The sequence below is a fragment of the Leptosomus discolor genome, chromosome 1, assembly GCF_034619465.1.
Source record: "Leptosomus discolor isolate bLepDis1 chromosome 1, bLepDis1.hap2, whole genome shotgun sequence".
NCBI classification, from domain to species: domain Eukaryota; kingdom Metazoa; phylum Chordata; class Aves; order Leptosomiformes; family Leptosomidae; genus Leptosomus; species Leptosomus discolor.
Genome location: NC_141391.1, coordinates 168063205 through 168134705, shown reverse-complemented (window position 1 = coordinate 168134705; position 71501 = coordinate 168063205). Strand labels below are relative to the sequence as shown.

The 71501-nt window shown below is 48.4% G+C and overlaps 1 protein-coding gene across 1 annotated transcript; it reads right to left on the bottom strand.

Moving 5' to 3' along the window:
- Nucleotides 1-15330: 15330 nt before the first annotated feature.
- NTN4 (netrin 4) lies at nt 15331-62733 on the bottom strand. Its single transcript, XM_086470891.1, has 10 exons — nt 62664-62733; nt 58521-59050; nt 42093-42380; nt 31435-31561; nt 29933-30121; nt 23494-23710; nt 22692-22804; nt 21441-21509; nt 19492-19662; nt 15331-15467 (listed from the first exon to the last, which is right to left on the bottom strand). The coding sequence occupies exons 1-10, from the start codon at nt 62731-62733 to the stop codon at nt 15331-15333; spliced, it is 1911 nt and encodes a 636-aa protein (XP_086327017.1).
- Nucleotides 62734-71501: the final 8768 nt, after the last annotated feature.

Below are 71501 nucleotides of genomic sequence, written 5' to 3'. Positions count from 1 at the left end.
GAAGGACATGGGAGGTCTCTGGGAAATGGAGGGTGCAAGAGTGCCGTGCCCCAGTTGGGAAGCACTGGTGGCTGTGGACAAGACTGGGATGATACTCTGAGGGGAATGGAGGCGCATGTGAGGGACTGGGGGCTTTGGGGCAAGAAGGGTGCAGGATTCAGAAGGAATAAGGTGATTTTGGGGAGGAGTAATCTTTCCTCTCCCTCTCCTCTCTTTTCTTTCAAAAAAACACAGCAGCCCTCACCTGGATGGATGGATGGATGGATGGATAATTGGCGAGGGGTGACTGGTTCGTTGTCTTCCAGGATCACCCCCCAAACAATTATATCCCAACCAACCATTTTCAAACCAGATAGGCTTCCAAGTGTTTTCCTGTGAAAATCTGCCACAGATTCTCTCTCCCTTTTAACAACATCTCAGCAACTGTAAAACCTGGATAAAGCAGTCTCTGTCTATTTATACAAATGAGGGGGCTGCAGTACATCAGCTGTGAGACTTTGGTCTTCGTATCTGGCAAAGACCCCACCGCTGTCAGTACATAACCGGGTCCCCAGCTTTAACACTCTCCCAGAATAGTGTTCTCCCACCAGGTTATAGAGCCTAAGCCAAGGGATTTAAGGAGCAGCAAGTGATAGGGGACAAGTGTGAAGTCTTAGTTTACTTGGTTTAGCACAGACCTTTAATTTTAGCCACTGCAAATATAATAAGGCCTTTTCTTTATGTATCTATGCAGCTGTGGGGCAGAAAGGGCAGAGGAGCTTAAAAGACTTATTCATGCAAGCAAGGCTGCTGTGCTAAGTCCACTATTTACACACCGCAAATGTATTTCATTCACATTAATGCAATGTGGAGGAAAATGAATGCAAATCATGTGTCTCCATCTCCACAGCAGTACAGAGGCTGAAAGTGCAGCCAGAGGCTGACAATCTTTGTATTTTCCCTTCTGCAAAATGGGAAGTTCACCTATGCAAAAAGGCTGAAGGGGTTTTCTAAGCCACCCCAAAACAGAACAAAATTTGCTTCTGTCCTGTGGCTCAGGGACCGCTAAAAAATTCTTTATCATCTCTCTGTCTGTTCTATTTCAAGCAGAATCATTTCCCAGCTAAGGGAAAAATAATTCAAGTTTGAGATATTATTAGCATTTTTCATGAATTCACGCTTCCGATTTCTTGCTTGTGCCAGGCAAATTGGTTTTGCTGAACTTTGGCACAGTTTATGCAGAATATTTCAAGGAGTTACAGGCACATCTTTGGGCTGTAGGTTGGTGAAACCTTGGTAGAAACAAGAAAAAAAGTAAAAATGTAAGTCACCTTTGCAAGTGGTACCCCCGAAGTGGTTTAATTATACCCATGCACCTCATTGATACCTGTAAGTCAGAAACAAACTGGGATTTTAAGATAAGTAGGGTTGAAAAGTCAAGGCCAAAATAGCTGGTTTGCTTCCAGAAGCCTGTGGCAGGGCTGGGGGAGGAGAGGAGTTCTACGTGACAGGATGCCACCTATTCTCAGGGGGGCTCCAGCAGCTGGAAGAGACATGGGGACCCTGCCCGCAGGTCATGCCTGGCTGCCACCAGTCCTCCCCAGCACCTGGGGACACTCAGGAAATGCTGCTGGATCTGTGACAGCCATTCAGCTGCTCTTTCAGGTGCATTTGGTACTCCACACAGCCAGTGCCCGTTCATGTGGAAGTCCAGAGCAAGGCGGTGCTGGGGACACTTAAGCCACAACTCTGCACAGCATGTCCAATGTCATCGTGGGAGGACAAAGCAGCAAAGGACCATCACCTTTCCTGCTCCTGCACCCTGTCCAACACGAGCACCCCTTTCCCTCCAGCTCTGTCACAGCTAAAAATACGCTATTAACAGCCTGACAGTCCTACTGGATGAGGATTCCTGAAATAACATCTTTTCCCACCCCTCCCTGCCCAGAGCAGGGATATTTGCCAGCTCTACTCAACACAAGGACTAACCTGTACCATGGGAACACCTATTTAAAGAGATACTTTTTAAGCTACTCCTTTTCATAACTGAAGAACCTGGAAAGAGGCCAAGAATGATTCTCAGGCATCTCTGAACCGCTGGGTAATCTGGCTGTAGCAGAAGCACTGGGGTGTGGGGGTCAGGGTGGCAGATGATTGGTTTTACCTGGCTCACAGATTTAAAGTCACTCTTTCCAGGATTTTGTTCAGAACTACCGTGTTCAAAAGGTGCATTTCTTTACTTGGCCATCTCTGTTTTCCAACTGATTTTCTGATTTCTGTCCTGGCTTGAACACTTCAAAAAAGGATGTATGCTGGGAAGTCACTGCTGGAAACTTGCAGCTTTCCTTCTTGTCTCTTACAGATTATCACGGCTGCCGAGACAGAACACATGTTTTTTCCTACTGTGTTAAACATTTTGAATGTATGTTAAAAATGTTAAGACCTTATTGAAGGGACTGGAATTTTTCCTCCAGTTGTGATGCCTTTAGGCCATTTGTGCTTCACACACGATTGCAAGTAAGGGCTTGTTACACTGGCAGAAACATGCACTTAATGAAATGTTATTCTCTGTCTTCTTATAGTCAATAAGAGAGCTCAGCAGTCACTCAGCTTTAATGCATCATACTTTTTCCTCAAAAGCTTTGCCCTAAAGTCAGAGCTGCAGCAAGGCTGGGGCAAGAGGGACATCAGTCCTCTGAGGAAGGCCCTACATGGGTGCAAACATGCCAGGACTCCACTGGCCACTGTGGGCACCTGGGAAAGCAGCCAGGAGATGTGCAACGAGCAGGAGGTGACAGCAGCAACAGGAAGGAGCCCAAGAAGGAGGAGGAGAGGGCACTGAAGAACGCCAGGAATAAAACCTCTGGAAATAGAAAGGGACAGTGGGGGCAAGGTGCCAGATTTCACCCTCTCTCTGGCGACGTACCAGCGTGATTTTGCTGATGGCCTGGTCATCACTAAAGCTGGGCAGACACCATGCCACAGTCCAAAGCAGCAAGGAGGCTTCCCGGGAAGTCAGAGATGTCCCTGGGTGAAGCCCAGCAGCAGAACATGCACAGGAAGGCAGACAGCCTGTGGGTGCCAGGCGTGGCACCTCTCGCCCAGTGCTCTGGCACCTCGGCAGTGAGCCATACCTCACAGACACAGCCCTGGGGGGATCCAGTCAGTCGCTGTGGCCCAGTGCAGTTGTGGGCCTGCTTCACATCAGGAAAAGTTAGTGGTAGAAGAAGCCTCTTACTCCCCTCTGCAGAAGCTGGCTGCTCTGCTCTGCTCAGGTAACACCGTGGTGGGGTGTACATCTCAGGGATTCCAGGGCCCTTTTGGAGACTTTGGCTTTCCTTTCTGGCTAGCTTTATTGTCAGTTGTGGTGCAGCTATTTAATTCTCACTTCATATTATTGGTTAAAATAGTCCCATACTGGCTCATCTTTATCTTAAAGCCTTAGAAAGCCAGAAGGCTGAGTTCTCCTTAAGGTATTGATCAGTACCCATGGCTAAGAGCTGAAATTGTGCAGTGTAACTTGAACCAGCACATTCATTTGGGGTCCTCAATTTAGATTTAACTTTAGGCAATTTGAAGACATTAAGGTAGCAAAAGGTACATTCCCAGCTAGCTGCACTCAACACGTAGGCACAGGCTTTCTTGCTGGGTGTTGTCAGGGTCTTATTGCCTATCCACAGACAGTGTCTTGGGGAAATGATTGTGTTCAGGCCGTCAGAGCTGATGAAAAAAATTCCACATGCAAGGCGAAGGATCCATATAGCTTTGCAGAAGGTGAGGATTTTGGGGAGGATCACCAGGTTGAGCTGACTGTTCCTGAACCATGCTTGGTACTACAGACCTCATTGACTTGGCTGGGAGGTGAGTGTTCTCCCCTCCCACCGCTGTCCTCACTACCTTGCAGGACCATGCCCGTATTTTGACTCCTGAACGCATGGCCTCAGTGTGGCCGGGCACTGGTCCCAGCCTCTCCAGCAAGCAGAGCATGTTCCGCCTGTCTGCTCGCAGCTTTCGCCTTTCTTCTGTCCTCCTGCTATTCTATCGCTACCATAAAATGCAGTTCTGACCTTTTTGTCCTCAGCAAGCTATTCATTTAAAATACAAATGCTGTCCTCAAACAGCAGTCATTAATATGAGGCAGCAAATTCTTTTCTTTGTTCTTTATTGTTGATTTCCCCCCATTGGGAAACTGGGTGGCAGGAGAACTGCATAGCTGCAGGAACAGCTTGCTAATTGCATACTTTCAAATACTAATTTGTATGGGTTTGTTTGGTTATAAAGGGAAAAAGAAACAAGCCAGGGGGTGATAAAAAAATGTCAAGGTTATAAACCCCACAGAAGCTCTCTGGCCTGGAATTTTTATTAATTATTTAAATGTAAATTGCAGGCGCACGGCTGCACATCTGTGCCTCCCGCTGAGCGCCAGGTAGCACGGTGCAATTCACCCTGCAGACCTTCGGCGCGGCACTCAACCCGAGGAGCTGAGCTCTGCCCTCGGCTGCCCGGGAGCGAGGCCGGCGAGATGCCAGCCAGGCCACTGTTCCCATGGCGGGCATTGCTCCCAGATGGCGCCTGGCTGGCTGCAGGCAGGAGCCGGCCCCTGACCCAAGTGGGGTCAAATTGTGGTGGGGGCATAACCGTTTCTGCCTTTGGGGAGCTGTAGTTTGGAGTGCTGTCATGTCACTGGTGTGTCTGTGATGGTCTAGGGGAAGAGATGAAAGAAGGTACACAGCAAGGAGTGACACTTTTTACTAAACCAAGAGAGATAGCTGAAAAAAGACAAGTCTTTGGGCATCTGTGCTGAGACTACTGCTCAGAGTTTCCTCTACGCATGTACATCTCAGGCCTGTCAAGGGAAGTGCTTACTAAACATAAACTGCAAGTTTTCTCCATTTTGTAACATGACTTATGGATATTCAGATCTTTTAAGTGTTCAAGCCCTTGGGTACCAGCTCCTGCTAAGTTGTTAGAGGTGTTTCTTTGCCCGCTTCCAGGCTTTTTGCCATACTTGGTGTCTTCCTGTAGTTTCTTCCTTGCCACCAACCAATGTCTGTTACTTTTCTTCTCTTTTTAAAAGGATATTTTTAGATACTGTCTTCTGAGAAGCTCACAATGCCCATGCAGACCACTCATGCATAGCAGGAGCATTTCTGCCTTCAGCAATCAGGTCTGTCCCATTTGGACATTATTATCACTTCATCTCCTTCCTTGCCTCTGCTTCTTGCTGTCACAGGTTTGAAGAAGTGCCTCAGCACCCTGACATCCAGCAAAAGCAGAGCATCCCATGCTCACTCTCAGCACCAGCACTGCCTTTGCACCCGAGGACATTGCCTGCCAGCAGCCCCTACTGTCTGCAGGGGTGTCACCCAGCAGGGATGCTGCCCGTGTGAGGGTGCCTTGAAACATGTGCTGAGCTGCTGCGAATGTGGCAGATAGCTGGCTCTAAGGACCCACTGTGGTGCTCCCGCATGAAGGATGTGACCGTGGCCAGTGCTAGGAGGGACCTTCCCAGGGCAGTGAGCATTGAAGGGATGAGCATGGCACAGGGACCTGCAATTCACCATTGTCTCAGTCAGAGCTGCCACTGTATCAGCAGCTAAAGATACTGGAGGGTTCCAAGGCTGTGAATGTGAGGGAGGCAAAGTCGAGGAAAAATATTATTATCTGGGTTATTTTGTGTCTGTTTGCACAGGAAGGGTAGCTATCTCTGTTTGTTCACTCTCTTGCTGCCCCGTAACGTGATATAAACTCAAAATGGATTTTATTGTGTACCACTTGCATTAAAAACCAATTCTTTCCCAGTATCCAGGTACAACAAGCCACTGTTGTTATTTCCCCATCTGCTTAATAAAGTAATCATGGTTGCAGGAGTGCATCAAGGGAAAAAAAAGCATGCAGAGGCACCAGCTCTCTCAAAAATAACTTGTATTGTGTTTCACTGATGAGAAAAGGTCAGAGTCATTGGCCAAGTCACACAGTTCGAGTGGGTTTACTATGGAAAGCACCATAACCATAGGACTGTGCAGCGACAAAACCAGTATCTAATTATGGCACATACAAACGTTGTGTTGGCTGGTAACTGGTAACTGAAGGTTGGTTCTCAGTTTATAATGGGCAGCACAGTGGATCCCTTGACAAGCATCTTTGGTTTTTTGAGTTATGCGATGCTTAAGATAATTGGCCAATTAATTTCCTTAACTGGAAGAGAAAGGGTAAGTCAGTAACATTTATGACTCATTGTTATTAAAATAGTGTTTATTCAAGGAGTGGCAAGGAGAGAATTGGAGTGGAGGTCAGCGGTCAGCAGCTTGTGTGTCATTAGCATAAACCCACTCAGCCGAGCGAATAAGACCCATAGCACCTCTGGTTTGCAACAGGCGATCGTGACTGACTCTCAAACCTCTGCTCTCTCCGTGAGGGATCCCCAAGCCTACAAGAAGCAGGCTGTGGTGGACTCCAAATCCACACTTCATGTTTTGTCAGAGCTTTCATGCACTCTGGAAAACAGAAGGGGGGTGGATTTATCATAGAGTTCAAAGTGCCTTACTACCATGTAGTACTGGTTCTTAGCAGGCTTCTTTGACAGCAGCTACACTGTTGCCAGCAGGCTGGGTGCTAGCACATGTGTTCCCTGGGACCTGGGTTCCTGCAGCCACACAGTGCCTCTGCCCCTGTGGCATCTGCTGCTTGATGGTGGCCTGCTGGTGGAGGGCCGTTTGACCTTCTGCAAACTCTGGGTCGGGACTGCGGCAAGTGGGAGTTGTGGTGATCTCACCATGACAGCACTGCTGGTAATCAAAGCCCAGCCCTGCTCCATTTGTGGGTAATGCCCGGGAAGGAAAACAAAATCCTTCAAGCAAGACAAAGGGGACAATGCTTCTCCCTGAAGCCCTGGGATTGTTTAGTCCGGAGAAGCGGAGGCTGAGGGGAGACCTTGTGGCTCTCTACAACTACCTGAGAGGAGGTTGCAGCGAGGTGGATGTTGGTCTTTTCACCCAAGTAACTAATGATAGGACAAGAGGAAACGGCCTCAAGTTGTGCCAGGGGAGGTTTAGACTGGACATTAGGAAAAATTTCTTCACCGAAAGCGTTGTCAAACATCGGAACAGGCTGCCCAGGGAAGTGGTGGAGTCACCATCCCGTAGGCGTTCAAAAACCGTGTTGATGTAGCACTTCAGGACATGGTTTAGTGGACATGGTGGTTTTAGGTTGATGGTTGGACTTGATGATCTTAGAGGTCTATTCCAGCCTAATGATTCTATTCTATTCTATGATGTCCCTGGAGCCTCAGACCCTGCAGTCTTCGGGGGAAAACCTCTTTGTGCAGCACCTAGTATAAACCTGCACCAGCCTCCACTGACAAGCTGGATGCAATTGCTGCACCGACTGGGGAGGGGGAACTGGGAATACTATAGACCTGTTGCTCCCCAGCCTTTTTCCATGGATGTGTCTCCACAGACTATAGATAATCACAATGAAAATATTTCTTCAGTATAATGATAACACTTCAATATAACGATAACATGATAACACTCATCAGCAAAGCAACAGGTTCTCTTCATTGCAATTCACTCAGAAAAAAACGTCCTTAACATAACATGAAAGTAAAGTCCTTGCTTTCCCAGGGGAGGGAAGTTTGGGGATTAGCCACGTAGGTTTATTTTTCACGGTGCCTTCAGATACGCTGTCCCACAGAATATGCTATGCTGCTAACTCACGCTACAGGAAAAATAACAGTGCAGAAATTGTAGCATGAAGCAAGAAGTTATCTCAGTTGTGGATTCGAGTTTGAAGCTGGCATCCAGCTGGCAGAGACTGGATGGCTATTAAATATGTCAACAGCCCCAGCTAAATGCCAGGATAGCCTTGTGAACAGGAACTCCTGATAGTACTTTCTCTTGTGCTGTTGCTATTTTAGTTCTGTTTGTTTTCTCTCTATTTTGGATATTATATATTAAAAAAAAATTCTGCACAGCTAGAGAAAAACGAAATCCTGGAAGGAGAAGAATGAGGGTGCCAGTTGGTCACTCCTACTTTGCTCCTGGCTAATATAACTGCTGTGTGTTTGATTTTTTTCCAAATCACAGAGGGTTTAAATGACAGGTATGGTATGACCTTGGTGTATGTCATCATCTGCCAGGTATTCAAGGATTTCTAAGGATTTAAGCTTGCTTGCTGTTTGAATACAGGATGAGCAGTCATCCCTGTTCTCTGGCATGTGTAGGGCTTCCCTGAGGGTGGAAAGGGAGACTGGAATTTAAAGTGATTCTCATTTATTTAGTAATAAAATAAATGTACAAAAGCCAGGAGTTTTCCAAAGCTGACTGGAGTGCAGTCACTTGTGGAGAACAACCCATGGCTGCTACCTGGGTTATGTCGGCATGTAACAATACCTGCCTGCCACATGAATCTCAGACAAAGCTGTCATAAATCTTGAAGCCCAGCAGTAAAATTAATGGGAATTACAGAGAGCAGGACCCTGTCAGCTTCATAATAGGTCTGTGAGTGGAAAAAAAATTCTCATGCCTTCCTTCAGGCTTTAGGCAAACCAGCTACTGATGCTCAGTGGCCATTATCCAATTATAAGTGCTTTTTTTGCTCAGAAGAATTTGTTTGTAATCGCTTTTAATGTGTCAGAGTTAAATACGCACCAGCACGGAGCGTGGGCGAGGGAGCAGACCCTGCTGCAGTCTGCAGCAGAAGTCCCCAGGGCCATCTCCTCCTCTTGCCCTTCGGTCTTGAAGCTCTTTCCAATATTGCTTCTATTTTGTCATTTGCAGTATTGCTTTGTCATTTCAGAGGTGACCGGGGCGCAGTGGGGGCCCGGCCTCTTTCCTTTTCTGCCCTGTCCTGCTGATCGGTATCAGCCCGAGGTGGGGCGTCCTGTTTACCTCCCCGAGCAGGACTGGGAGTGCTGGCCCATCCCACCGGCACCTCCACCATCCCCGGTCCCTGGCCCGCTGCTGCGGGGCGTTGGGCTCCTTGGAGCGCCGAGGCCAGGCTGTTCGTCTGTGCTGCATTGCGTTGTATTTACAGCGTCTCTGGGGGTTTCTGCCGGTCACCCGCTGCGACCAGGGAAATATTTTTTTCCCCCGCTTTGCTGCATAACTTGGCTTCTGTTTTCTTGTTGTTGTTTTTTTCCTCCTGCCTTTGTAGCTGTTGGCTGCGGCCGGGGCCAAGTCACGGGGCAGGATGTGCTGCTTCTCCGGAGGTACGGACATGCGAATAAATTACATAGTTTTCAGGAACTTTTCCAGGCACTGGAAAGTGATCATCTGTACTGCCAAGCTGTGAGCACAGCTCCTGGCACAGCTCTGGCCTGCTCCACTTCGTCCTCTCCCGACCCCCTGGCCTGGGGCTGCTGAGGGGCAGCGTCCCACCTGAAATGCTTGTTTCGATACAGGTGGGGGTGGTTTGCACTGCGGAGCAGCTCTGGGCACGTTTAGCTTGTGCACACTGCTCCCTCTGAGCATTTTCAAACTCCTTAGGTGGCTGCCGGCTGCATGCATTGCAGCGACCAGTCTCGGGCTCCCTCGAATCAGCCTCCCTGTTCCAGTCACCCCAGCGGCTCTGGGGGCCTTTTCGAGGACCCGCTTTGAGCATCAAGAAACAACCCCCTGGCTGCAGGTCTCTGGGGGAAGGGGCTGATCAGGTCTGGGCACCCAAGCCAAGCATGGGGCAATGGCAGCGATGGCTGTGGCTTTGTTGTCTCCCACCACTGCAGTCCCTTGTCTCTGCATTTGCCTATAGCTGCAGAGGTGGCGGCGTCCCTGCTTGGGCCTCTGCTCTGTTTAACTTCCCTGCCCTTATAGAGGGTGGATTTAAACCCCTGCCTTTCTGCCAAGAGCATCTTGGTGACGCTCTTTGAGCTGCGAAATTACCTGTGCATCTTCCCGCACCCTGACATGCCCCTGCGGGGCAGTTGGGCAGCTGTAATGGCCCCCTCAGGGTGCTCCTAGGCCTCTTCTGCAACCCCAGGGGGATCAGGTGATCCTTGAACGACTGCCACCTGCCATCAACACCTCACGTTAGGTGGGGCATATCTCCAGTCCTTGTTTGTGTACCTGAAATAATGTTTCCTTATCTCCTACAGGTGTTATTCAGGTAAAGCCCATGCAGAGATTATGCAGCAGATTTGACCAGACAGAGGCTGAACAAATGCTCGAGGTCCAGACACAAGTTGCACCTGATGCAAACAAAGGTGAGCTCCAACGAAGCGCAGAGACAGAGAGCAACCACGTTTTTCACAGGTATATATTTTAAGGTTATAGTGTTAGAAATATCTCCTACTGAACCAGGCAGGTATGACGTGTGTGAATGAAGCATGGGAAATACAGTGAGGAATGTTGTTTAGTCCAGGTTAACACCAGCCTAGTGGACAGTTGCCTGGTTTGGTCTGTTTTTCTGTACCTTGGTGTGTCTCCTGAGCCTGTAGCTGGACTGTGTTTTGCACCTGCTGAAAGAGATGCATAGCCACATCCACAGCAAGTCAGTTCAGGGAAACTAATATTCTGTTTAGGAAGCAATTTTATTCTTCTTAGCAATTTTCATACAGATCTGAGGGCCTTTTGCAAGCCCTGATTTCCAGATGGCTTAAAATCCATGTTCTGTGCTCAGTAAGTGTATATAACTTCTATATATAAGACTGAGAGAAGAGGCCAAAGAAAGAAAAGCTGACAGTGCGAGCAACCTGACTGGTCAGGGGGCGCTCAGAAATGTGAGCAGAGGAAACACCGTCTGAGAAATGAAGCAGCAAGAAGTCCCATGGGGACACACATGCACCCACACATACACTCTGCTCTAGACCTCTCAGCAGCCTGATAAACTTCTTTTATGCATCTTCTACTGAGAAAGTGTCCAGGTAGAGCCTGGAGATTCCTTGAACTGCAGGTTGCATTGCAGAGAACAAGGCTTGGGCATGACAAAATTTTCCCTGGGCTACATGCATCATCTGGGCTTAAGTATATCCATGAGTGCATCACACCCATGCGCACATCACATCTGCAAGCAACCCAGCATTATCTTTGCTCCAAAGGACCCACTGGAGTGATGGGGAAGTGAGGAGATGGGCACAGCCTGGAGCAGGTCTGGGCACCGAGAATGGCTCTCCTGATGCTTGCCATGGCACGTTGGTCTCTTGACCACGCTAACATTTTCAATATGCCAAGTTTTCCATATATAGTATATTTCCAGCCTTGCTGAGGCCTCATTGCCTTCCCTTGAAGCAATAAAAGGCATTCGTGATGTTTCTGTGCTCAACTGTGGGAAAAGTGCGGCGAGAAGCTGTGACCTTTGGGCAAGGGCATGCTTTGGAAACACCGTCATCAAAAAATCAACACATCAGCCCAGAAGGCCCACAGGCAGCTGATCTCCTCCTGCCTTACTGGAGAGAGGGCTTCTCTGGATGCTGGGGCAGCAGCCACTGGACATTTTTGAGATGTTTATTCTATCCAGTGTTGATACTGAAGTCAATATGATAACTAAAAATAAAGATTAAAAAAAAAATGCACTGAAGCTATTTGTTCTCAAGTTGTTATGTTTACCCATACCAGCCCGGCTTTCCATTTAGCCAAGCCAGTAGTACCAGATGTTCAGTCATTTTCAGCAACATATCCCAGAAGATTTAGCCCGTTGGAGCAACTATATTAAACATGCCTGTAATTTTCCACTGTGACTGGAAGATCACATTCCTCTGAGTCAAGCAATGGCTGGCTGGACGGGTCCCATGCACGTGCAGCCAGCCCCAAGCCCTCTCCTGGCTTTCACCGTGGCAAGAGGAGACACTGCTTCTGCAGGCCAACAGGGCTTAGTCCAGGAGGTGTCAGGGATGAAGGAGGCCCCCACCAGTAGCACCTCCTGGGAGGCAGGCGACATGCTGCTGGGGTCCATGGGCTGCCCAGTCACCCTACAGCCAGCTCCTGCTGCAGAGGATGCGGCTGGGGCTGCAGGTGGCTTCTCCCCCATCCCTCCTTGCACTCATAGCCTGTAGGCACGGTTGATGTCTGTTGAGGTAGTCCAAAGAGAAAAATGCTCTTTAACAGAATAAAAGCAGATGTTGCACCTAAACACATCTGTCCGGTCACCTCCTGCTTCCTGATGAACGGGCTGGGCAGAGGTACCCATCCTACAGGCCCTGCAGAGCCAGGGAGCGCTCACCCCGTTTGCAGATGTTTACTAGCAAGCAGTTGGGCGTGTAAGGTGACCTCTTTGAGGGAGGATGTGGGACAACTCAGAGTACAGCCTCCTCCAAGCACCTGGCTTCAGGTTAGTGAAAACAAATGGGCAGATCTGGGTGGACCATCCTGCTTTCTTCCACAAGTAGCAGTGGTGGCAGAGGACAGCTGTGAGCTTTGCCTGCATCAGCAACTCATGTCCGTAAGGCCAGAGGGGTATTTCTGGAAGAAAAGACCCTTTTGTGGATGCTGCTGACAACTCTGATTATGGCTGGGTTGGTTTTCCTGCCACTGATTTTTGTTACACAGCAGGATTGGTGAAGGCATTGCTACTCCTGGAGTCATCAAGCAATAAATCTACTCTTCAGGTGGGCAGGGACAGACAACCTGTTCTCATACATGTAACAGATGGGATTAAACAGACAAACCAGCAGGCTGCTCCCACGAACTCACTCAGTTGCAAAGATTACTGTACAAACAAACTTTTCTCACTGAGAAGGGCTTGGTTGGCCATCTTGTCCCTGTGAGGTGATCTTGTACGGTTGGAGGGATATCCAGCTTGCGCTCTTGGTAAACGGACATTTCTCCTTCCAGCCAAAATCCCCTCGCAGGAATCTCTCATGGGTAGATTTGCTTCACAAAAGCTAATTCCTTTCATTCATAAAACCATCAGTGTCCAGACCTAAGACTAGGACAGGGGTCAGACAAGGTGCCATAAGCAGTGTCTGCTGCTGGAGCCATCCTGGTAACCTGCTGGCTGGGCCTGTGGGCCTCTCTGCTCACACCCTCTAGCTTTCACAATGCCACATTAATCAACTAGCCATTGCAAATGGAGTTTTAAAGGCATTAAAATAAAATTAAGCGAAAAATATGTCAAGCAGGTGAAACTGCAAAGTTTTAAATCAACACAGAGATATTGGACACTCTTAGTCTCCAAGTGTTTCCATAGGAGGAGTCTTTTCCTGCCCTCTCCGCTGGGGAGGTTGGTGCTGCTGCAGCATGGTGCCCTGGCAGTCATTGATTAACTGCCCACCTGGGGAGCTGCTGCTCATGCTACAGGTTACGCCGTAGCCCCCTGGCCACTCATTTCTGATGCTTGACTTCACTCTGCAGTGTTTTTATAGACCTTTTGCCACAATGCTTATTTCCCACCGCCTTTTTTTTTTCCCTTTACAGTTTCAAATGTTTCAAATGCAGGGAGTGAGCCTGATTTCGGCCATCCCTGGCTTGCTTTTTATGGATAACTGCTCTGCAGCTCAGCCACTAGGCCTGTGTGGATGCAAGGATCTGGCCAACTTTGAAAATATTCAGGTACAATTCCCCTTGTTATGAGAAGAGCTTATAAGCCTCCCAAAACAGAGGTGAAATGGGATTTCTGTGAGCTATCCATGCTACTTGGCTTTTTATCACATGGTGAATATTCCCACCGCAGAGAAGGATATATCTCTCATGCCAGCTTCTCCTCACCCAGCACCATCTTCACTGTGCTCTTTAGCACAGGAATGAAGACTGCATTCCAGTGGCGTAAGCAGTAACAGGAGATGAAGATGTTGAAATCATATTGTATTTATTACATACATGAGATATAAAAACAAATTACCAAAATAGTATCATTTTTTTTGTGAGTCCACAGGACCTTGAAAGAAAAATACATACTTAAAGTGGATTGGTAGACTTGCGACTTTTCTGGTGTTGTATGTCTTCCTTTTCTTTCCTCTCACACTCATGAACAAAATACACCCTATGCAATGTGGTTTAAAGATGCTTTACAGATCTTTAAAGAAAAGATATATTTTAGTGCTGAAAACTGCAGTAAACCGTGCTATATTCCATACTAGTGTTAATAAGGAAGTATAATGGCTGTATATATTGCAAACAATAACACAGAAGAAAACAAATAAAATGTTCAGTTTTAAATACTAACATAAAAATAAAATAAACTCCAGGCCCACCATGAATTGCTGGGTTGTGATAGGCGAATGCGAGCCCTTTCCGTTCTCCGCATCCACTCCTTTTCCTGCAGGCAGAGTTTTTCTCCTCTGGCAATTGCATTTTTTGTCTCAAAGTCTCTTCTTCTACTCACACTGTTTGTGAAGTCTCGCTGGAGTCCGGCCCACGGGGTCCAAGCACTGGTCTGAAGCTCGGACTTCAGTGCAAATACTTTATCTTTCAGATTGCATCCTCAGATACTCTGAGTGGCCAGTGCCAGGCTGGCCGTTCCCTTTATACCGTTAATGCCGTCCAACTGGGGGTACTTCAGGAGTGCTTCTGTTTCAGGGAGTTTTTTTTCACGTGCCATCTTCAACCTCTTCTTTCCCCAACATTATTAGACTTCCTGCACTGTGAAGTGGCAGGTAGTAAAGTGCTTTACGTAATGAAATATTTACAATAGGGCTAGGTTCATTTTTTAACACTTCAAGGAGAAAAGCTCAGACATGCTGCACCCTCCGGACATAGCTCTTCTCTGTGGCCGTGTGGTGGGTGGAGAACTGGCCTCTGTTCTGCGTCATGCTTGTGCCAAGGCAGAGGGATTTGATTCATTCTGGCAGCTCCAGCCGGAGCTGGTCCTCACCAGCACCAGCAGAGAATCTAGCCCCTGAAACCTTCAGCGGTTAAAAGCAAGTGGCGCCCAATTCTCTTTGATGGGTGCCATGTCCTAACCTGAAGGGGTGTTTCTAAAGAGCAGTCATCACTGCCACGCTGCTGCCAGCGCCTGCCCACCGCTGCGGCCATCGCCATCCCCACAGTATCCTCCGGGAGCCCCTGGAAGTCACTCAGGATCCGCACTGGTGGCACTGACAGTGGTGTTTTGCTTCTCAGCTGTAGCTCACGGGCACGCTTTCCCTCTCTAGGGTGGCAATTTAGTCTGGGGCGATCAGTGGCTTCATAGGAGGTGCTCCAACATCACACTGGAGTGAGACAAGTGTCCACCCTTCCTTTTGTTTCCCTCAACGTAACGATGAGCTGGGCTCAGGCGAGCCCCCGGCAAGGAAGCTACAGGCGAGTGAATGCACATTGGCCAGGAAGGGTTAAATTAGACAGCGCCTACAACTCTGAATGCCTTGCTACACGTTTTGGCACTATTTTCTTACATTCCAGTTTTCATCCTAGAAGTCTTCTCTCTGTGAAGGCTGTTGCATTTTGTGCATAAAGAAAGGCCCTAGGCAGTCGCACACCTCTAGTTGCAGTCTCTTTTCAAAATCTCCAGGACTTTCCTTCCGAGAGCTGACTTCCACTGATGGACAAAACTCTTCATGTTGACAATGAGTCTGCCCGTTCGGATGTCCTCATGTCCTGCCACGAGATACTCCAAGCCTGCAAACCAGCAAAGTGGTCAGAGACTGCACAGTACTATGCTTAAGAGGCCTATTCATGCTGCAAATTCAACCTGGGTATCTAGTCCCATGTAAAAAAACACTTATACAAATAAATCTTTACACATATTCTTTCGTACATCTGTATATCAATACCTCTATCTAGATCTATGGATCTGTGGCACATCTGCTGGTGAGATGCAGTATACAAACTTTGACTTTGTTAGCATCTAAACATAAATGGAAGCTGAACTCTGGGGGCTGCACTACAAGTTTTTATACCTTGTCTGCAAACTGCTATTACCTTCATTTGGCAGCCACCTGCCTCACCCCTCCCTGAACACACCTGAGTCTGGAAATCAGTCAGTTCAGCACGTACTAGTAATGACAGTGCAGGATGGCCCAGTGCTGGTGTCTTCCTCAAAATGGCCAGTGCTCCCTTGTACGCAAAGGCACACTGGACCCTGACGAGAGGCAATACTAGATTTGGAGGCATGAGCACCCCAGAAGAGCCTGAGGGGGTGGCAGTCACACTGAATAGAGCTGCCTTAATTTCTGCCTCCACCAGATGCTTTAGAGACATGACAGCAGCGTCTGGTGAAGCCTCGCCCAGTGTCCAGAAGCTGCCAGGAAGGGCTGGAGCGCAGCTGTGAAGTGCCCTGCCGCAGGGCTCGCCCCAGGCATCCAAGTCTGCGCTTGGCTTTCAGGGCACAAGTCAAAGAGCTCTTGGAGCTAGGCAATAACTGCTAAGCCAGGGGATGGAGCGAAGCCTTTGGCTTGAATTAGCCTAAAGAAACACTGCCACAGATCCCAACAGCCTAAATCATAGAATCATAGAACGGTTTGGGTTGGAAGGGACCTTTAAAGGTCATCTAGTCCAATGCCCTGCAGCAAGCAGGGACACCTTCAACTAGATCAGGTTGCTCAGAGCCCCATCCAACCGGACCTTGAAAGTTTCCAGGGACGGGCCTTCTACCACGTCTCTGGGCAACCTGTTCCAGTGTTTCACTATCCTCATTGTAAAAAATTTCTTCCGTACATCTAGTCTAAATCTGTCCTCTTTTACTTTAAAACCATTGCTCCTTGCTCTATCACAGCAGGCCCTGCTACAAAGATTGCTCCCACCTTTCTTATAAGCCCCCTTTAAGTATTGAAAGGCCGCAATAAGGTCTCCCCGGAGCCTTCTCTTCTCCAGGCTGAACAAACCCAACTCTCTCAGTCTGTCCTCATAGCAGAAGTGCTCCAGACCCCTGATCATCTTTGGGGCCCTCCTCTGGACTTCCTCCAACAGGTCCATGTCTTTCTTGTGCTGAGAAATGGGCCACAAATTCACCGTAAATGGGGATAACAAGGAGGATAATCCCTCCCATGGCAGAACGAGCTCCTAACCAGGGCCAGCATCCCACTGCAGCACGTGTGGGGTACAGCAAACATGAGACCCCCCTGTACCCCCTTCTCCTTGCACCGGTCTGAGGAGCACCATGTGGCTGTACAAACTAGCCTGGGGGAGATGGGTCTCCCCCAGTGCTCTCGGTCATCCTGCTCCACCCTGGCCTCAGCGGGAAGTCTGCTTGTGTTTTCTTGGGTTTTTGTTTTGTGGTTCAGAATAAAGGGAGAGTGGCCCCTAGTTAAAGGTCAAGCATGTTTTTCTTTAATTCAATACAATTTGTTATCTACTTAATCTGATTTTTTGGGCACACACATTCTCTCTTCTGCCAAGTCAACACAGGATATGTGTATGGCAGTATCAGCCTTTGCAAGACATTCATTTTGGCCGTGTCAATAATGCTGTTACAAACGTCAGTTTTCAAGGGCTCCTAAATCTGTCTGCCCTGAGAGAGAAAGGTGGCACGGCACCCTCAGAGAGCAAGCAAATATTGCTGCAGTTGGCGATTCAGCAAGGCTTTCTAGATTTTCAATCTGACGTTACAGAAGTGTAAAATTAAAATGAATCAAAGGACTGAGATGCCACAAGCCAAGACTTGAGGCTGTGCATTTTGCCCCACATCGCTGTCAGGCAGCTCTGTGCTTATTTGTGTCTGTACTTGGCAGAGCTGAGGAGGGGAAGGGGCTCCTGTTCCCTTGCAAACAGCTGAGACCTTTAAACCTTTCAGCACATTGCTCCCCAAGAAGTCCAACCTGCCTCTGTGGCTGTGTGTGCAGGGGAACATGTGCAAGGGTAGCGCATATCCCCTGGTAGGAAGTTAAGCACATTTATCAGCTGAGAACAGCTCATGGAGATTTGATAAATGCTTGGAGTTTTTATTTCATGCTAGAGCCTTTAAAAGCCTACCCTCCTTTTGGTATCCCTTTAGCCCTGTGAAACAGAATAAAAATATGTTTTTCTTTCTTTTATTTTTATCTTTGATCTCTATGTTTTTTGGGAGATGTGATTTCCATTAGAGCTATACGTCAGGAAATTGTTTCATGTCAGCTTGGCTTTTTATCTGGCTGTTGTTGATTTATTCATCCAGAGGTCAGCTCTTACTCTGAGAGAGAGTTAAATCTGCTAATACAGTATTGCTAACCATTCAGAAATGAACGTGGAAGATAAAGAAAATAATGAGGTTTTAAAAAATATCTGGGATCCTTTTTTTTTCCCTTTTGAAATGACTGAATCTTAAAGATGCATTCAGTTGATGTTTTCAAGCTTCCCATTGAGATCAAACTTCACAACTTCTTTCTAACATGAAAGCCGAGAGTAATTTATACTCATGGGACTCCAGTAGCTGCATATCAAGACAATACCAAGCTTTGCAAGGGAGTAACACTGTCAGACACCTGGATTGTCCCTAAAGACACTTGCACCTCCATCCTTCTGCTGGCGTCCAAGCAATCTTCACTGATTTTGTGGTTACTGCTGTCTTTTCCTCTGCTGGGAAAAATCAGTGAAGCTCCTCTGAAGCTAGTGGGTGTCGGGTGTGGGCCTGCATGCTTGGTGTCTAACAGCTTCCACAGCATTCCTCCACGTTCATATTAAGGCAGGCACATCTGGGTTTTCTTGCTTGCATTTGCTTGTATATGGAAGAAGAAAACATCTGTATCTATTTATTTGTAGATTTATGGTGTTTTACCAATATCCAAAGTCTTACTGCACTTAAACAGCAAAGTCCTGCCTAACGCTGCTGATTCATCCGACCCTTGCACCTGACAAGACTTCCCGACTACAGCTGTGCGATCACAGCAGCTTGCCTTCAAAGCCAAAGACAGTCGCTCCGGTGCAGATGAAAGAAGACTGCAAACACCTCATCAATGAATAACCTTTCTGCATGATCCAGCCTCACAGACAGCCCTTTCGGCCCAAAGGAAGTTCCTAATGCTGCACACATAAGGGACATCTCAACACTGAAGTCGATGTTTCGATCAGTGATTTCCAAGAGATGTGTGCGCCTTACAAAAAGAAAACCCTTTATCTGAATTAGTTGGTAACTGTTGGTTTATTGTGGAGTTGTAAAGAAAGGTGTGTCAGCCAGAGCTTAGTTTTGCTCTATTGAAGAAAACCCTGCTCGTACCTCGTCTGTACCATGGGTTATACTCCATTTCAGTGAAAAGATGAAAGAAAAGTTCCAAATCTTGTAGATGCAAACTAGTGTTACTTTCAAAAAGACCTCTTGAGTTTAGATTAGAACTTGTAGAACAGTACAGTATCATGACTCAAATTGGATTTAAAGGTGTTTTTATGGGTTCAAATCAGCATTAGTTTTGAAAAGCTGTGTTGTGTAGTCATGATGTGGTGTGCACCTCCCTCCCTTTGGGAACAGACCAAGACTAGTAAAGCTATAAGACTGTTATTATGCTTCATAAAGAGAATCCTATGTTTGAAAGTCTACAGATTGAACCAAGTTTTTCTCTACAAAATTCAAATTTGATGGAGATTCCTGCTGGAATCCAAACGATGTAACAGCCAATAATTCTTAATCAACAGTGGGTGACAATCTCAGCTCATTGGCATGAAATGATGGAGGAGTGGGAATGAAATCTGTGTAAATGTGGTGGGGATGTACTGCTCAAGGAGTCAAACCTACCAGGATTGAGGATGGGACAAGTGCAGCCTCTGTTAGTCCAGGATTCAGGGTAGAGGGTCCTCTTGCCACGGAGGATCTTCAGCTTTGTAGATTTCAAGACTTTCTTGATCTTCACATTAACTTCTGCATGGGAGCCTTTGTCATGAGCTGACAAGATCTTCGTCTTGATCACTGGGAAGACATGAATTCACAACCAGGAATATATTAACTATTTACAGTGCTCTCTTTTTTTGGTCTAAGGCAGGTGTCTGTGTGAAGCAGTGAGGACAATTACTTAGTTACAGTGGACTTAGCCTGGCATCAGTGCAGCTGCTAGGGGAGTGCGTATGTCCCCACACCCATGGGCAGGAATGCTGCCGGTTGGTTTGGCCGTGGCCCCTGGACCTGCCACATGGGCAGCGGGAGAGATCAAACGACCTGATTTTCTAAACTTGTGAGGGTGCCGTTTTCCTCCAGGGCTCAGCAAAGACTTCGGGTTCCTTAGCGCTTTTGGAAATCAAGTGGAAAGCCTTGGTTTTAGGGATGGACCTGGACACTTTGCTGGCCTTGGACTGGGCAGGCCAGGCAGCTGGCAGGGATGTGAGGAGCTGTGCCATCCCACCCTGGTGACCACTCCTGCCGCCAGCCCTCCTGCCTTGCAAAACTGCCAAATCCAAATGCGGCGCCAGAGACTGAGACGTTGGTGGGGACCGAGGCAAACTGCGGAGTATATTGAGCTCGCAGATAACCACGGGCACTCTCCTGCCACATGGTATCCCACCTGCTGAGCCCCTGCATAGCGGAGGTTCAGGGCTCAGGTCTCACGTGTGAGCCTCCCCCTGGCCATTCTGATGCCTGCACTGGTAGGTATTACCATATGGTGTTGCTTTATTCAGCACTGCACATTAGGAAGCTCAGGCAAACCTCTCCTCCTACAGTGTGGCCTCCTGAAGCTCATGATGAGCCCAGTAATTCATCTGTCTCTCTCCAGTTTAGCTGACAACTTTGCATGTTGAGTGATGAAAGGGTGAGAAGTCTGAGTGCACTTTAGATAAGATTTATGAACTTCGGGTTTTCGTGACATTTTTTTATTTCTTATCTTTCACAGATTAAACACGGTCACTATCGCGGCTAGGGAGCTAAGCAAAGCAGAATCAGATTTTTTCCTAATAAAGCTAAGCCAGGGCTATATTTCAACATCTGGCGGCCCCTTGAACTTCCCTTTATGGGTTGCTCCGCAGCCTGCAGAGGTATGGGTTATCTCTCTGCACATTTTCGAGTTCAGTGTGAGATGAAACAGGTGCAAGAGACCCCTGGAAGACTGTGAAGGAAGGGAGTGCTACACAAAGCATTCCTTGCTCTGCTGCTGTATGAAGGAGATGGTTCACTAGCACATACCAGAGAGGTCTTGGGGAAAAAAGTGCCTCCTCTCATTCATTTAAATCCAATAGACATCACCCCACTGTAACAGCTAAACTTCCTTGACAGGGGGAAGTTCCCAGTGGCTGCTGGAGCTGTTTCCTCTATATAGTGTCTTGTGTGGTGATCACCACCCCTCCTTACACTCAGTGTAATTCAGATTTAGTCATTTCTAGACTGTGCTTGAGGCACCTGGTCTACAGACAGAGTTTCAGTGATTCATTTTTGGTAACAGTGCTTTACAGTCTGTCTTGGACCTAGACAACCTCTGAGGGACACTTTCAGCTCTTGTCCTCCCCATGAGTTTGGCATAACAGTATTTTTGGTAGCAAGAGAGGTGGGTAACAAGGTAGCAAGATGCTTCACCCACCTTGGCTTGGCACCATGATATCCATACATTTTGGAAAGGTCAAATACCTGCCTTTAGACTAAGTAGCTCATGGGTTTGCTGGGACAGAGCAGTGCACACAGAAGCACCTCTCACACTTCATGCTTTTGCACTGCCTCGCAGCACCTGTCTTTATGTCACTGCCACCTCACCCGCGACTCACCGTAGGTGTACTTCATCCCGCAGAAGACCTTGGGGTTCCCTAAAACTTGCTCTTTACATTCGCATTTACCTGGGGAAAGAGAAGGAAGCAAACAGCTGTGGACTGTACTGAAAAGACAGGAGCATTTGTGCACAGAGCCTGGGACCTGCCACAGGTTTCCACATGGTCCACAAGCCCTGTGCAAAAAAAAGCCCTATTTTCAGATCCAGGCTGAATACACAATCTTAGTCCAAGGGCAATTATTCCTTGTTTACAATTTGAAGAGAAACAAAGGCCTTGTTTTGTCTTGGCATGCAAATAACACGCATGTCTTTCCCTGCGGTATTTTCCACACCGTAATGTCCCAGACAAAATTTTAAAAGGAAATGTTGCAGAGGTTAAGGCAGATTAATGACTTCCGTGATCTTAGAACAAAGAATAACATGATATACTTATTTACGTTTAAAATGAAGTCTCCCAGACAAATGATGGAGCTTTCCCCTCAATTAACTCAATTATTGTATCTTTGAGATTTTATCATGCCGCTTTCTGAAAACAGAGGAAATTGCGCTTGCCTGCTTGCATGTAGCGATTGCAAGGAAGGACGGCTTGATGCGGTGCTGCAGGGCCAGCCTGCCTCACAGCAACCTCACACAACACCCACCTCCTCCAGGCTGGGGGGAAAAGGAGAGAAATAACTTCCCCAGCTGAAACTGTAGCTGAAATGCTAGGCCATCTCGAATTGCAGTGTAAGCTGCAATTGATGACAAAATTGTTGTGGGTATCAGAGAAATAAATTCTGAGTGAGAAATTTCCTAATTACCTGCCAGTGAAGTGGCAAACCCCACCCTCTAAATAATGTTGCTGGTTTGTCCAACACGTAGTAAGTAGTTCTAGTGAATAGAAAGGCATGTTTAAAACATGATGGCCAAGCAAAACATGAGACTGTTCAGCCTTGAAATTCAGAGCTGAGACTGCAAATTCAGGCAGGCAACTCTTGCCTTACCAACAGCTAAATGCTGGGTGCAGGCATTCGGTGTGGAGCCTCTGCCTAAAGGGCTTGCATGTCCTCACACTGATGGGAGGAGCCGTAAGGCTCCTCTGGCTTGTGGAGGGGAAGGAGGTGGTCACACAGGATGTTAATGGGGGAACATCCACCCCCTCCTGCAACTGCCAGGGTGATAATTACAAGCCAGTGCAGAAGACTGTATCTGTGCTGGCTGCTGGCAGGAGGGATAGGGCAGGGAAACACACGTGAAGCCGCCATCCTACCGGAGTGCCGGAGTGCCGAGAATCCCTGCTCGTCCTCCCAGCCCCAGGCGGGCTCAGTCTCGTTAAGCACTGCCTGGAAAGGAGGTGCTTCATTGTGCCAGGTCATGTCCGAGCTGTCGGGGTGAAAGGGAGACAGTCAGCCTTCCTCCTGGAGCCAGTGGAAAGCAGGGCCACTACCAACCTGTCCTCTGGGTGCAATGGGACTGCACGTCTCGGTGATGTCAAGGGGTAGTTTTGGAAAGTGAAGAGACTGAGTGTTGTCAGAGTGGGGTTTAAAATACATTATAGGGATTTAAATGCTATAAATATCCCCAGTGTGGTAAAAAAGTGCAACATATAAGATCCAGAGAGTGGGGTATTATTAAAATGTGCTGTCTTCTAAAAGTCAGGGTTTGACTCTGAAATCCAACACAGTCAATGGAAGCTGAGTTGCAACAGCACCAATATTCAGCCTTTGGTCTCCTCTCACTCAGGTGTTCCTGAGGCCCATATTTTGCTTGCGGAGAGGAAGCAACTTGAAGGTTATGGAAAACACTCAATGCATTACCACCAGCACTCACAGACAATGATCCAACATCACTGGTGCCCTCCCGTGGTGTGCCAGGCATCCAGGTGAACCACAGCCTCGGCTCCCGCTCTATCCCCAGTCCCTCCCCATACCAAACCCCAAATATTTTATATAGTGGACATTTCTCAGCCTGTGTGCCATGCATAAATAGGGTCGGAGCAGTGCCTTCCCTCTTTCCCTGGGATGAAGATCGTGGTGGTACGGTGAGGCTGGGCGGGGGTGGCTCCAACTCACCTGCTGCTGCGGCAGTCGCCGGTGCGGGGGTCGCAGCTGCGGGCGCAGTCGCAGGGGCGGCAGCCGTAGGCACCGAAGCCCCAGTAGCCGGGGAGGCAGTGGTCGCAGCGGGGCCCCGCCACGCCGGGCTTGCAGGGGCAGTCACCGGTGCTGGGGTCGCAGAAGGTGCGGGGGCCCAGGGGGAGCGCGGCCGATCCCAGAGGGTGACAGGAGCAAGCTGCAGGGGACACCGTGGGGGGAGAGGGCATCTGTAAGTGCAAAAGCTCTGCGGGATGAAGATGCGGGAGATGACTGTGAAACTGCCTCTCTGCCTAGGGACAATGATGTTTCTGAGTCTTTTTTTCCACTTGCCTGTAGAAATCTGGATAGAATCTCCTTTTAGAAACTGTATAACTTTTTGTGAGGTATCTTAATTAGTCAACCTACCCTGGTTTTGTGTTATGTTTTGCCAAACAGGCCTTTATTACTTTCCTTATAGCACCTGAACTCCAATCCAGCCAAGTACCCAGGGATACGCCTGGCTCACAATGATGTTTAAGCAGCTGTGGGTGCTTCATTGCGAAAACGAATCAGAGCACAATTGCTTTCTAAAGTAATAACAACTGTCTTGCATCCCAGATGCAAAAACCCCCTCAGAACAGCCTTTTTAATTAAAGTGGAGGCTGAGCAAAAAGTACCACTCCACCTCTGTCTGATTTGTTTTCATCATTTCAAAACATTAAAGAAACAAGAATGAGGACACCAACAGTTCAGAGCTATGCTTTTGCATATACTCCAGGACACAGGATTGCAGAGTGCATGTCAGAAATGCTGGCTGCTCTTTTTTCCTCCTCCAGAGCCCCTTGCAGCAGAATGATGCACTGGAAGTGCACTGGGACACACTGGGAGAAATGGCCATTCTCACAAATCACAAAGGACGCCCTAAAATAGGTGGTGTGAAGTTTTCCTTGCCTACTTCTTAGGATTTTTCTTTTGCATAAATGTAAGTTGTGTCTGTTGCAAGGCTACAATCGCCCCCCCCCCCCCCCGCCCCCACAGATGTTAATCTTTTCGAAGATCAGAAATAGTTACCAAAAGTGTGAGTCAAACCTCTGACCATTTGGCCTGGTCAACATGCAGTGAGGTGCCCCACAGGACCAGTAGCCAGGTGACTCGTGCTCTCCTTCCCTCAGGGTTTGGTTTGCTGACCAGGACGTGTTACAGTCAGCCTTGTGCATTATGGCAAAAAATTCCCTGCTGAAAGACTTCAATCTAAAACCTCATTTACATAAAAATTAGATGACCTGAGAAAATGTTGTTTGGAGGGAAAATTTTCACCAAATTCTAACATGCATATTTTTATTTCACAACTGTGAAGACAATGAAGCAGAAAAGCCACTGCATGCAACACAACCTTTCTTTCTCTTAAAATACTTATTCCTGCTTGCATATATTTAATTTTGCTCTGGCAACATTTTTGTGGTTTCAGGGATTTGACATACCTGGAGTGTCATTTCAAAATATTAAAGGATAGATTAATATTGGCAGTTAACTTAGAGGCGACTACGATTCCAAAATCTTTGCCAAAGTAATCCCCAAATTTTCCCCACCCTTTCCATTCCTGAACAAATATAATTATATAAAATTAAAAGATTAGAAAGCCTCTCCACAACTGCATAACTAGCTGCAGGCAGTGAACTCCAGTACCTTTAATAGCATAGTTTTCAACAGCGCTCACTGAGACTTGCATACCTTTCTCCTGAAGTCTGTGAAGTGTTTTACACCTGACACATGTAGCCGAACGCTCTCTTTTCCTACTAGATGTGGTGGGTATTTCTGGCATTCCTTAGCCCCTTCAGGGGAAATATCAAGCACTTAAAGCTCTTCTAGTCTCCTGCAGTCAGTGAGCTAAACCCACTGCTCGGAGAGAGATTTGGTCCTGTTTTGGTCAGGTTTCAGCTGAGTTTTACACCCAACCCGGTTGGGGCTGGAGCTTGTTATGTGTCAGACAGTGCTTTTGCACAATTTTATTCCTAATGGAAAATTTAATGGCAGTGGCAACACCATGGTGAGGTAAGAATATTAAATTTACAAAGGCTGTTATGAAAAATACAGCAGGAAGCTCATAGGCAATTAAAATGGCAATTAAAAATGAGAACGTATTTGGCTATACTTTTCAATAAAAGCTGCAAAGAGATGTGTTGTGAAGGTTGGTCATTTCTACGAGGGCTGCTCACCCACCTCCATGGACCTCGTCCTTCCTGGCTGCTCCCCTATGAGCTACCAAGGCACTGACCTGCTTTCCATCAGTGGCCAGCGAATTGAAGCTTTTTGGTCTTGCATCTTGGGTGGAGGCCCACGATGACACTAAGTGGCATTAATCTGGATGCTTTGAGTGGCAAACTCACAACACGGTAAATGTTTGTGATGTGCTGCAGTGGGAATGTGCTGAGCAATGCAGAGACACAAAGTGCAGCCCATCACTATGCACCGAGCACAGAAATGAGACTCTATAGAGAGCTCAAGAGTTGTACCAACTTTGAAAGAAATGCACAAAAATAGGACCAAGTGCTTCCATACTATGGCAATGGCAGGAAGAAAAGGACTGCAAGACTGATTATACAACATTTGGCAGCTGCAGCTACTGCTCCCTCATGGGCTGCTGTGCTGAGTGTTGGTTTTAGACTCCATTTTTCTCACTGTAGCACAGGCAGTAGGAGACTCACCTCCAGGAAGGTGAGAGGAGCAGCCAAGCAGCAGATAAAGCAGCTACAGACCGTGTTGGATGGCACTTTGTGGTGGATACACGTGCACAGAGTGCAAGACTCAGTGCGAGGCTTCGGGACAGTGCCTGTCTCACGTGCCATGGCCACATCACCAGGAGGCTGGGGGCTTCCATGGCCAAGGGAGCTCCAGTGAAAGAAGGGCTGGCTGGTCACCACTAGCCTGGGACCAAGAGAAACCTTCCACAAGCTTGATCTTTTTGCTTTCTTTTCTATTTGTACTCAGCATTGTTAAAATGCCAATGCACCACCCTGTACTAAACAGCAATATTTTGCACGTGACTTCCATGCACATATGAATTAACAGCTGCCTGTCCCGGCACTGCGTGTGCTGATTGGGATTGAAACCCAGTGAGCAGGACTCCAGCGGACCTGGATTTCCCTGCCCTGGACTGGTGATACTGTTGTCGTTTCTTCAGCTGCCAGCTAACCTTTGGAAATGACAAATATTTACCCTCAAAAACCTACAGTTGAAAAACAAAAATAAACTCAGCAATTATAAAACCTGATTTATTGTCTGCAATTATACTGTAGCTGAGGCTTAAAAATTCATGAGAGATGTAAAGAAAAGGACCGACAGGTACGGTGGGGGGAAAGAGTCATCAGATTGCTGTCTTAAACAGCAGAATGTCTCATTTTATCGAGAACACACCTATTCCTAAGCAAATATTATATACACTCTTTGCCTACAAGAATCTTTAAAGTATCCTTAAAGATTATGGCTTAACAACTCCTTTGTTTACTTTGACCTTGGTATTTTCAAATTTTCAGTGCTACCCCATGGTTGAGCAATAATGGTGCCTTGAGCCAGAAGCAAGCAGGCAACACCATGGCCTTCCCAGAAAGAATATCAGGGCACCACGCACGTCCCTTGTTACTGCAGACCATGGCATGGTCCTTGGAAATGTGCCAGGCATAGGCTGTAATCGGTCTTATATAATTTAATTTAACAGTCATTAGTCATTTGCTACAGCCCTGCAAGCTGCTGGGCTCCCCTGTGAGATACTGGGTCCCTGGATGCAGGGAGCAGCCCCAGCAGCAGCAGACCAGAAAAGAAATGGTGAACGGGTCTCAGGGAGGAGAGCATTTGTGAGGATTTGAAAAGTTCAGAGAGAAATAATCTGTGTGTTTGCAGCAAAAGGATCTCTGAAAGGAAAGCATTCAGACAATCCCTCCATTTTTGTGGAACCCAGTTTATGCCAGGGAAAGTTGTCTCCCTGAGATGCTTGAGTACTTCATGCTCTGTAATTCATAAATAATAAAAAAACCCAGATCAACAAAGTGGATGTACTTATTACATAAGGTAAATAAATGTAGACTTTTTTTCACTGTACTCAAGGCTATCTTATAGTTCTTGTCAAATATATGTTACCTTTGGCCTTTAAATACCAGAGTTCTTCATGAACACATAGTGGTCCACAAAGAGGCCGAATTGTTGCATTAAAGAGTAACGGAAACACATTTACAGTCTTTATGTCAGACATATTTTTGGGGGGGAAAAATGTGGAAAGTGGAATGCCACAGGCCAGCGATTTAGAGATGAACGCAGAAAGACGAGAGGACCCAGCACCGGCATACGTCATCAAAAAACCCCATTAATCATCTCATCTCTACAGCTTCCTCCTGCCAGAAGGGCTGGGAGAATCTTTTTAATCGAGTCTCCTGGGATTTGGCTAACATATAGCCAATGACGTCATGTCATGCCTGACTTCATTAGCGCTGGTCTAACTCGCACACAGGCACACGCACACTGTTGGCAGCCTTCCCTTTGAGCTGTGGCTGTTTTGCAGTGATACGCCCCAAGACCTCCGCTTCCGTCTGTTTTTGCAAGGAAGGAGGCTCCGTGCTGGCCAGCCCAGGAGGTGCCATTTGACTTCCTCTCAGACCCTCCAAACAGCCACAGGATTTGGACTGGGCGTTTTGGCACCTATACGGGTCCCTTGTGAAATTCCATCTCCTCAATGGGCTGTATGAGATGTCACAGAAGATGGCAGCCACCCCTACCACCTCTAAGGTGAAGGGAGTTATTTTTAGGTGTCCAGAGGACCACACTCGAATCAGTGCCAAACCTTGACTTGGCTTTAATTGGAAAAGTGCATGCTCTTCCCTGATGGGAGCTTGCATGTAGAAAGTGCTAGGAATTACAATCCTAGCGAAGGTAGCAGAATCCCAGTAAAAGCACATTTTGGATCCTGAGGGTACCATACAGAATTTAATTCAGTCTTTTATCCTGCATTATCTACCAGGAGTCAATTAATCCAATTGTTTTCTTTTTAAATAAGCGAGGTTGAATCCATGAGTTAGAAAAAAACCCTTAAGCCCCTGCTTTGGGTCTAACGGCAAGACTGAAAGCTGTTTTCTTTACTAATGAGATTCCAAAACAAAAGCTTATTGCCTAAGTTCTGGCAATAATTACAGAGGGAAAGTATCTGATGTTTCAGAGGAGGAGGCTTGGGACTTCGATGTACACAAGCAGGTAAAGGAACTCTAAAAAGCCATTAAATTCACTGTTTAAGAAAACAAATTTGTGTACATATTACAGCAGTGAAAGAATTATTTACACAAGTAATGCAGAACTGTAGTCAGTTCTGTTTTCATAAAGAGAATTAAGGTTGTAAAACAGGCAGTTCAGCTGTTGCTGCTCCTCCTTGTAAAGAGTGAAAGGTGGAGAGGAGGAGGACAGGCTGGCGGGGCTGCCGAGAGTCTCACGAGGATGATGCACAGCGAGGGAGCGGGATGAACACGGCTATTCCCCACCCTGCAGATGGAAGTGAATTTGTACACACCCTCCCAGCCTGGGGTGCAGCTCCCCACCCTGGAAGGGTTTCTCTTCCTTTAAAGGCAAGTACTTCTGCTTTGGAGGAGAGAGATGTGCTCAGTGTCCCCTCAAATGACACAAGCAAGGTGTCAGATTTTTTTCTGCCACCCATAAAGGTTGTCCTCCAGATTTGGGTCAGTGAGGAGAAATCTGGTGAAGCCAGTGGGTGACTGTAGGCACAGAGCAGAGAGCATGCCTGCACCCTATATTTAGCTGACCAGTGTAATGCGCTCAGAGCAGTTTGGGGATCCGGAGTCCCGCACGGTGAGTCACCATCCTCACAGTAGTCCCTGGGGAGCGTGGCTTTTGGATCGCTGCTTTTGCTTGGGAAATATTTAATTTCACATATGGCCAAGTCATTGCCTTCGGCCTGGCCTCCTCGGTGTCAAGCCTTCTGGAATATCACTTAACTCCTGTTACTGTCTCTGCCTCCATACCCACCTGCTGCTGCTGCTGCAAACACGCACTGGTGGGCGATGCTATTTATCAGCTTCACCCCTGTTGGCTGAGGCACCCTGCTTCTGAGATTGCGGCGATCACCAAACAAGGAGAACACGCAAACATGATGCAGCTTTTGCTCTCCAAAAATAGCAGGAGAAAGTCAATGAATCATGTCTTTTCCCCTGCCCCCAGGCCATAGGGATCCTCAGGACAGATTTGCCAAGAGCATCTGCAGGCTTTCACCCTGCAAACAACACCATTGCTTTTTGCAAACCACATCGAAAAGGGAATTCAAAGAGCTCCCTGTCCTTCACTGAAGCAAGAAGATTAATCCAAGGAAGGGCAGGAAGATCTCATCTTTCCTTTGACACCCTCCCACTTAAGAAGCACTTTGCTAAGTAAAAGCTTGCTGACTTACGTTTGCAGGCGTCTGGGGCAGAGAAGGGCTTCCTGAGGTCCCGGTAGAAGCCCGGCTTGCAGCGCTGGCAGTGCTGCCCTTCTGTGTTGTGCTGACAGTTGTCACAGACGCCGCCACTGCGATTGCCCGATGCCAGCCATGCATCCATGTCAAAATGACAAGTGTCGGCATGCCCATTACACTTGCACGCTGAGACGAAGCCAAAGGGAACAGAAAGACTCATTAAGGCAGTGAAAGATGTTGATTTACAGAAAAGAGACACAAAACCCAAACCACGTTTTGGAATGGGAGATCTGACCTATGAACCCGTTATTCATTCAAATGCATGAAGCATCATCACATTTTCACCCATGCTTTCCAACCTCTAGAGGTGACATTTAAGAAAAAAATCATTTCTTTAACTCTTTTATTTCCAGTACGGGTTTCCCAGTACAAGGACAGCAATGTTGTCAGGCTGGCACAGGGAGACTTTCCACATCCACTGGTCCTGCTGGGGCAGGATCCTTCTCTCCCTGCTTTAGAAATCATCAGTGCCCTGTACATAATCTGCCATGTGGGTGCTGTCAGGATGATCCTTGCATCTGATGAAGGGAAAAGGCAGGTGGAGGGGAGGTGTGTGAGAAAGGATGAGCGTCCCCCTTTCCCTGCGCTGGTAGTGGAAGAAGTCTGGATGCCCACATGCCTGAAGTCAGGGGCCAAGTGAGATCTATTCCAACCCGTGCTCATCAAATGCTGCTGGTGGAAAGAGGGATTCACTGTCATTCCCTACTGCAGTGAGTGTGACTGCAGCCCACACAGGCAGGCTGACGCTACCTTAAGCATTGGTAGCATCGTAGCCACAGCAGGACAGCACTCGGCAGGCCTGCAAACCTTCCTGGGGTGGTGTGGTTAATCCTCAGTGCCCTTTTGGCTAGACTGCTGTTGCTACTGAAGCAGATCACCCCATGACCTCTGCAGTCCACTGCAGCCTGCACTCTCTCCCAGCATCCCTCCCCAGCACCACAGAAGTAATCCTCAAATCTTCCCAGAGCCCATGGCTCCTCCTGCCCCCAGCACCCGGGGGCTGAGCAGAGCCCATGCCCAGCAGCAGAAGGCCATACCTCCTGCAAACATGTCTGTCAGTGGTGCCCGTGGAGGGCACAATGCTGGCCCCCTGTCACCTCCAAGGCATCCTGGCAGGCTGCAGTCTGTCCGCAGCAGAAGACCATATCTCAAGGGGATGCGCTTGGGTCCCACAAAAAGGCCAAACCAACAGACAACATGGTCTCGTGAGGATTTCCAAGGGAGTGGCTGTGCAAACAGGGCTGTCTCTGCCATACAAACATGCAGTGGGCACTGGGCAGGAGCACGGCATTGTCTCTCCACTCACTGAGCTGCTTCTCAAGCACCTGCCCACCACCCCAGTATCTGCTGCCTCTTGGAAACACAGAAGAAAGACACACAGAGGAAGCATTTCACTCCAGCAGAGGGTCTGGAGACACCGTTCCCGGCTGGCTACTTACACTGACACTCTTTGGGGGCTCCGGTTTTGCCGTCGGCAGGCTGCCAAGGCTGGTCATTGTAGAGCGGGGCGCAGTGCTGGCAGTGGGGCCCTGCTGTGTTGTGCTTGCACATGCATTTCCCATGGACCTAATGGGGGAAAGAGAGCAAGGATCACTCACAGCAAAGGCCAAGGAGTCTCAGGGGCACAAGCAATGCCCATGTGCAGAAGATACCGTGCCAGCTAGACGCTATTACATAGACTGGAAAGAGGGCTAGCATGATGTTTGCTTTGATGTCTAGTTCAGTCAAAGGCAAATATTCTGCAGTTATGCTTTCAATTAGATTAGTATTTGTGGATCTGCACGTCAAGGTATTGTAAAATCATATATTTTCTATTTTTTTGAGATCTAAAAGGATCTTTAGCAGAGAGTTTCCAGCTGCATCATGAATTTCCAGGAGAGATTAACAAAACCCAATTCAAAGCATCCTTGTGAAACACTGTAAAACATCTCTTTTTCTCCCTTCCAAACATGAATACACCTTTGCAGTACTGCAGGAATAGCATCCACAACCTCAGCACCCAGCTCTGTGTGCCCAGCCATTACCAACATAAATAAGTATGAGAAAAAAGAAATTCAAACCCCTGAAACATAGATATCTACTCATCCTAGGCAGAATTTTTGCCCAACAAGGGAAGAACCAAGGATAGCACAAGGACCACAAGCAACCATACTCGGATATGTTCATGACAGGTAGATAATTTAACAGCTAGACAGCCAAGTGTAAGGGGGTAATGAGAGATGAAAAGCCAGCGTAGCACGCATCGTGCCAGCTGCCCTGTCAGCCACTGGCATTACTCACACTGTTGGCAAATGCAAAGAAAACAGGACGTAGCCAGAGGGCAAGAGCAGCCCGGCAGCCCCTCGATGCAATGAAATCAAGCTCTGAAGCAGCACGGCTCTGCTGGCAAGGCTGAAGGCCCTGCCTTTTCCTGTGGAGCGTGGTGGGCAGCTACCTACTATAGCTATTTTCGTGGCTGCCTGTGCTTTACTCTGCTCGATGTTTTGCTCTGAAATACAGTTTAACTAAGAGCATGTCATCTGCAAATCTCCCCAGATGTCTGCTGAGGCACGACTGGCATCCTGCGCTTGCTGAAGGACGAGTTGAGCGGTGCCTCACCACCTGGGTGCCCATTTCTTCACCAGTCGTGGGGAAAGGGATAGAGAAAGGCAATTAACTGAGCATGAGTTCAGTTTTTCCTGCTGCTCGGTAACGAGCCGGAGACCTCAGCCTGCCCCGCCAGCATGGCCCCGCGTTCATGCCACAGGTTGGCCGTAAAACCAACGGAGCTGGGGAGCTGCACCTGCCACCGGCTGCTTTAGGCATTGGGAGCAAGACAGGGCAGTCGGAGTGCCTGGTGATCCGACCCGGAGCTGGGGCATGGCTTGAACTGCTACTGGAAAAAGCTGCCTTCCACTCTGTTTAACTTGTGGTTTTACAAGTGTGCTGTTCCTAACTGTATGACTTGCTGCTGAGACCTGCCACAGAATAGGTTCCTGTGAAAAACCTGAATGGTAAACAAAGCAGAAGAGGACCTTGAACATGTTGTAAACAGCTCCTGCTTGTTACGTAGGTGCACACCACCTCCCCACCCCCACTCCTGTCTAATGATGACTTTCTGATTTATTTATTTTTAATGAATAGATTTCAGCTGCTCTCTCACAGGGGTCAGATGTAACCAGTACAGATAAAACTTCAAAACTGACCTTGAAAGTCCTTAAAAGACTTACCAGCAGCAACGCAAATAGCAAAATCTTTCTGAAACTTTTCAAGGGATCTTTTCCTGCCTTATTAAAATACCTGGATCATCAAAGCAGGAATAAGCAAAATACAGCACAGCAACCGGACTGTGTAAGCAATGAACAGACACACACGGAGTCAGACAGAATGCACAAGCATCTAAGCTAAAGCACAAATACTAAGATAACATCGCTTTCTGTGCTATTTGGCCTCATCACAGATATCAGCTGGTCTCACCACAGATACTAGTCAGTCTGTCTGGCTTATCATATTGATATATTCTTAAATGTGTGCTAATGTTTGAAAAGAATGAGAAGCAAATATAGAAAAGAAACAAAACAAATTTGCAGAGGGAATATTTAGTTCTCAAAGTGTGTTTCGTGTTTTCATATTTTTGTTTTTGCTACCACCTACAAAATGTCCTTCAAACCCTCAGACGCCTCGCTTTCCTAAATTATCACTCTTCAATAAAATTTCTCTCTCTCATATACTTTTTAGGCAAAGTCCACACATAAACCAACATTACAGAGCTAGTTCACACATATTTAAAAGCATCCACCTGCATGGAAACAGAAATTGGTTAAACATGTATTGGTCATGTGGTCATCTTCTGGTGGTTTTGAGGGAGCCCTAACTATTTGATGCCATTTTTAGTAGCGGTTTCTTGCAAGTCCTTTGGCCATCCAGTGGTTAGAGCTAAATAGGTTGCAGTAGCCTGAATCACATCTGCGGCCAGAGAAATCCTTTGGCTTGTTCCTCACAGGACTGTCCCAGCTGTTAGGGTACAGGGACCCACCAGACCCGGGACGTGCATGATGAGGAGGGGAAGGTGACCTGAGCAAGCCAGAGGGTGCCATGGTCAAAACCAGGTGGTCCCTTGGTGCTTGGCAATCACGATGCCAAAGCAAGAAGGATGTAGGAGAAGACTTGCAAACAGTGGTATGTCTTAGACACAGGGACTCTTGTGATTCCTGCAGGGATGGATTCTCTCCCTGTCTGTGCCCACAGCCTGCAGCCTCACCCCTCAAATTCAGCTCCCCCCTTGCCAAAGCTGTACAAAGAATCAGTGGGGACTCAATGAATCAGCCAGCGGCTGCTCAGCATTAATAACATACAACTCCGAAACTCGGCAGCACCTAAGAAACCCTCAAAGGATTAAGCATCCCAAGACACCAGCAGAGAGCGAGGCCAAACTCCCCACCGAGGAGCATTCATGGTCCCAAGGCGTAAGAGCCTGCATTTTCTGACAGCCCAAGTACTGTATAATAGAGCATGCAGCGTTGCCAGAATAGGGGGAGGTGGGTGAAAATAAACCAGAAGAGGACGGGTATCCCAAGAACCTGATGTGCAGCCATTAATTTGGCACGCAGAACTAATAAGTAAACCACTGAACAGTTATGCACCAACTTATTAATCTATAATCGAATTCTAAAGAAAGAGGTTTTATAAACTTAAAAAACCGCTGCAGCAACAGCAGGCTTGTGGGCTCTCATATGCTGTGGCAAGGACCACTGCAAAAGAGCCAGATTTGGAGACGGTGCAAATCAAGTTAGCTGGTGTTTAGACACACCCTGAGGCAGAGCAGGGCATGATGCTCCTGGTATTGATTGCTTGTAAAGGTATGATGTACCTAGGGGGCAGGAAACAAATGCTCTGGCTGAAAAGCTTAAAATATAACAGAATAGTGCGATTCTGGCTTTTGTGTAAAGGCAAGAGCAGCACCAGCACAGAGGTCTGTAGGTTCGGGCTCCCCAGCTGCCTCGGTGGGTGCTGTTGCAGCCTGGGTCAGAAGGAACCATGTGTTCCCAGTCCTTATTGTAAGGGTGCTGCTTTGCAGTCTCCTTTCCTCCAGGGTTTATCACAACCAGATATGTTCACGTGTTCACCAGATGCTCCCTCCCAAGCCCAGATCCCACTGTGGGATCGTGCACCCTCCCTGCTCACCTCGGCATGGGCTGGGATGGCCGTTCAGCAGCCCAGCCTGCCATGCCCACTTTGCAATCCTGTGCACCCTTGCTCGCTGTGGGGCTGGGGACTCGTAATCCCAGTGGAATTCACATCTGGGAGAGCACCTGCAGAGGCACAGGATGGCCTGGCTGGCCCCGCTTCTGCATTGGATGCAGCCACCCAGGCTGTGGTCTTCGGGAGCAAGCTCTGGAAAAGGCAGCAGGGTTCCTAGTTCCTGTGGTGCCAAGCCTTTACAGCAGTGCTACTCAACTGGGCTGCACCCTGAGAAAACCCTGTCTCTCCAAGGTCCCCCCAGGTCCTACGGTGGCCCCGACACCTCTCAGCCAGGCAGAGTGGGGACCAGACCTGCTAATGAGCAAGCTAAACAGCAAAACGGCCAGTCTCAACTGAGAGAGTGGAGGGAAACAGATTCTTAAATAACTCACTTCTCAGTGCAACTGTTCAGTTAATACCTTTATTTCCCTATTCCTTTTTCCCAGAAATTTAATGAAAGTTGGACCTAAGTGCTTCAAAAACCTCGCCTCAGGCTGATGTATTTATTCTCTTTCAATAGCATAATGATTCCCCCTCAAAACAGCTCTGCTTTAAAAAAATATCTCCATTCTAGCTTTAACCCATTGAAGAAAATCTCTTTTTTCTTCTGCGTAATTCCAGCATGTCAGAAAAGATTTTTATGTGTTGGAAACAACAAAAGAAGGTGAATATCAACAAGCCCTTTCTTGCAGCCCACATTGTAATTTTTTTTTGGTTATAAACACCATGACAGCTGAAAATAGGAGAAAGATAGGACAAGAAGAAGGGGCAATAGAAGGAAAAGAGAAGTGATGGCAGGTGAAAAACAGTCAACAGACTATCTACACCGGGCAAATTTAATGCCTGTAAGAGCTGTAGGAGGGCTAGCTGCAAGACTGTGGTGCTCTGTAAATTCCTCATCGTGCCATGAAGTGGCTGAGAGCCAGGGCTGAGAAACTAGCCCAGCAGCTCTGCTGGGACCCAAGGTGGAGTGGGGAAAGGATGTACCTGGCCTCAGGGATTTCTCCAGCATCTCAGCACCTTTCTGAAGGCAGAATGTGACCCCCCCCCCGCACTGACAAGGGAAAAAGGATATTTTTTCCTGCCTTTTCATTCAACTCGATTTACATTTAGCTGTACGGCGTACCCACTAGGGTCATTCTGGAGCATCGCTAAGTACACAAACACAATTCCCAGTATGTCTCGCTCGTTTAAGCATTCACACGGCTCTTGACTCATTTAAGCGGCGAAGCCTTCTCATACCATTTTTCATTTTGTCATGGGGTCTTTACATCCCAGTTCACTTTCACACTGTTTCCCTTCTTAGCTCGACAGCCCCGTCACAGTGTCAGTCATTAGAGGGCACAATGCAAACAGTGTTACAAAAGTTGACTTCTGTAAGATAAACGAGCGACTGATTTTTCTATACAAAGACAGTTGCTAGGGCATGCTTCCTTCCAGAGCCTTTTGTTGCTGAATTATAACCTTCCACAACTTCCTTTCAGATTGCAAATACATAGAGTTTTTTCTTTAGTCAAATCCTATAAAATACTTCTCCCTCTATCTATCATGTTCCAAAATGTTGGACAGTGAGAAAGAAATGCTGCATTGAGGGAAAAATGCTTTCAGTCACCTGTTATTAATTGACTTATATTGTAAGAACTCGCCCACTACACAGAGTCCAACACAAACGCACACTAAAAGAAAATCAACATCCCAAAGACCTGATAGCATAAATAGGCTAAATAGCTGGGAGGGGCAACTGCTTTTAATAGAGTTTCCTTCTTTTTTTTTTTTTTTTTCTTTCATGGAAAATGGGCACGATATCAGCCTAAAGGAAAATCACAGCATTCACGCTGAGTCTCTAACGATAGCTTCTAAATTGTGTTGTGCTCCAGCCACTGTGCCAATTTTAGAACCAATGCCTGCTGGCTTCTGTCAGCGCACGGGGAGGTATTCTTTCCCAAAGCACCAGACAACCAAATTTATGCATGAGAAAATTCTCATATCCTATCTCGTTCTTGTGAAAGAATACAAAGCTTGTTGTCCAGGGTGTGGGGGCTGTCTGCTGGGGTTTTTTTTAATTCTTTGTACAATAGGCTTCTGTCAGTGCTGCTGGAGAAGACCTTCAGCATCTTTTGATGTCAGTATCATGATAACAATTTATAACAGCCACTGGGTTGGCCACATGGGAAGGGGGAGGAATATTCACCCTGCCTGACTATACACAACTATATACTGCTTTAGCACGGTACTTCAGTCTACCCGGGATCCCATACTGCATCCCCTCCCCCCTTCATAACTGTGGAAGGAGCCTGGGAGATCAGCTGGCTAACTTGGGTACATCAAACACATGCCTAAAATTAGGTGAGGTGTATCTGGGTTTTGGTGTCTAATTGTCAGGCAGCTGGCAGAAATCAAGTTCAGATGCATTCACTGGTCAGGTTCCTGAACTGGTTTGTCTGTTCAGCCTAGGAAAATAAAGGACAGTCACTGGAAAAGTCCTTGACTTTTACACTGACACAGCACCTTGAACTACTAAAGAAGTGTAACTGCAGCAGCACCATTTCAGTATGGCAGCAGCACAACACCAAACCACTTTGGGCATATGTCTTAAGTCCTTTGAAGCTTCTTCATCCTTAAGTTCTAGTTTCCCACTTCCTTTCTTCAGAGGAAAGATAGCTGCTGTATCTCATTATTAACACTGTCATTGAGGGAAATAGAGAACAAAAGGACGAACAAAACCAGACCGCTTCATTTGTTCTCGTGCTGTTCAATGCAGGTGAAAAATGTTCAGACAGGGCTGCACTGGTGGGAGTGCAGAAGAGGAAAGGAAAATTAGATAGCTGATAATATTGGATTATCAATGATATAATGATAGTGGGATCTTATCTCATAGGGGTAAAAGCAGGAAGGACACAGCCCTCTAAGACTGATAACTCAGGCCAGCCATGAAAGCCACTTAGCTGTTGCAGGATTCTGCAGTCAGGGAGGGCCAAGGAGTCTCTGAGATGGATGAACTCCTGCCCTCACCTTGAGACAGAACTGCAGAGTGCAGGTGAGGTATCTCTGGGTTTGCTTTCCTCACTTTGAAGTTCTAAATTGCAAGACCCTACATATCTCCAGGCTGATCTCCTCTTTCATGACCCTTGCCATAGTTGCAAGCAGGCCATGGGGATGCTTTAGCTGCTAAGAGGCCCAGCATGCACTGCAACAGCTCCATACGCAGAGGTACTAGCAAGGGGTGAGAAGCTCCTATGCTACAGATCAGCCAAAAAAACCAGTTTTCTCATGGCCACTGACTATCAGGGGGGGATCTCCTGTGTATGTGAATCCATTTCTTTACTCGCATTGGTGGGTTGCCATGTAATGCAGCTCACGAACTGATCCAACCACTTTGCATGGCACGGTGTGAGGTGCGTTTGTCCATGTACATTTTTTCCTGGGCATGTATTGGGCTGCTGTTGATGAGATTTGGGTAGTGACTCTTTGAAGAAATTTGGGAGGAGCAGGGAAGAGAAGGAAATGTATCTGTATCACCCTGACAGCTGTCCGTTGCACACAAGTGTATACCAAGGGACAGTCAGGATCATACTACCCATGAGGAGCAGCCCTTGCCATCGTTAGAAGGCAGCCAGGTCTTTTCTGTAGTCTCCCCCTGCAGCCCATGGAGAGATACCCTCCCTCAGAACAGAAGCCCCACCTGTATATTCAGAATTCATCTAAAGGCTGACAACAGCATTTCTGATGCCCAAATGTACTCAGAGCTTTCCAACATAAATTCCTTTCTCCTTTAGGAGAAAGGGTGGGTGAGGGAATTGCCAGCAAGCTTCGCTCTGTGGTACCCACACAGTGACCGCCACAGAGAGGAGCATTACGGAGAATTTTGCAGCTGGATGGTGGTGAGGGCACAGAAAAAAACTTCTTCTCTTACCAGGTCCTGGCTATTGCTTTTTGCTGTGGGGCTAATTTGAAATATATTTTTCTCATAGTGAATGTTTGGACTCTGTAAAGTCCACCTTTGCTTTGACTAGACTCAGAGGGATCGTAAAGGAGGTTATCCCACCCCAGTGAGTGGAGCTAGTGGGGTGGAAGGAGCCCGTCTTTGTCCACAGAAGCACCCTGTTCGCATCCCACCCCCACGCCCTGAGACTGTCCCAGGTCAGTATTGTCTCATGGCCAAGCTGGACTTCCAGCCTCCTTTCAGCCACTCAGAATATTTACCTTCAAAACAATCAGCTTCTCAGCACATGATGGCCTAGCCCTTGAGAAAAAAAAAAAATGCATCCAACAGGAGGAATCCCCTGTCAGCAAGCTGGGCCGGTCCCAAGCTGAGTGGAGCATCCTGCCCTCCCCCCTGCCCCCAGTCAGGTCCCTGCACCAAACCTGCCCGAGCAGCAGCCACCAGCACCCCCGCATCCCTGCGCAGCTTCGTCAGATCCTCTCTGAGTGAGATGGCTGAAACGCTTCTGGTCACTTTGTGAGATCTGCCAGACCTGGCAGCTACACCCAGTGCTGCAAGGACACCCCGGCTCACTGCCCAGTGCAGTCCGAGAGAAAAACAAATATATCGTGTCTGGGTCTTCCACTGGCCAAGCAGGGACTGAAACTAAGCCTGTCGTTTGGATTTTGCCTGTGGGCTGAGACCAAGTAGGCGGTTAAGAAAACTTGCATATGCTTTTTTTTTGGAAAAGTTTGGTTTTGTTATTTTTTAAGGATCTTAAACTTGCTTAAATGTTGATGTTATCTCTCTAACTTAGGGGATATTCTTCAGGAGTGCTCTGGTCTAAACAAGCATAAAACCAGAGCAGGATCTTATAATCATATTGTGAAATGGTAATGTGCTTCCCAGCTTTTGCTGTCCCCCCTTTTACAGTGAAGGTTCTGCTAAAACCCCATGTAGATACAGTCACATAAAGACAAAACTGAAGTCACCATCTCATGCTTAAATGACTGACCGTAATTATTCAGAATTATCTTCTTTATGACTTTTTCAGGTGAACTGTGCAAAAGTGCTCCCTCTCTGATATACTACTCTCTTCTCAGAAGTTTATGTGACTTCTCCCAGCTAAGCAGTCACAGACCCCACAATCTTTTATCTCTTTTCCATTCATTCAGACACACACGTCTTGCTGTCATCTTGGAAATAATCCTCTTTTCCCATCCTGAAACAACGCACTGGCAAACCCCATCCTGTTATGCATGAGTGGGGTGCCACCGCAGTCCCTGAATCGCAGCAGCCTCGTGGCAGGCAGGAGCCTGGCACAGACCAGGCTCAGCCCCAGCTGCTGCAGTCCTATGATGCAAAAAAAAATGGGAGAGGAAACATCTTTCCACTCCCTGACCCTCCCTGCAAACCATGGGGGTACGTTACCTCTACACTGGTACATCCCTTATGGAACACGTGGAATAAGCTTGCAAGGCACAGTAAAATGAGTCAGCCTCACTGCAGAAACGTCACCTTTGGGACTCCTGCCACATACACATTTATAACTGGAGTTGAATTTCCAGTCCCCTCAGGGCAGGCGCAGGGGCTTGTTGCTATTTCTTACTTTGTTTTTCAGCGCGATTTTGGCACTGGTGCCTTCCCACAGCACCACCTGCTACCTGCGCACTAAGGTTTCCATAGGCTATAGCTGCACCGGAAACATATTTGGCTGCAGGCTCTGTTACAACTCTCAGCGGTGCTCCAGGGCACGCTCCCATGCAATTGTATCCTACTGAAATAATCCTGAGCAAACAGTTCCTTTCAAAGACTTTCGCTCAGGGAACATCTGTGGAAAGCAGAGCAGTGTTACTTGAAACAGCCTTATCAATCATAGCGCTGCATGCTTTCAAATTGGTATATTTTCAAGATATTGCATGACTCGCTCTATTAGAAGGGAAATGTGCTGTCTGCTTCATGTCTGAGACCATAATTTAAGTGAAATGAGAGTTCCCTGAAGAGCTGGACAGATGCCAGACCTCCTTACCTCGAGTAACTGCCTTATGGTTTTTTTATGATGTTTCCCTTTCTAACATTACTCAGCGCAGCATGTTTTGACTGCCTTGGCTCTCCCTACGGCTCCTCCGCCAGCAAAGCCAGGACTTTCAGAGCCAGTCAGGATGGGCAGAAAGGACAAGATGTGTTGGGGTCAGTGAGTGTCCCCAGACTGGCAGGGTTCAGGCATGCCAAGCCGCAGGCATCCAACACGTCTGCTGCTGCTGTGCCCATCACCTCCCCAATGTGGTTAGCGGCTCTTGCTTCTTCAGAACATGGGAGGACTGGGGTTTAGGTCTAGGTGGGTTCCAAAAGCTCAGAGCTCTTGTGATGGGAGTCCCCTTGAAACTGGAGCACAGTGGTTTTATCAGGAGAAAAGTACTGCGATCTGCAATGGAAAGCCTGGGAGTGAGAGCCAAAACCCAGCTCGCTGACCCCTTGGTTCAGGACCCAACCCAGTATCTGAGGATCCTCCAGAAGCAATGGCAATCACAAAGATGCCTAGTACCTTTACAGAAGCTCTCTCTCCTCCTTCTTTGTCATCAAAACACCCTGCATTTATTATCTTTTAGATATTGTATTATTGCATGTTAGCATTTGGGGGAAGAAGGGAGGTAGCAGGGTTTTGTTTTTTTTTTTTTAAGGATTCACCTGGAATAAATAAATTACTGTGGAACACCCTTGAAAGACAAGAGTCCTGGTGGACTCTGCACCAAGGCACAAGGGAAGCCCAGCGCTTCAGCCCGACACGGAGATCACCTTCTTTGTAAAGACCTCTTCTGCTTACTGTGCTTGGAATTCAGCGCACTACATGTCAAATACTGCATACTTGGACCTATACCATACTCTATACCACCCCTACTATTTTTAAAACTCTCCTTTCCTGCAGTGCAGATATTGTTGGGCGCATGTACATACCATGTGGAAAACTCCAGCTGCCTTGACGGGCTTGAATCCGGTGACGGGGACGCAGTGGTCAGCGTGGCCATTGCAGAAGCAGCTGCCCTTCACGATGAAGTCGTAGACAGCGTAGTGCAGGGGCGGCAGGGGCTGCGGGAGCCGGGGGGCTGGGCTGGCCGGGAGGCAGGGGCAGCCCTGCCGCTCCAGCAGCCGCACCCGCAGGTTGGTGATCTTCAGCTGCGCCTGGGCTTCTGCACTGTATGGGTCCTCCGCGGCGTAAGGCGGCGACAGGGCTCGGTATATCACCTGGGCAGAGAAATGCAGCAAGACAAGCAGAGAGAAGGATGTCAGCCAGCCCTGTGGTAAGCCAGTGGTGGGATGGCAATGGGATCATCCCGTGGGAGCACGCACCAGGCTCTTGTGATGCTTTTCCCCCTCCGCAAATGGAGGGAGTGGCAAATCCACCTCCACCCTGGTGTGCGCAAAGTGATCCCCCTGTGATCTCCCATGTCCCTTTCCACATAAAGTCCAGACCCTCTGGGTGTCAACTGACATTTCACCATTAACTTAAAGCAGAGCCCATGGTGCTGGTATGCAGCGCGGCCCAGCGCAGGGACTGACAGTCCTGCAGGCGATGGTCAGGTGGGGGACTCTCCATTCATCTTCCCTCCCCCAGAATGGGTGTATTTTTTAACAAATAAAGCTCAGATTTCCAAATATTTGGCTCCTATCAGTCCCAGGCTGCTTCCTAGTGGGAAAGTGATTAGGTGTAGCAATTAGTGACAGCAAGCTGATAGGCAAGAAAACCCAGATAAGAAAGAGAGAAAAGTGGGGGGTTTCTGAAGTTTAAACAAATACTTATCAGTCAGTCTTTATTTTAACTTTGGTCTGATTGAATAGGTAAATATTGGCTCAAGCTGGAAATTGAGAGCACTAGATAAAAATAATGAATTTTTTTGAAGAGGTTTATTTTAAAGTTGCTGGTCTAGCTGCCCACAGCGAGACATCAGAAACAGCACATACTTCATATAACTACCATTGGCGTAAAATGACACATTTATGACACATCTATTAGTTACTGGTACATTCAACTTACACTGACACTTTCTAAATAGTTAAATAGCTCTTCACTGAATAGCTACTGAAGGCTTGATGAACTACAATATTTATAAGCAACATTCAATCAGTCACTTGACGAGCCTTTGAGGGTGTGACACAGTCTAACGGCTCAACGCACTGCTCCCAGCAACGGCTTAAAACCTCCTCAAACCACCCTGCTGCCCTGCTGATAACCACCCACGCCACCTGAAATGCCGGCCAGCCTCCTACAGACAGCAAGGAGGTGTGTGGCAGCAAAGGGCGACCATCGTTTCTTGCCAGGAGGTGCTGCGGGGTGCCCGGCGAGAGGCAGCATGTGAAACTGCCAGCACCACTTAAGGGAATCACAGCCTCTTCTCCCTAAATCCACTCCTCCCAAAGGATGTGGCTGCTACGCTTCAGCTGATGAAGGCTTCTCTTTTATTTCACCAGGATTCACAGATACGGGAAATAAAGACCCTGGTGCTGCCAGCTTGCCTGCCCATGGGCTTTGCCTGCCGGCTGCCACCTCCGCCAGCCCCACCACTGCTGGCACCGCTCCTGGCTTTTCTCCAGAACTGCCAGGATCCAGCCGGAGGAAGCTTTGTCCCAGCCTGGAAAGAGATTTAGGGCTCATTCTGGAGCTGAATGGCAGCAGTGTGCTTTTGCACAGCCCATCAGCCTGCCAAGCACAGTTGCGACCAGCGTGCTGGTGACAGCAGGGCTTGGGCGTGTTGGTGCCGGGCACCGTGCGCTGGCAGGCATGTCGCAGCTGCAGCCCCGCGCTGCCACGCTGCAAACTCTCCCTCCCAAAGGTATTCCAGCATCTTTTGCTGGAAAGACATCAATAAGGGAGAAGGCGGTCAGAGGGGAAGGCTGATGAGCGGTACACCTCTTGTGCAGAAGGTTGTTGGTGAGGGATATTAATAAATAGTAACACATTTCAAAAGTGTTGGGTTTTTTCCCTCTCTTTCAGGAACATACAGAGTTTTTTGCTGCTTTCCTAAAATAAAAATATCAAGCAGATATGAACAGAAACCCAAGTGAACCCAACTATCAGGTCCTGCACCTCTCCCCAGGGCTTGTTATTTACCCAAATTTAAATCAAAGTCATTCTGATCACATTTACTTGTTAGTGGCTTTGTGAACACAAGATGCTTTCAGATGTGGAAAGAAAATTCCTTGGGAAACATTCAAACTGGAGACATTGATTTCCTTTTAGTGGATATGATTGAAAATGCCAAGCTGAGAATTTTCAGTAAAAACTAGCATTTTAGGTTTCTTGCTATCACATAAATCACATCTTTGTTCATCCTGGTTCAGATGAGAGCAGCGAAGAAAATACATAAATAGGAACAATTTATGTTAGCTGCAGCTGCAGACCTTCCTCTGATCATTTTCAGTTTTTCTTGTTTATCTGTCCCCATTTAATACATGTGACTGATGCTTGTAGTTCTAGCAAAGACAATCACAGCGAGGAAATCTATAACCCTGAGCGCCTTCACGCTGAGAGAGTTAAATCTTGTCTGTGTGGAATTCAGGGGGAGTTATGCTGCTGATTTCAATGGAGCCAGTATTCCCGCTCAGGCCCTAAAATGTTACAAACATTTCTTTTTATGGCTACTTGAAAACAGTGATGCTAAACATGAGCCCTATCAGTAATTCCCAGGGGCTGCGGGCTCTCAGCCGCTCCCCCCGGCTGCCCTGTATTGCTCTGGCTGTGCCCAGCAGCCCTGGCCCTGGCTTCAGAGTCGTGCTGCACCCTGCAGCAGTGCAACATAACGGTATGAGCCTGGTCTCAGCGCTGCCAAGACAGTAAACACCCTCATCCCTCCGTCTCAGACGCTAGTAGCCCTGCTTTAATGAAATACAAACCCGCCATTATACCATGTAGAATGCCATACAAATAGCAATTCTCTGCTCTGCCCCAGCAGATTGAGCTGGAAACCCTGGGGCTGCATAATAAGGTCAAAGATGTGTTTTCCAGCAGGATTTCCCTGTTCAGTTGTTAATCTTACTGATATATGCCAGCCCATGTCAGGAGTCAGCACATTGCTGGAGCGACACTGCCCTCACACAGCTGGTATGGGTCTGCACCCCTGTGCTGCCTAGCACCCCAGCCCCACCTACACTCACGCATGGGTGCCAGCTTTCCTGCTTTTACCTCTCCTTGGACTTTTCTGTGCAATTGTCCCACTGATAGGACCGGCCCCAGTCTGCAGCATCCCACCTATGCATGAACCATGGTTGGCATAGCCAACCTGACCAGGTTTTCACACCTACAGTTCTGCCAGCAGGCCCTGGCCACTGCAGCCAGAGGCCTCCTCAACCAAAATATTGTGGAGCTTTAATGGCACAAGGAAAGCATGTAGGCAGGATTTGAGATGAACCTGCTGCCAACATGTGTGTGTATCTGATGATGGGGTTTTGCAAGCCCATCATCTCCCTGGTGCCACAGGGCAGGACCTTGGTCCCACTGCCTGGCCAGGGGCCGCCAGCTCTTCTGATGGACTCTGTTGGGCCAGCACTCCCTGGCCGCCCTGGGATGCTCCTGGTGATGCGCCCAATCTACAGTCATCATTCCTCTTCCCAACAGCTCCCCAAAGCCCTCTGGGTTTATCCTGCTAAAGCTACACACAAAACATGCGCACCCGGCTCAACTCAAAGGGACAGAAACTCTCCCCAGCGGCTCCACCACTGTGGTTGTGGTCTTGGCTGACACAAGCATGTATCATGCTAGCTTTTTAGCTGCTGGGGCAGCCCCTCTGCCAGACACGATGGGGGTACAACAGTTCCCTGCCGCCCCCTAGAGAAGTTGCTGCCTGCAGAGCCATCAAGTCCATTACTCTTCCCATCCCAAAAGCACTGGAAGAAGTTGTGCCTGGGGGTTCTGCCAAAGAGAGCTGTGTTGTGGTTACAGAAGGGAGATAAATAGCTCAATGAGGTATGTGAGAACACCCTTTTTGATAGATAATGCTGGTCCTGTTTTCACAGAGTAAGGCCTCTGCCAGGAGAAAGCTCCACCATACACAGAGGAACACACCCACCCCCTTGCTAAAGGAGAAATTGCAGCGAAACCTGGCCATCCACCTGCAGCAAGCCTCACTAGAAAGCACCCCACGCTCATCAGACTTTCCTACTCAAGTCTGTCTGCATGCAGGTGTCTTGCCAACAATACATCAAAACCCAGCATTACAATGTTGGGTAGATGTGACTTCTCCTGGTAGTCAGCACCACCACATATGATAGTGAAGGGTGGGAGGCCTGGATCTTTACATCAGCAGCTCTTTAGTGCATGCACTAATCCAAATTTTCTATTTTGTAGAACAAGCAGTAAGTAATAAATTGAAAACCCAGAGCACTTCCATGCTAGACATGCTATAATATATCCTATCAGAAAGATGTTTTTATTCCCCGTGTTGCTAGCTCACTATAAATCTTATGATATTTGTGATTCTTCTTGAACAAAGTCTCAGGAACTGAATCTTTTTCTCAGCTTCATTTAAAACTGATTATCTAGTAATATCTCATATCTGAGCAGCAAATGCTACAAACCTGGGGACAAATAAAAAGAACCTCTGTCTTTTAAACCAAATATCTAGTACTTGGGGTAATGTTCCTTCCATGTCACATGGAATTATGCTGTTGGATCCCACGTCCTATAAATGCAACCCTTGCACGAAGAAACATCAATAGAGGAGTGATTTAAAAGTTGCATGGGGATTTTTTTGGTGTGGGAGAATTCTCTCTACACAGCCAAATAGGAACTGTAGATTGCAATCTCAGAGTGAGGAATGCCACTGTTATGCCTCGAGAGGGTTGGGTTCACCTGACCCTCCTGGTGGGATGCCCGGCGGTGGCAGGAGGGAGCCCACTCCACTCCCAGGGGAGCGGGAGCAGAGAAGCTGCCCCGCGGCACCTTGCGCATGCTGTGGAGTAAAAATCTGCTCTTCAGCCAGACCGCTCCAGCTGTCTGCAGTTTGGGCATATCATTACATAGATACTCTCTCATAAATTTCCACAGCATTTCAGTTTCCTTGTGGGCTGTCATGAGCAGCTCTTGCTCTGTTGATTACTTCACATAGTTTTTGTCTTAGTGGCGCAAGAAGCCTTAGCTACTTGCCATTCCACAGATGCAATAATGTAGCCCTGTGTATAAATAAAGCAGCAGCCATGAACATGGTACACTCAAGTAACCGCTTGCACCACAATGACCTTGATTTATAAATACATAAAAGTCCCTTTGCAAGAAGTACCCTAGTATGTTTATATGTGAGAGGCAATGAAAGGACATCTTTATATATATCTCCGCAGTGGGAAGGAAAATGCTAATGAATGATGCTGAGAGCAACAAAATAGGCTCTGAAGTCAAAGTTGCCTGAGGAAGTCAACAAAACTAATGAAAGATTTGCCACCAGCAAAGCCTTCTCGATGAGTCACGGGTGCATCTCAGATCACTGCAGCCTCCACCTGCCACAGCTGCAAGGGCCTGGACCTTTGTCAAGACACAAGTGTCCACAGCAATAAAATGGGGCCCTTTGGGATACAAATACCCATAACATTGAAGAGACATAAAAAGCTTCTTCCTCACAGACCTTCAGAACTAGGCAGAGCTGCAGAGACCACTGACCTGCAGCCCCCGCGCAGGTGTCCCTTCCCCGGGTCCCTGCAGCTGGCTGGAGGTGCCACGCTCCAGCCTCCAATCGGGAGCCTGGCCTCAGCCAGAATTTCTCCTCCCAAGCATGGAAGGCATCAGGAGATGGTTCACAAAATGGCAAAACCAGCAAATTACAAACAGAGGGAACAAATGGATAGGATACTCAAGAAGCGTATACACATGGGAAGAAGTAAACAAACGGGAGTATGTCAGAAATGAAAACAATAAATTAATATTAAAAACGTAACCACATTTTTATTTGGTGATAAGTGAAAACCAAGGTGGTAACACTGCATGAAGTGGTCTGTTGTTCCTTTTCTGGAGGGGAAAGCTGTGTCTGCAGAGGAGTGTTTCACTTGTGAAGCCTCCCCATACCTTTTAGGTTAGTTCCCTACTGAAATACGTCTTGTGCCATTGCACTGCCTGTGTATGTATCTATGTGTCTGTCAATCAGTCTGCCCTAAAAACTTTGGAAGCCACACCAAGCACATTTTAGAGTATATCTTAAAAACATTAAGCTCCTAAAAGTTTTACGAAAACAGTCTTGCTCATTCACAAAATCAAGCTTGGTGGACTCCTCCCCCTGTGAAGAAGGCTGCTAGAGCCACAATGCTTGTACCCTCTATTGACAAAACAGACTTATTTGATGTATTACCACAGCAAGCAAAAGAGCTTCTAAGAGACAAACCCATGCGCATCTCTGTGCTATGTTCATTGCAATGACCCTAAACTAAAAAAAGGCTGATGCTGTAAATAATTTACACGGTGTGGGAAGTTCATTGACCTAAACTGGGGAGGTATCACCCACCAGGCTCCTTTAATACACTTTGTTTTTCTGCCTATCAGACCAGGTGGACTGCAGGGAAGAAGAGCCTCTCTTTTTCTTACAAAGAGGTCTGACCACCCCCTGCATGTGCGCATTCACAGTGCGCACTTCAGCATCACCTGAGTGAGATGAAGTAGCAACAGAAATTGGGAAGCCTGCCTTGTCACTGCAGAAGGGTGACTGTCAGAGACACTAAGATCACAGTAAGTCATGGAGCTTATCTTTTGGGCCACAGTGTGAAGCACTCTGTCCACATCCCCAAGCAATGGTGACAGAAACCCACTGTGTACCACCACCAGCATCTCCTGATCTCCTTGAGATGCTGGAGAAATGGTATTCCTGCAGCTATTACAGCTGCTTCATATATTTTGACAAAGGACAGCATTCGGCCCATGCCTACAGCCCTTCTGCAATCTTTTACAGCATGTAGAACAAGGCAAATAATCCCTTGTCTCACCATCCAAAAGTTACGCAATCTTGCAGGGACTTCAGGAGGAAAATCCAGCTATTTCAAATAGCTGTCCCTTGTGGGGGCCTTGGCAAATTAATTTATACCAAGGCAACTTTCACCTTTTGGGAAACTCAAGGCATTCTTCTGCCATTCTCAAAAGCAAGAAGCTGTATGGGAAGAGCTCCTATTCACACACAGCAACTGGCTGGTGAGGGGCTGGAAAAGGCAGAAGGAGAGCTAGGCAAGAGCCTTAGGATTTCTCCAGGATCTTTGACATCTCTGGCAATAAGAAGAGCCATCTTCACAGTCTCCCTTTAACATCCCACTGCACAAGTTCATTAGATGAAAATGAAACACTGCTAGGTCATGCCTGTCTTCATGGAGATGATCACAGAAGTAACATTCTTACCAGAAAAATCTCTCTCCAGCTCAAAACAGCTCAAAATATTTGGATTTCTTCACCTCCAGTTAACAGTGTTTCTCTAAGTATTGATAGTTTATTCCACAATGGCTTTATTTTGCCTAATCACTACTTTCACTCATCAAACAGATAGAAATGCACAGTTTCTTGGCTCACAAAACCCTCCAGATGCATGATCCCGTTGGCTATGCACTATCAAGGAAAATAAATATGGCTTTTTTCTCATCTTCAGAATCATGGTTTCCAGGGCTGCACTATCTTGCGCAGGAAAATGAACCAGCACATTTCAGCTGATGACATGAAGAAGTCCTTTGACCCATCAGCGAGAAAGATGGTATTTAAATACTTTTCCCTCCAGCAACTCCCCTCCCCTTTCCCTATCCCCACAAAGATTTATGATCTCAGCCTTGGCCTGCCAGCAGTACCTGTTGTGCGTATGAAAGGCCAAGAAAACCTGGAGCTACCTCCAAAGAGCCAGACAGAGAACTGGACTTGCTTGTTTGTAGGCAGGGCTTTAAGAAAAGCTGGCTCACTCCCCAGAGCTGCAGAATAACCCCTTTAACAGCTTCTGAGCATGACACACCACTGCAAAAGCCTGGAAGGCAGCAGGTTAACGTTTCAGCAACTGCAACTGTACTAAGGATCAAGGTGATTTCTTTCAGCCTAAGAGTAACCCCATTTCATGAATATTTTTCAATTGCTCTTGTCTATAATGGAAAGGATTTCTGTCTGTAGAACTGGCTGTTTAAACCATCCCATTACCATTAGTTACACTTAATTTTAGGAAAGAGAACACCTGTCTGAATTATATGCAAATACGCACTGTCAAAAAGGTCATGAGAACAGCACCTCCCTTTCAATCTGTGGCTATAGATTTCAACCACAGCAATAAGGGATGCCCCAGAGAGACTGGTGATAGGGAGTCATGGCATATGTGTCTAGTAAGTTTGGTTTTGGACATCAACTTCTTTTCTTCCTGGAAATGTTGCCCAGGGAGAATTTGAGGACTTCACCATTTGTGTAGGATTTTGAATGTTGGTTGACTGGACATCTCATGCCAACACCCATTGTGCATGGCGATTAATCTCAGATTAAGTCCCCATGAGCTTTTTGATCCAAAACTTCTGAGATATGTCAATTCACTGCTTTAGGTTACACACTTCCCGTGTAACCAGTTGCATCCGGGAATCCCAAAGACAAACATGGTAGCCCTACTTTCCAGCCAGTGAACTGGGAGCTGAATAAGTGAGCCAGTTCTCCCTTCGTGCTAAAAATGAACTGTGAAATGAAGCAGTGGGGTGCAGTGCCTGAAGAGAGGCTCTGGCTGCACCGCTAAAATCCCACAGCACTTTTCTCAAGGGAAGCAATAGTCCTGCTAACAAGGCCAGATGCCAATTTAGGGAATTAAATTCTGCCTACCCAAATTTCACTTGTTTCATGTGGGTACAGTACTCTTCACTTCCTACATAAGAAGTTTGGAAAGGGTCTTCTGGAGCCCTGGGACCCATTCCCTCCTGCTGTTGGCAGCCTACAATATACCCCCTTTCACACACTGGTCAAGCTCCCTTTGAGGAATAATCTGTTTTAGCCATAATTGGAGGCTGATCCAGAAACCCTGATCTGCAGTTGTTAGAAACTTGCTATTCTAAATGGGGGACTGCCGATACGCTCTGTTAAACACTGGCTATGCTCCATCCCAGAGGCAGCTGCATTTCAAGAGCTGGCCAAGCAGAGGGCCAATGTCCAAGTGCCAAAAGCACTGGTAAAGTCAGGGAGAAAAAGAGACAATGAGACCTTCCTGTGGGTTAGCTGCAATGGGGAGGATTCATGCAGAGGATCACCAGGTAGGTTGGAGAAGCATCTTGCTCCTTGCATGCCCTGGTCCTCCAGAGATGCTGAGCACCTGAGAGGCCTGGCAAAGGGACAAATCACTCCTCCGGGACTGCCCATGGAAGAGGGGGAGGGATTTGTCACAACATGTCCCAGAGACCTGGCAGTATCATCCCTGGTACTCCATGCACGGAAAAATTAAAAGGCAGGTGCTGGTGCCCAGAAAACACCAGTTGTGTCGCTCAGCCCTGACGGTGACTGAACTCTAGAGTGAAAGTATCTTTCATGGTAAAATTCCCCCGAGACCAAAGATTTGTCTCCACATGTGCCCAGAACTGCCCTTGCCTCCTGTCCTCCGAGGCACAGGTAAAAACTAAGTTTAGGTTTCCCTTTTTTCCCTGAATCATCTTTTTGCTGCCCCATTATTTAAAGGGAGAAGCTCCCCCCATCCCACCACGTTAAAGCCAGTGGAAACCCTGCCAGGACGGAAGGCCTGGGAGCCAAGCCAAGAGATGTACCACGCCACAGCCATCAGCAAGATGGCCAGTGGAGGGATGGCACCCTGCTGATGTGCCGCTGCTGCCACTGCTGCCATGAGCATCAAGCCCTGTTCCATGCTGGCTGGCAGGCACAGATCCTGCTCGGCTCTCACAAACCCTCCCCAGCCACCCCACGCTGAATGGCCAGCTGCTGCAGCCTGGGGTTTCTGTATTCCTACACCATTTCATTGTCTCTGGCCTGACTTTTTTTACTTTGTCTCATTAACTATTCCCCTAGAAAACATTATTCTTGTGCTTATGAAATAATGGTGCTCATGTCTTGCTAAATTCATAGATATAATGCAAAGAGCCAGGCTGGGTCTGGCCATCACCCTCATCGCCCCTGGCCCCTAGCTGAACAGACTCTCCTTTGCATGTGGCATTTCTGTACAAAGCACAACAATTCACTTTTCCCAAAGACAGAATGATCAGGAAGATGCTGTTAAAGAGGGGTTTTTTCCTACAAAATGCATTCCTACAAAGTGTAGAGATGAGACTTGAAAACATACTTCCCTAGCCATGTCCTCACGTGTCCTGAGCACTGCTGAACACCAGCTAGGATCCCTCTTTCCTTCTCATCAGTTTGGGCCTTTGTTTTCTCTCTGTGCAGACATCAGTGGCATAGGACGATTAAAAAAGCCATTCACAGCCCTCTAACAGGCTGATGTCCTGGGGCTGCTTTGAGGTTATTCTTGCATATTTGCCCAGGTTCTTTGTGGAGTCTCAAGTCCTGCAAGTGACTGAACTCAAATCTGCCGTGACCCATGAGATCCTTGGAGGATCTCAGCAATGAAGATGTTGCTTCAGTTAAGGACAGCAATCATAAGCTTAAAATTCAAGATTACTCAGGCCTAAGAGACAGGTAAAAAAATGGGCAAAAGCTTCTAGGCTGCAGCAGAGTGTTTTTACAACCCTAAATTAGCACTCCAAAATAAAAACTACTGAGCAAATTTAACTGCCGCTTGGGTCAGTGAGTGTTACAGTTCCTCATCGTCTATCGGGGCCAAACTTGTGAGCCGCAGGACAAAATTTACTTCTCCTCTACACAGCCACTTTCAGGTAGAACCGGTAGGGCTGATGTCCTCCAAATCTTTAAGGAGCAGTGGCAGGCTGCATGCAGTAACAGTGCAAGGCAAAACATTTGAAGGTTTTTCTGCTACAGAAGGCACATGAGATCAATAAAATGCTCAGTAAGACACACATCCCACAGTAAAACAGTGGTATGTGATGCTTCAAAAGTTAAAAGCACATCAGAATTTGTTGCTGGAATATAGTCAAGCTGCAAATACGCCCCTCCTATTAATAGCAAACAGCAACAATAGCTGAAGTCTCCAAGTGATTTATTAGCAGTATTCTGAATAGATGAACACTCAAATAAGTTACTAATTTACTAAAATCTTGTCAAGGAGACTCTGCTTCAGTAAGTCCTTTTATCCTGGAGCTTGTCTAAATGGGGACACTCAGGCGAGCTAATCTGAATTGACCACAGATGGGAATGTAAAGTGAATGAGATAATTGCATTGCAGAGTGGACAGTCACTCTCGCTCACAGTTAAAGAATTAACATCTGCTAAGGGTCCCTTGTCGATGAGCCCTTAACAGTAATCTCTAGCCAAGAATAATTTTAAGATTAGAGTGTAAAAGAAGAAATATTAATATGATCTGAGCTATGGGAGGGAAGATAGCCTTTTATGCATACTGATAAAATTGGCATTCCTGTCTGAGCATGAAGCCAAAAGAGTTTATTTCTGCATCTTGTTTACTTAGATCAGATTATGTTTGGCTGGTGAACTCATTTCTGCTTTTCCTTGCAATAACGTGACTGATGGGTTACACCCTTGAAAACAGTGGAAATACTCTGAATTTGTAGCACATTTGTATGATTCAGGCTAAAAACTTGGCCTTAGCCTTTCTCTTAAAACACTTATGATGTAAGGCCAGCATTTAGAGGTTTTTGCCTATGTGAAACAAGCTGCTGCTGTGAAACAATTAATTCACCAAATAAAGCATGAGGAAAGTCTTTAGTGACCCCTCTGCGTGCAGCTGATCTGAAATTATTCCCTGATAGGCAAGGAGTTTCTTGTCCCCTTCACAGTGTTGCCAATCCAACCCCGCAAATTGGCAGATGCTTGAAGTTTGCTGGAAACCCAGGTTGGTCGTACTGAGGTTTCCTCCTCCTTCCTGCTTCTCCTTCACCTGCACTGGACAGGCCCCACAACGGTGGACAGCCTGGCCCTAGGTGTTGAACAGTGAAAGTTCCCGAAAGCAGTGCCAGCCTGTGGGTAGATTTTGGAACAGGCTGCAGTGAGTGCCTGTGGATGCCAGGGCAGGGAGTGGGTGCCTACCATCAGCCTCTTGTCCTCTATACTCTACTGAGGAGGGGCTCAGTTGTTTTGTTCGGTTCCTGCGTCCTTGCAGAGAAGTCACTGCTTTCCTGGCTGCTGAAAGGGTGGTTCTTCTTTGCATGAGGCCAGACTACAGCCAGGATGCTCTGGCGTGGGGCTCAGCTCGGCAAAGTCTCTGAGCACATGCTGACCTGTGAACTCATGCTTACTTCCACTGAGAAAGCCTTTAAGACCAAAGACAGGGCATCAGTGTAGTGTTCCTGACATCAGTACCATGCCATGCAGCCCTCAGCTTCCTTCCTCTACAGTTCCGTCCAGATCTGTCCTTTCCTTCCTCATCCCACCATTGAGCTGTTGATCCTCCATCTCATGCCTGCTTCAGGGTGGAGGACTCAGATGCATCCAAAGCAGAGGATAACCATGTCCAGTGGTTTTGCAGCATCAGGGACAGGTAGCAAAGAAGAGCAGAGACCTGCCAAGTCCCTGCTGAGGTTACTCCACCCATCAGTAGACCTGCCAAGTGCCACACATGGCATTTGACATTACATCTTCTGGCTCTCACTGCTGTGGTGGAACCCAGCTTGGGTGACCGCAGCACAGTGCTACCCTATGAGCACAGATCACTCTCCCAATGCTCTCCACCACCCTGGTCCTACAATTGCAAAGGGAAGCCCAGAGCCGCTCAACTACAGAAGAAAGATGAAAGGCATCTCCCAGAGCCGTTTTCAGCACCTCTCATTTCTCCACCAGCTCTGAGCCCTAGATCTTTGAACTGAACCCAGAGACTTGGCAGCTTGCTCTCTGTGCTGTCATAAATCTCCTCAAGATCAACATCATGGCAAGTTGTGATGAGGGAGGATTTTTGTCATAAGAGTTGAACCAGGCACCTAAGGAATGACTCAAGCTGATGAAGGCAGAAGAAATGCAAAAAGCCTGATATTTCTTTTCAATAAAACCTGAAGCAGATACACCTTTGCTCCAAATTAACACAGGTGATTCATTAAAAGGGGCTGTAAGCCCCTAAGTACTACGTGCTTCTGCATGATGCTGCCTTGAAACGGGGCTCACAGGCACCATAACGATCGGCAGAAATGCAGGCGGATCAGCATCACCTGCTCTTTGCAGAGGGCTAAAGCCAGAAACCACCAGCCCAGCCAGCCACAGGTCTGTGCCAAGCTCCGGTGCCGTTTGGGGTGAGCCCCCATCTCCAGAGACCTCCCCTCAGCTTCACAAATTGCTCATCCAGGGGGACAGGCAGCAGTGACGGAGCTGCCAGCAGCGTGCAGAGACCCCCACCATCCTGCAAAACCCTGCAAGCCCTGACTCTGTGCCTGGAAATGCACATGTGGCGTTGAAATGTTTGAAGTGGGAGAAGGTGGTATATAGATAGTGTGACACACAGTTTGGATCATGGGTTACAGTTGTTACATTGCAGTTAAAAAAACCCTCTAAAAATTTAACAAAGAAATCCAGTAGCACTTGCAGAATTTACGCTTGGGCTTTAAAGAAAATTGCGGCAACTGAGCTGCAATTAAATAACACCCTTCAGACTTGGACATTTCAGATGACTGCATATTTGAAACCACTATTTCAAGTGAAATTACTGTTTCCATATGTCTGAAATTAGGTGCTACCAGAAGTGGGAGTAAAGCAGGACATAACTCTAAACAGAACACAAAACTCTGATGTTTCTTTAGGTGAGATACATGTTGCTATTGGCAGTTACAAGTAATTGCTGGAATGTAGCACACTGTAATAACTTAAATGTGTTATTTGCTAAGCATGCAGGCTTGCCATCTGGTCACCAGAAAGCTGCTGTTATTACTTGCAGGTAAAAAGCGGTGTTTAAGTGCAGGGAACTGAAGTATGCCATATGAATAAAACCTTATAAGCTCCAGCCCCTTGGACTCAACATTTGTTTAAAACCTGGAATAATTAAATGATCTTGACTTTTATAGCTTCTTTGCAATAACACAGACTAAAGCAATGCCAAAAGAAGAGATCCCACAGGAGCAAGCTCCGTAAACAGCTTGTTTTTGCAGTATGCTACTCCAAATGCATCAAACACCACCAAATTCCTTTTCTTCTTCCGATAGACACTTGTTTCTGGCTCTCCCAGAGGACCAGAAACCACACAGGACCTCGATCCTACTGTCCCCACACACTGCACCAACCTGTAGAGCAGCCAGCCTGAGACTGGGATTTGTACAGGTTCTCGCCAGGCACAGCCCCCATCCTGGTGTGCAGGTACATCACTGGGGTGACTGCAGTGAAAACTGCACCGGGGTGCTAAGTGTGCAGGACCCAGCACAAATGAGGCAAGTACTGCCCTGAATGACGCCCTGGGTTTCTCATCCCTGAGAACAATTCCTGGGAAAGCTGCAAAAGGAGCATGTAAGTCAGAGTACCCCAGGCATGTCCTGCTGGCTGACTCAAGAGCTAGATTTCACTCCCTGCTCTGTATCGCAGGCTCACATAGCCTCATGATTCAGGTGGTGGGACACAGAGACTGGCAGAAGTGCTGAGGGCCTGGAAAATTCTCAGTGGGCTAGGCCCGTCCTTTCTTTTGCAGGTCCTACTTTGTAGTCAGCCCCGATTCAGAACCACAGAGTGGTTTGGGCTGAAAGAGACCGTCAAAGACCACCTAGTTCCAACCCCTCGGCCATACGCAGGGACATCTCCCACTAGATCAAGTTGCTCAAAGTCCTGTCCAAGCTGACCTTGGACACTTCCAGGGATGGGGCATCCACAGCTTCTCTGGGGAACCTGTTCCAGTGTCTCACCACCCTCATCATAAAAATGGTCTTCCTTATATTCAATCCAAAGCAATTTCAGTTTAAAACCATTGCCCCTTGTTCTGTCAGAACAGGCCCCGGTGAAAAGTCTTTTTCCATCTTTCTTATAAGCCCCTATATATATTTCACTGTGAAAGGAAGTTCAGGCAGCTTTTTGGGGCACGAGCAAAGGCAGGCAGGAGCAGAAAGGAAGGTAGCACTTTTTCTCACCAGCCATCTGATTCAATCCCTTTGCTGGGCTAATGAAACAATCATCCTGGGTCTGTCTGGCAGGTCTGGAAATCCTTCATTCTGAGCTGAGGAGAGCACAGAGCAGGTTCTCCTACAGCAGGACATTGTCTGCCTCCTGAGACACAGCTAAGGGATGCACTTTGGTGAACAAACAGCTCTCGGTATTTCTGCAGAGAGTGGCTTCCTAAACAGAGCATGGCTACAGGTGATCCCAAATGATTGCAAAGGGGTTTGAACAGGTCATTTTTCTCCAACATGAATGCTGGTCTCCAAGGACCAGGCTTTCACCTCAAAACCACTTCTCAGCAGAAACAATGATATAACTGACCCCTGATTCACTAATCGGATTTGCTTCTTTCTCTGTGTTAGGTCAGAGGGGAATTTTAAGTTTGGTTAAACTTTCAGACAAGCTCATTAAATTAGGCCACTAGAGGGAGCAGCCTTTAAAGTCCAGAGCTGGTCACTGGGGACACGTCCCAACAAGTGTGGACCCAGGAGGGCAGCCTACAGCCGTGGCTCCCAGTGGAGGGTCTCCAGCGCCATGGGACAGGCTTAGGCACCAAAGGCAAGAGCATTATTGGTAGTGCCTCCAAGTGCATGATTTATTATCTGCTGTTTCTGATACTGGAAATAATCATTTTCACATAAATTTTTCCCCTTAGCAAGCATGATGTTTTTCTTCATTTTTTCACGCTCATTTCACATGAAAATAAATGTGCACAGCAAAAAAAAAAACAAGATGAGGTATAAGGTTTCTTAATCACCTGGCTAATGTGGCTTATTGGAGCAGTACTTCAGCGTGGTCAGTAGCTATTTTGAATGGTTACATGCCTACTTCTCAATGGTCACTATTAAAAGTGAATCTGGTGACCATTAATTTTAACACAGTTGCATTCCAGTCAAAGTCAGACTGATTTGCATCACCCTGAAACCACACAACTGCAGGGACTGGAGACTATCAAGAGCGACGTTCCCTTTGGCTTTCCCAAGGAATTGGCAGCATACTCCTCGTTTGCAGTTGTGCGGGTGGTTTCACGGGGCAAGGGGAGAAGAGTTTTTTAGAAAAGAAGGGGATTATTGGCTCAGCAAAGCGAGGGGCAGAGCGGTGCCTACACCACCTAGGAATGAGTTGCATTAATTCACCCTGTGAAATAAATTCGATGACAAAAGGATGCCAGTGCACTAAAATAAGAAGTGTAAAAGCCAGAGCGGAGATTGCAGAGGGAAAGGGGGACTGGAGTGAGGGCTTTCTCTTCCCGACACCGGCAGACCTACCTCTCCTCCGGTGCACGGGAAGGGACTCGAATATCTGGAAGTGCAAATGGCTCCTCTCTGCCTCACGTCATCCTCCAGCCCAAAGGTGGCTGAGCAGTTAGCAGCAAAGTATTTGTAAGGCTTCCACGTCTCGCCAAAGTCCTGGGAGCGCTCCAGCACCATGGCAGCCGGCCTGGGTGACTTGAAGACCAAAATCAAGTGAGTGAAGTAGAAAGCGGCTTCCAGGTCCAGCCGGATGGTCTCGCGGGGGGCATCCTGGGCCGACTGCCACCAGGTGCGGGGCAGGCGGAAAGGGGAGTCAGCCATGGCGGCGGGGGGGTGGGCCAGCCCCGCGTGGGCCCCGCTGCACCGGCTGCAGGTGGGGTGCTTGCAGCGGCGCTGGGCATCCTCGGCGTAGGTGCAGAAGGGCTCGGTGGCATGGCGACCGCAGGTCGTCTCCGTCCGCAGCGCCCGCCCGTGTGCCAGGTTGCCCATCCGGGGGTTGCAGGCCTTTTCGCAGGGGCTGCCCGCTCCCACCGTGCCGCCCAGACCTGCAAGGCAGAGACCGGGGGGCTGAAGCTGGCTCCCAAGGTGGGGACACCCCACCCCGTTGGAAGCAGACATGCCTCACGACATGCTTTGTGGGGACACTGCCCCTGCTGAGACCATGTTCTGCAGGTACCCACTGAGCCCCAGAGGGGCCGAGGGAGAGTGCGGCACTGCTGCTCAGCTCTCCCCCTCCATGGAGCTCAGTGTGTCTAAACCAAATCAAAAAACCTCAGGGCTTCCCTGCACTTGGGAAAATCCCTACCAAGGGTTGCAGAGCAGAGCAGGCAGCAGGCAGGAGGAGCTACCTCCACTTTGCCCTCCCACCCTGAGGGACACACAGCACCACTGAAGCTTCAAGGGCAGTGACTGTGGCTATGCCCTGAGGCCTCCAAGGGGATCCAGGTGGTCCTGGAGGAAGGGAGAAAAGCACAAGATGGGCTGACAGCAACACTGGGGCAGCCAAGGTGGCACGCTGGCAGGAGACCAGGAGCTGGCCATGGGGGATGGCATTGCTGTGTCCTGGCTCACTGCACAGCAGATTGGCTGCATCCTGGGTGTGCCAGGGCTGGTAGGAATATCTCCTGCCACCAATGACCTCAAATCTTCACCCCCTTTCCCACCCCTCCATCCCTACCCCAAATCTCCCAACAGTCACAAACTGCTGCTTAGGTCAGGGTTGAATTGAAGCACCACCAAAGTTTGGGAAGGCTGTCACTGATGTGTGTAAAGGGAGGGGAAAAAAGAAATAATCTGTGGTTGAAATGATGCTGGCAAGCTGCCTCACAGCTGAGGCTCTGCGGTTTTTGTTCAAGTTTCTCTGGAAGCCTTGTCGATTTAAAAATCCACAGTTAATGTGTCAAAGAAAAATAAAATCACCATGGGGTTTGGTGTGAAACCATCCGCAATGTAACCCTCCTGGTGCAGGAATGTTTGATTAGGGACTCTCCACCTCTTTATTAATAAATGTAACAGTAGGTCAAGGTTGTATTTGACGAACCATAACTGTTTAACATTAAAAAAATAAAAAGCTCTGATGACTTGGATGTGGGCAGGCCAAACCATCTGAGGTGCATAATGTCTTCTTTATCACCGGGCCAGTCATACATAGTCAGCTTTGTGCACCAATTATTATGGCTTCTTCTTGGCATTTTTGTTATGTCCAAAGGTCATTTCAGTTTAGCATCCAATAAATCCTTTATTTGGGGTTTATTCAGCTTTTGTCTGCAGTGTCATAGATGCAATTAAGCTATATTATGCACTAGTGGAGGCTAAGCCCTCAGAGCCTGACAGCATTCCCCATTCCTTCTGCTCCTCAAGAAACACCCTGGAAAGAAAACATTTCTACCACCAAAGGTCTATATAGGTTTTCTATGCCGATTATTCAGAACAGATGCGAACCACTGCTAGTTATGCACTTCTGACTCCAGTCCCTGGATTTGACCAGGTAAGCAGTCTTGGGAAATTTTTAGTGAACAAGAAATGCTCATCAAGTTAGCTTCCTACAGGGACCCGGTAAAATTGTGGCTCAGATGATTTATACTAACTATGCAGAACATGTTTACTCCAGAAAAGTAAACAAATATAACTGTAAAATGAATGGAGTATCACCTACATCTCCTGAACATCCTTTTCAAAGTGTTGTATAAACATTAACTAACCTACGCAGCTCTCCTGAGGGGTAGGTAAGTAAGTGCTATTATCAGTTAGGCTTGCCACAAGTTGGCCTAATTTATGTCTTTGGCTGCTTTCCTGGATTCTTTGGCTACGTGTAACACAGCGTAGTTAGCCACCAAACAAACAGATGAACATTTACTGCGGTTCCCTCAGCTGCACAATTGCAAAGCAGATTTGGGAAGAGGTAAAAAGAGCAGGGCTCAGTCAGCACCCCGAGACAGGTCGAGATTATTGTTTGTGTTCGACAGGTCGAGATTATTGTTTGTGTTCATCAGGTCCTTTTGTTCTTCGCACACCGCCTATTCCTGCCCTCGGGGAGGCAGTGGAGGAGGACCTGGTCAGTGGGAGGTCTCCCGGTGACTGCGGCGGTGGCAGGGCTCGGCATAGCTGTCCCCGGGGAGGAGGCAAGGCTCTGCCTGAACCCAGCCAGGACGGGTTTGCTACCAAATTCCCATGTGAGACCCTGGGAGCTGAGAGTATTCAATTGCTCCTAGCTCCTGGTATGCTCCAGCCCCGGTCACACACGGTCACTGACTGCAGTTGTCTTCAGGGCAGGCATGAAGGTTTCCCTTCGTCACCTGGGGCCAGATTTGGAGCCAGGGACCTTGGTTTCAGCAGGATTTGAGAAACGCTGCTGGCACAGAGACCCCACTTCCCGTCCCAGGGGCGGGAAGGGGGGAGAGGAAACCCCCTTTGAAAGGGTGTTTGTTTTCACTTGGATTGGAAAGAGTTGCACGACAGATGCAGAGCACGGCATGTTACAAAAAGTGACAGCTTTCTAGTGTAATGCTGGCTGCCACAGGAATTCAGTAAAAGGACAAACGACAGAACAAAGATTTCCATGCTGTCAGCCACAAGCTCACAACTGCTCTGCCACAGCCCCGGAAAAGGTGCTTTTCCTTACTTGCACTTAATGAATCTGCCCGACCAAATACTCCCATTCTATATACTGTACATGCCATCGGAGTGGGATCTTCAGCAATGAGCAAGAGCACGCAGCGAATACCATGACTCACCTGTAAAACATCCATGGAAAATCATATGCTTCCTGCCCAAGCATTTTAGCAACACTTGCCTTGTGATGTTTCATTTCTATCTTGTGCCTGATTAAATGTTTGTTTCCCATCTGGGTTTTCTCGTCTTTTTAAAGAAGAAAATTGGCACTCGGCTTGCGAGCGGCCGAGGAAGCGTTATGCAAACTGTTTATGCCCAATTGCCTCTGCTGCGGCGCGGCAGGACCCTGCTGCGGGCAGACCCGAGCGCACAAAGTGTTTACGTTGCGGGAAGGGGCTCTGAAACCCCTGCCCGCCCTCCTCCGCACCCCGACAGCTCGGGGCACCGCCACCCAAAAGCGCCTGCGGAGCCCGCAGCGCCCTTCCTCCGCGTCCCGCCGCTGCCCCCCCGCAGCCCGGCTCCCGCTCCCGGGGCATCCCCCGGCTGCCCCGCGCTCAGCCCCCGGGCCGAGCCCGCCCGGCCCCTCCTGGCTCCGGCTCCCCCCCCCCCAGCAGCCCCGGCGGGCAGAGGCGGCCCCCGCGCAGCGCAGCGCGGCGCGGCCGGACCCCTCTTTGTCTGCGCCGAGGGGCGCGGGGCTGGGAGCGCAGCGCCGGCCCCTGCCCTTCCACGTACGCACACGCGTGCCGCACGCCTACATACAGAGCGCGTACGGACATACGCGCCTATGTGCGTGTATGCCTATCCGCGCACACGCAGGCATCCGCGTGTGTATATAGTGCGCACACGCGTAGGCGATCCTCTTGTGCACGCGCACGCCGCTGTACCGACGCGCCTCCGCGTGCGCATACACACGCAGCGATACCTGCAGGCACGTGTGTGCGCGCACACACGCGAGCACGCCCGCCCGCCCGCCCGCGCGGTCCCGCATCCCCCTCGCCCGCCCGCGGAGCACGGAAAAACGCCGAGCGCCGGACGGTCGCGACCCACCTGCAGCGGCAGCGGCGGCGGCGGCGGCGGCGCCCAGCAGCAGCAGCGCCAGCCACATCCCGCGCCCCATGGCCGAGCGCCCCGCGGCCGAGCGCCCCGCGGCCGCCCGCCCTGCGCGCCCCGCCGCCCCGCGGCGCGACCGGCCCCGCGCGGCATCAGCGCCCCGCGCGGCACCGGCGGGCGGGCGCGCGCCGCCCCGCCGCCCGCCGCGCACCGCGCCGCCCCGCCGCCCGCCGCCGCCCGCCGCGCAGCGCCCCGCGGCCCGCCCCGCCCCGCCGCTCTGCCCTCCCCTCCCCTCTCCTCCCTCCCTTCCCCCCCCCCCCCCGCCTTCCCGCCGGGGCGGCCCCGCCGCGGGGGGCGGTTGCCGGTGCGCGGCGAGGCGCGGTACTGCAGCGGAGGGTACCCCCCGCCCCCGCCCGCCACCCACCCAGCCCGAGGCGCTCTGCCGCGGCAGCCCGAGTCGGGCGGGCTGGTGCCCGGGAGGGAGACCGGCGCCCCGGGGCAGGGGCCTGCCCCGCAGCAGCGCCCGGGAGGCGCCGGCTCCGAGCCCGGGCGCGCTGTCGGGGCGAGGAGGGTGGAAGCCAAGCTTAGACACGCAGTCTTCCTCCGGCCAGGCTCGGTTTTAAAAGAGCGACCGGACTAGTCGCTAACTAAACCCGGGCCGCTCGAAACTTTTAAGAGGTTTCTCGTTTTTCGGGCTCTTTCCTGGTGACCGAAGGGCTGAGCGGTGGAGCCACGCAAACCTGAGAGGTTTGCCCTTCTTTCCCGGGGCTGGGCAATCCGCCGGGTTTTAGCGCACAGGTTTGAGAGCTGGTGAGTCCCATATAGTCTGGTCGGTTCAATAGCACTGGTCACCATACCCCAACGCGTTTTGGGCTCAGAAAGCAGGAAAAGACACAGTTACAGCTATTTTTTGCCAACAGACCGTTACCTTTTCAGGTCTCAGCAGAGGGACATGAGGAGGGCAAGGGTGGAGCCCTTCTCAGCAGTCACTTTTTTTACTCACCTGAATCTAACCTGGGAGGTGAGCATGTTGCAAGCATTACGAAATGTTTCATCAATGCTTCTTTCTATGCAGTTGGGAACTTGGGTATCATAAGAACGACCCTGTTTCAAAACTCAGAATGATGACATTTTAAGACCGCCATGCTGCCTTCCACAATGGACTTCAAAAATGCTGCACATTTGGGGCTGCTCAGGGTTACATCGTCACCAAAATCCTCCCTGAGAGGTATTTAGTCTGTAATCTACTGGTAGCAGCCGAACATCTGACTCATGGGGCGGTGTTATCTCTATAGCTATACCTTAAAAGGTACAGGTAGGATGATCCTTGTCATCTTTCTTATTTTTCAGTGCTGACTTACATACCACAGAGAAGCATTTTGCTCACACTGCCGCTGTCATTTTCTCTGCTCTCCAGATGAGCACGTCTGGACAGGGACTTCCAGCCCCCGGGCACCCGTCGAGCCCCCATGGCTGCTTGCGAGCTACTCAGGGGGCTTGTCCTGAAGCCTGCCTGTCACAGCGAGGGCTGCACCCACACTTCTGAGCCTCCTCGTGGCAGTGGCCATGGAGGAAAGGGATGTTCTGGAGGGTTTCTCCCTCAGGTCTTGTGAAAGAGTGACGTGTTGAGGAATCACTTGAGGGTTTGGGTTGTTACAGCCAGGCTGCAGCACTCAAATCACGCAGGGCTGGGAAGGGAAAAGCATAAGCCACAGGTAAGGAATTTATCTCTGTTGTAGCTCATCGCTCATAGTTCCTCCTACATCAAAATTTCCAGGTGGTAAGTCCGCCATAGAGTGGTAAGTCTGGGCGGACCTGAGCTTGCACTACTCTGCAGCCCATTTGGAGCACAGGGCAGGTTGAGGTCCATGAGCAGGAGGAGCAATTGCCTTGAAAGGAGAAGATGGGGCTGATTGGGGCAGAGGATACCTCTGGAGAAATCCCCAGGGCAGAAGGGAAGGAGAAGATCTGAACTGAAAATCTTGAGGGACATGGACGTTGGTATCTATGGCTGGAGAGGGAGGGTGCAGCCAGGTTCGGGCTTGAGTTAGAAATGAGAGGGAAGAGCAATGGCCAGTGAGGGAAAATGGGAGGAGAGAGGCTACATGGTGGGTATGGAATCATGGGGGTAGGAGAGAGAAAGAGCCTGTGGTAAGGACATGAACAGTGGCAGGGGCAGGAGGTCTGATATTGCTGAAACAGATCCATTGCATAGACAACTGGGGAGCATAAAGGACAATTTCCAGATAACCCCAGGTAGGATGTTCAAAAGTCAGTTTGAGTATCCAAAAATTTGAGAGAGCTGATGAATTGCCCTCACTTTGGTAACATAAGTGTGCTCCTTCAGGGTGCTGCTGGCTCACATGCCTTGGTCCTCATCAGCCAAGTAACTGAGTTGCACTTTCTTTCCTGCCTAGCAGCTCTGCAACCTGATAAAACCCATTTGCTGTTCCTAGATGAATTTGTTTTACTTGTTGGAGGCCACACAGTCTGCAACTCTGGCCTTGGGCAGCTCAGATCCTCCCGACACCCCCTTCCTGCCTCTTGGTCGCCCCATGGGATCTGCACAGACACAGATCCATGAGTGCACCCAGGCTGGTGGCTCAGTGAATACCTGCTGTGGAGCTGCGCATGGCCACAAGCTGTGGGCGTCTTCCCAGGGCAGGTGTGTCTACCTGCTGCTTCACAGGGCTGGTGGGAGTTCAGCAGAGGGTAGGAAGCACACAGAGATGTTCCAGGACAGTTTTATGTTCTTTGTCTGTCAGTGTCGCCTCTTGAGGTGCTGGAGGAGAAAATCACATAGTTAGGAGGAGAAGAGTGTTCACCTCTCCCCAGACTTTCTTCAGGATCACAGGCTTTTGGATTCATACTGCATTGCTGGTTAATGAAGAGCAAGAGGTGTTTCCAGCTGTCATTCCTGCAATGTGGTTGCAGGGAGCCAGGTAGACAGAAAGGCCCAGAAATGTGAAGTTGTGTTGTCTGGTGTTTGCATTTCTCGACTATGCTTAATAAGTCTTTACAGAGTGATGATGTTCCCTGAATATATGTGTCCCAGTAAGTTAGAGGGGAATAAGCAGGGGTGACAGGCCTGGGGGATGGCCTCTGCCTCCTCAGAGACGCTGAGGAGGTAACCTGGAGGAAGGTGCAGAGCCTGCTGCTTTGGCAGAGGTCCCCAAGGGAAGGACATGATGCCATCCCTGGGGAGAGGCAGCAGAAGGCCTTCGGCCTTTTCTGTCAGGGTGAAATCCTGGTCCCTGAATTGGGTGATGAGAAAGGATCCCCTGCGAATCTCTTCCCTCAAGCCCCCTGCCAAGGGTAGAGATGAACTGGGATTAATATTTTCAAGCCAGTGCGTGAAGCTAATTTTAGAGGCAAACCATGGGGGGAATACCTCACCTACCACCCAGTCAGAGCTGTCTGGCTTAAAAATCTCAGAAATTCAAAAGATCAAATTTACTTTTTAACTAGAGGCTTGTTCAAAGATCATCATTCTCTCTATTGGCATCCATGTAAGTATGCAGGACTCCCGTTACAGTTTAACAGGAGGCCCTTGGGGCCAGCGCGGTCCTTCAGACACGCCTGGCTATTTTAAACGGTGTCACACGTGCCACCCTGCGCCTGCCCACGCACTCACGGCTCCTCCATGGCCTGCTCAGTTCTGTGCAGGGCGCGGAGGTGATACCCAAATGGGGCATTGTCCTTCGGCGGGAAGATGAGAGGCTGGACCGGAGTGGAATAACAGCTGAACAATTACCTACGTGCTTTAGCTCTGGAGAGGCTTATTTTTAGTTTGGTAGTTATTTCTTGTTGAGGGCCCCTTTCAAGCGTCCTCTGGGTAGGACTGGATGTACGTCACACACTGCTCAGCAGAAGGTTGCTGGCGGGAGAGACAGGGGCAGAAGGAACCCCCCTTGCACTGGTGTAAAATGCATTGTGTTGTGCAAGAAGAGCCACCACCACACTCTGGTACAGACCCCTTCCCCATGGCAGCTACGGCTTGCTCCATATCATTTTTACTGTCCTGTTTTACCTTTTCCCAGTGTTTTGGGTGACCCACCTAAAACATCAAGGTGATAGAGGTAAGTTATATGGTCCTGGTCCTTTGCTCTGCTCTGTGGGAAATGGTGATGCTACTGTTTCTGCGAGGAATCTTCTGGGTTAGCAGTCCTTTGGACTTCAAAGAAAATTTGGCTGATCCAGACCTGATGGCTGGTGCTGTTTTCAGGAGAGGATCCGCTCCTCCAGCCATGAATGGAGGTTAATATACTACGTACACATTTAAACATGGTAAAAGAGCTTTGTTGAAAGGGATAGAAATTTGTTTCAAGAAAAAATATGATCTTGATTCAAAGTCCACTGAAGTGAATGGAAGCTGACATCTGATCAGTGGATTTTGGGCAGGGTCTGAAGCCACTTCCCTCCTGTCTGTTTTGGTACCACATCTTTAATCCTTTTTATTAAAACCTATTGTTAAGTCTTGCACTTCTCCATTTTTCTGCAAATCACTGAGAATCTTCCAACCATCATCAAATGAGCAATGAAAACATTTCATTGACTTGTATCAGTGATTCAGCTTGATTCCTAAATTTTCGGTATGAAAATAAAACAAATGATAATCCGAGCGATAATTACTGATTAAAGCTTCATATTTCCTTGTTTAGGTTCCTGTTAAAGATGAGCTCTGACATAAGGCATCATCCTACAGACAACTGGAGAAAATGAGGGAACGAAAGTGCCCTTACTTTTCCCTGTACCCAGTGACAGACTTTTTGGAGCTAAGTATTTTGCATGCGGGACCAGTGTGCATACAAGGACGGGAGCACTTCCATGGGATTTAGCGTAATTGGAAGTCAAGTCACAGAAGCACTGTGGCAATGATAGCGCCGTTCTTCAGAAGCCTGTAATGAGGATGGAAAGGACCCTATTTCTGCCCACCATGGGGAAAAATGCAAAAGGTCAGTAGGGAACCTGAAAAAGAGACAGAGAACAAACCCTGGAGTTACTCACTGACATTCATTTTATATGGGGGCAAAGCTGAGACCACCAGAGTCTTTGGGTAGACTCCTGTACATTGCACGTAATGATAAATCCCTTATTGAGCACTGGCAACCCGTTCACTACGTAGTCTGGTAAAGATTTGAATCCTTTTTCCTCTGGTTATAGCATCAGTCCTTCTAGTGCACAAAAGGGTCTTCCCGCACCACTCAAAGGTGGTGCTCCAGCGAGGGTTCATCACCTGGTCACAAAATCAGGTATTGCTTCCACTTACGGTCCTCTCTTGGGACTCATGGGAGGGACGAGAGGGTTAAGTCTCGTTCAGGTGTTGAGGAAGTCCAATAGCTGCTACACTTCTGTGACTAACAGCACCAAAATGCCTTCTGACAGGGTTTTGTTTTAGGAAGGAAGGTCAGCCCCTGAGCCCAGTGCTGCAGGGGATTACCTGGCAGCACACAGAGATGGATCCAGGTATATTAGACTCTGTGCCTCCACTGCTAAAAAAAAACCCACTAGCCAAACCGCTATTTTACAACAATACATTTTAAAGGTTCTGCCATCTTTCGGGAAGTGAGGAATGAGTTGGTGTTTTATTCTCCAAATGGTAGTAGCTAGAAAACCACATCAATTATTTTTCACGTGCAGCTGTTTTTTTTCCACAAGCCATGGCTCCAGGCATTTTGAGGTTTTTTTTTTCCCCTTTCTCGCTCCCTCTCACCTTACCATCCATTTTGGACAAGCAGGAATGAAGGGGAACCAGCTAATCTGCCCATGTTCCATTTACAGGCGATTCAGGAGGGAAAAAAGCAAAAAAAAAAGAGAGAAAGAGATGAGGAGGACTTGCTAAAGAAAGAAAAGTGTTGGTAGGCAGTCAGTGTAATTTTTTGCAATAAGACCTGCGCTTGCCGGATTGTTGCCATCACCATTTTCTTAGCTCCCACATAGCCTCTGCCCCTTCTCCTTCCCTCCTTTCCTGGGTAATTGATATGCAGATATCAAGACAATGATGAAATTTAAATGCCATAGAAACCCACAGCACCGATGCTTTCTACATCAGCTCTCCACTCCATCCTGTATGCCACAAATTATTAGGAGGATTAACCTGCTGGCTGCTTTGTGAATGCCACCTCTGCCAACTTCAGCATCTAGTCAGCAAAAAGCCTCCAAAACACTCCCAGCAGCCAGGGAGAGCAGCCGGGGTGGCAAGAGGTGGCTGGGACAGCGAGGCAGCCAGCCATGGCCGGCAGCGTTGGGGCTGGCAGCGGGACGAGGCCGGGCACAGCCCTCCCGGGCCCTCACTGGCTCTTGTTTCAGCCCTGGCGCCTGGCCCAAAAGCTGGGAGCAGGGTGCCAGAGGGCAGCCCGGCAGCAGCCGCAGCGGCGGGATGTGGGGCCGGGAGGAGTGAGCTGGGGGGTAGAGAGAGAGGGGTTAGGCGAGGACGCCCTCTGTCACCTCTCCACTGCCCTCTGAGGCATATGGGGAGCTGGTATGGATGCTGCCTTGTGGTGGAAAGCCACCAAGTGCAGCAGGGTCAGAACATCTTTCATCTCTGAGAAACGCCGGGCTGGCCATGGTGTACTGCAGCCTGTTTCTCAGTTCCTGACAGGGAAATGACTCTCAGCATTGCTCTGCCTCACCGCTGATGTAAGGTGAGCCAAATCCCCAAAGCTGGGGTTCGGGGCAACCGAGGGAGGTGTTCTCTGCCAGCTTGCTTTAATACTTGCATAGAGACAGAAATCACAGTGCTATGCTCCTCTCCATGCCTTCTCCAGCGGGAAAGGAGGGTAAGGCACGTGCGTTTGCTTCTGCCTCTCAACTGGGGCATCTGCCAGCAGGACCCACTTGCAGGACCTTGGGTGTATGGGGATACAGATGTCGGCAGAGCCACGCCACCCCTTTGGCATCTGCTCTTTGCCTTTTGGTTCAGTCCCTGAGCATCACCCTTCCGTGATCCTCCTCACCTCTGGGCTGCTGAGCTGGGCACACTGGGGACTGTCACAGCATCCAGCTCTTCCATGGTGATCTGATTGATGGGAATTTGGTGCTGAAGCACACGTACAAGCCTATTGTAGTGCACCTTACAGCAATGTAATTAAGCAGAGAAGCCACAGGGGACTTGCAGATGCAAATGCAGAATGACTTTAGAAAATGGGCTCAAAACATAACTTTGTAAGTCAGGAACAGGCACTGGATGGTTAGAGATTCCTCCAGGACAATGACTTGCTGCTGAACGTGCCTGCTCAGCAGGACCATTTGAGAATGACATTACTTTTGAATTAAATGAGGTTTACTAGCCTTCTGTTACAATCACTACTTATGTGGAGGAAAGATGGTATTAGTAGAAAGCAAGACTGGAAAAATGTGCCTCTGTCTGCCTGATCAACAGGATGAGCAATGAAAATCTGACAAACTGAGTTTAGAAATGCTCAAAGAAGCATTTGACAGTGGTTTCACAGCAAACTTGGGGAGGGTTAGGTGGTTGTAAATCATTCCCTTCAGGCATTACAGCTCAATTTAAATAATGACATTTTATCAAACATAGCAATAAAGGCAGAATTTAGAGAAAGTAGGTTATTGTTTTGTGATCTCATTGGACTCCATTGAAAAAGAAAGAGAAATGACTGTCAGACAACATGTGGGAAAACACTGACTAAATGATTGCACTTTGATTGAATGAGCTGTTTGAATAGAAAGCTCCTCACTGGGTCTAAGAGGTACTGTGAGCATTGGCCCCCTCTTAAGCCTGAGTCCCTCTGGAAAGCAACGCAAGGGCTCCTGCCCTACAGGCCCAGTAGACTCATTGCAGGGCACGTGGTGCAGCTTCTTAAGGCAGGCAGAGCCCCGCACAGAAGCGATGAGGAGTTTGTGACAATGATCCAGCAGCAAAGATGGAAGGAACCACAGTCCTGAGAGTGACAGCATAGCCAGACAGGACAGGGACGTGACTGGCTTCCCTCCCTCTTCCCCTCGGTGTAGCAGAGACCCCATGAAAGTATGGCAGAAATTGTCTGTCCTGTGCTGGTGGGAAAGCTCTTCTGACAGAGAAGTGTGTTGCAGAAGGTCTATTTTCCCTCTTTTCTTTGGAGGACAAAGTATCTGTACCCAGGACATCAGGAAGAATCCAAAGGAGCCAGAGCCCTGGCTTAGAGAAGGATAACAACACTGTCACACAAAAGTCTTTTCTTCTAATGATTACACCTATGCTGGCATGAAAGTCTGGCTTCTAAGTAGTCATAAGCACAGTGGACTTCGTGTCCTGCCACTGTCTTTGCCAATGGCTGTTTCATGAAGGGATGCTTTGGGAACACACCTAGCAGCTGCCTGGGAGATGCAGAGCACGGCTAGGTAAGCAGAGCCCGACAGATGTCCTGCTCTGGCTGTTTCTCAGGCTGTATTTGCAGGCTCACAACATGGATTTCAGATTAATCTGGTTCAGAGGAAGTCTCCAGGTCATTCTTCACAGTGTCAACCCAACCAGTGCGCATCATGTCTCCTAGTGTCGGAGAGGAACAGCCATGTGCTGGACGCAACATAGAACAGCCTAAAAACTACTTCTTTGAATATGACCCTGGCATGACAGTAAGAGCAGTTATGGCACATGAATTGCTGATCTCAGCACACCAGAAACAGCAGAAAGGTTTGATGGTGGTCGATGGTAGCACCTTGCCACCAGGGCTTTCAGTTACACTGCAATGTCCAAATTTTTAGGCACCTAAAATGAGCACACGCAGTGTGAATACTTGCAAACTGCATGCACCCTCTTGGTGTCTCTGGTGGGGCATTTAAAAACGGGACACGGAAAGTCAAGCCAAGCTGGAAAACTTTGGCCCTTGTCCTTGT

Coding starts and splice junctions, on each gene's coding strand:
- NTN4 (XM_086470891.1), bottom strand. CDS start 62,733: ATGGGGCGCGGGATGTGGCTGGCGCTGCTGCTGCTGGGCGCCGCCGCC. Junction 59,051..62,663: donor CGCCGCCGCTGCCGCTGCAG/GTGGGTCGCGAC, acceptor TCTGCCTTGCAG/GTCTGGGCGGCACGGTGGGA. Junction 42,381..58,520: donor TCCCGTGCACCGGAGGAGAG/GTAGGTCTGCCG, acceptor TTCTCTGCCCAG/GTGATATACCGAGCCCTGTC.